At 41.7% G+C, this 60706-nt stretch overlaps 2 protein-coding genes across 14 annotated transcripts in view; both read left to right on the forward strand.

Annotated features, from left to right (window-relative positions):
- Positions 1 to 8011, forward strand: part of DENR (density regulated re-initiation and release factor) — a 14074-nt gene extending 6063 nt beyond the window's left edge. For all 3 annotated transcript variants that reach the window (XM_040443975.1, XM_040443974.1, XM_040443976.1), the window contains 6 exons: positions 233 to 252; positions 959 to 1043; positions 2782 to 2865; positions 5135 to 5251; positions 6153 to 6292; positions 6400 to 8011. In XM_040443975.1, the coding sequence (XP_040299909.1) occupies positions 233 to 252; positions 959 to 1043; positions 2782 to 2865; positions 5135 to 5251; positions 6153 to 6292; positions 6400 to 6444 (491 nt within the window). In that variant the 3' untranslated portion in view covers positions 6445 to 8011. The remainder of the gene's footprint in view (positions 1 to 232; positions 253 to 958; positions 1044 to 2781; positions 2866 to 5134; positions 5252 to 6152; positions 6293 to 6399) is intronic.
- Positions 8012 to 10268: 2257 nt separating this feature from the next.
- CCDC62 (coiled-coil domain containing 62) lies at positions 10269 to 57022 on the forward strand. 11 transcript variants are annotated; one of them, XR_005781127.1, is made up of 14 exons: positions 10269 to 10472; positions 12535 to 12793; positions 16624 to 16790; positions 18831 to 18932; positions 20638 to 20809; positions 23838 to 23939; positions 28126 to 28214; positions 28556 to 28671; positions 31015 to 31743; positions 35188 to 35344; positions 39542 to 39667; positions 54704 to 54797; positions 55794 to 55921; positions 56935 to 57022. XR_005781127.1 is itself a non-coding variant. In XM_040443977.1 (13 exons), the coding sequence occupies exons 1-12, from the start codon at positions 10437 to 10439 to the stop codon at positions 54755 to 54757; spliced, it is 2109 nt and encodes a 702-aa protein (XP_040299911.1). In that variant the 5' UTR covers positions 10269 to 10436; the 3' UTR covers positions 54758 to 54797; positions 55794 to 56630. The 11 variants fall into 11 exon arrangements, 10 of the variants coding, with proteins under 10 accessions (XP_040299911.1, XP_040299912.1, XP_040299913.1 ...); XM_040443977.1 differs by lacking the exon at positions 56935 to 57022 and having other exon boundaries at positions 55794 to 56630; XM_040443978.1 differs by lacking the exon at positions 56935 to 57022 and having other exon boundaries at positions 28616 to 28671; positions 55794 to 56630.
- Positions 57023 to 60706: the final 3684 nt, after the last annotated feature.

A 60706-nucleotide genomic window follows, 5' to 3' on the forward strand; every position in this document is an offset into this window, starting at 1 on the left:
AAATAAAAAAAAAAAAAAAAAAAAATAAAAAAAAAATTTTTTTTAATTATGGTCCTTTTTCCCTAAAAAAAAAAAAAAAAAAAGCATGGGTGGTATTCGAAAAGTGGTTCAGAATTATAGGAAAAAGTAGAAATGAAGCATTTTGTCAAATTTAAAATAAAAGTTACGATGCGCCCTGTGTGTTTATATATATTTAAATTTTCTAATCTTTCTTTTCTCTGCATTTCCCCAGTCTGCTCATTACCAACAGAGGTAAGTTCTTTTAAAATTCTTTTGTTTCTTTAACTTCTGCATTTGAGGTTATTGACTTTAGAGCTAGCCTGAGAGCTTTTTTTAATTTTTCATTTTCTATCATTTAATTGTAGAGTTTCAGCTTTTTGTAGAGAACTGAATGATTTTATGGTCTTACAAATTGTTTTCTTTAGACTTTGAATCATATGTGTACATCCCTTGCACTTGACTAGACAGTTTGGACTTTTCTATGGAACTCATGAATCATTAGCTAATAAAGCAAGGGTAGCCTTAAAGCCAGAATCTGATGTCTAAGCGGAGGAGAGCATAAATTAAATTATGTATAAGATTTTCTGTTAGTAAGTTTCTGAGTCAGGCTCTGTGGGCAAGTCACAGAAATAGTGAGACACCTGTGTGCCCAAAGCAAAAATAAGCATGCTTGTTTTTGTCTGTTTGCTCCTTTTTCTAATGGCCCTTCTGTTTGATGGAGAGAAAATAAAGTACCGCAGTGAGGAGGTGCCTAATCCTTTTTAAATTCTAATTTCTTATGGGGCATTTCCTGGTGGAACACCGAATTCCTGTGGATAAGATGTCAGGTGGGAGTAGTTAGTTTCATCCTTCTTAATATAGCAACTTTAGGAAATGACTTTTAATTAAAATGTACTGGTTGACTGAAAATGTTCTGTTGTGACTCAGTTTGTTCTCCTCCCCTCCCTGCCTCCCTCAGTACTGTGAATATATGCCTGATGTCGCTAAATGTCGACAGTGGTTAGAGAAGAATTTTCCAAATGAGTTTGCAAAACTTACTGTAGGTATGAGCATTTTTTTCTTTCATCAAAACTTCTGTACCTGAAACAAATGCACATAAGGCATTATTATAAAGATATGAACGAGCTCCTTTAGTAGGAGATTACAAAATTGTATTTATAGCTATTGGCTTTAAAACCACTTTACATTCTTGGGTTAAAATTTCTTATATAGAATCACACACTGTTTCATGTGTCTTATCTCTCACAGATAGTTTAGAACAACTTTCTTATAACAAGAGTAATAGTTTAGGGGCATATGTATTTTCACTCCTTCATTTAACAAATTATTTCTTGTGAGCATACTATATACTACACATTGTCTAGATGCTGAGGATAAAGCAGTAAACAAAAGCTCTACTCTTTGGAAATGATATTCTAGAAGGGTAAAACAAGACAAAATAAGTATGTTAAATAGTGATAAGTAGGGAATGGGGAGATAAGAATTGTTGGGAAGGGAATCTGAAATTTTAGGTGGGGGCAGAGAAGATTTTGCTGAAAAGACGGCATTTGAACAAAGACCTAAAGGAAGGGAGGGAGTGAGTCATTTGGATATCCGGGAGAACATTCCAGGTGCAGTGCAAGTGCAAAGTCCCTAAGGCAAGAGCTTACCTGTCATATTCAGGAAACATCAAGGAGCTTGTGTCTTGTCTGGAGCTTATGGAAGGAGGGGAAGGAGGGTCAGAGATGAAGTCAGAGAAGTAATGGAGGACCACACCTTCGACGCCAAGTCTTGGCTTTCATTCAGAATCAGATGAGCTATTGGAGAGATCTGAACGGAAGAGCAGTAAGGTCTAACTTTTGTTCAGCGTCATCTCTTAGGCTGCTGTGCTAAAGAATAGACTGAAGAGGGCACAGGCAGGTAAGAGGCCGTGGCAATGATCAGGTCGGGAGACCATGATGACCTGACCAGAATGGTAGTGGTGGAGGTGGTGAAAAGTGGTCAGATTCTCAATATGTTTTGGAGGTAGAGCTGACAGGGTTTTTTGATGTGTTACATGTGGGATGTGAGAAAAGGAGGCATCCAGGGTTTTGGCAACTAGAAAAATGGGAGTTGCTGTTGCCAGAGGAAAGGAAGCCTGCAGAGGAACAGATTTCTTCATTTTGTTCAAATGTTGGCTTCTGTTACAAGATTGCTGGAAATGAAGGCAGTGGCAGGAAGAAGGGAAAGCCTGGGCTGGGAATAGGCCTATCAGATGTACTGACGTTATTCCATTGTTTGCTGTTTTGATTTTCCGATTGTTTCCAAGACGCACAATCCCTAAGGCCCTTTTGGATAGTAGCTACATAGTCATTGTCCGTGGTTGGAGAAGAACCCTAAAGTTGGTTGTTACAGTCAGTCTGCATGGTCATGGTCAGCCCTGGACATGAGCTGTGTAGGTCATGATATGACTTGAGGAGGGAGTCGTCTTACTCAGGATCAGACTTCCTGTTACCTAGATAGTATGTTTAGATGCTAAACACTCCTGCAGGGTCTGAGTGTTTTATGCTGCTTTCATGTGGCTAAAAGGATCCTAATCCTCTCACGTCCAAGACTTTATTTTGTCTTCTATCACCATACACTTTACCATAATGACCAGAATTAGACTCGATAAGAAGTTAGCAGTATAATCATTTGCTTTATAAATGACATGCTCGGTTGTTGGCAAGATGCCTTAATTGTATAAGAAGTTGCTCAGAATTGATGTTTTAAGGTTATTTTAAAGTCATTGTTAATCCTTTTGGATTTAATTGTTAAATCTAGAAAATTCGCCCAAACAAGAATCTGGAATTAGTGAGGGTCAAGGCACAGCAGGGGAAGAAGAAGAGAAGAAAAAGCAGAAGAGAGGTAAGGCCTAAATCTGTGGCGTGATTTATATAAACATACCTTTCCTCTACTAGAGGAAATATGAAATGAAGACAGTCCCAAAGGCAGCAATACCTACCTGCTATTTTAGTTCCATATGTATACCCTACAGAATGAGACAGAATCATATTCTCAAGATTACTGGATGTCATATGATTTGGGCTTTATCAGTAAATTGGACCTACGAAAACATGCTTTATTTGCTGCGTACATATGTAAAAAGCAATCAACCACCTTGTTTATGACTTGAAAACTTTGTTACCTTTGTATTCTATTTAGTTGGAGTGAGGATGTTTATAAAAGATTTTATTCTCTCATGTCAGCTCAGTTGAATTAAAAAAAATTTTTTTTAATGTTTATTTATCTTGAGAAAGAGAGACAGTGTGTGAGTGGGGGAGGGGCAGAGAGGGAGACACAGAATCTGAAACAGGGTCCAGGCTCCTAACTGTCAGCACAGAGCCCTACACAGGGCTTGAACTCACAAACTGTGAGATCATGACCTGAGCCGAAGTCTGACGCTTAACTGACTGAACCACCTAGGCGCCCCTGAATTTTTTTTAAAACAACTGTTGCATATACTTATTTCTCCTCCTTGTAAAATGAATTCCTGTACTCTGGATCTTGTCCCTGCCTGTTTCTTCTTCCTTAATTATTCTCCCCTGTGACTAAAATTAGCTTATTAATAAGGACTTTGCATCTTTCAAGAAAAATTCCCTCAAAAGTCCATGTTGTTACCTTATTCCTTGCCCTGCCCTTCTTAGCCAGACTTCTTTAGTAAGACTGGACTCACATCCTTGCTCTTCTGTCCCTCATTGTTCATGCCTCATTCCATCCTAAGCTGACTGTCACGCTGCTGAAATTCCTCTAATAGGGGTCATCAGTGGCTCAGTAATTGCTAACCAAAAAGAGTGTTCGAGCACACACTTCTTGAAATGCTGTATGTACTGCCTTTGTTTTTGTGATAGACTTCTTTCTTCATTCTCCCTGTCACTCCTCTTTGGTCTTCTATACAGACTTCTTATCTGTCCCTAAAGAGCTGTATTTCCCAGGATCCTGTCCTCATACCTTCTCATTCTGCAGTTTTCTCCCTGAGTGATTCTTTCACATCCCTCACTGCTGACACCACTCCACACTTGAAATTCCTGTATCTCTAGTACGCTTGAAATTCCTGGCCTCTGTCTCTAGACTGGCAATGTGCATGGTCCCACAGGCATCTCAAAAGCAGTATGCCAAAAAACCTTACTAAGTCCCAAATCTATGTGTTTTGGTTAATGACAGCATACTTTATCCAGTCATCTGAGCCAGAAACCTGAGACTCCTCTTGGGTCCTCTTTACTCCTTTTAGTCATTTCTAAATTCTGTTGTGTTTCTTCTCCTTAGTCTCTTTATCCTGTGCCTAGTCACCATTGCTGTTATCACTACTTTGTTAGATTTTGATTAATTTTCATCTGAACTAATGTAGGAGCCTCTAGTGGCCTCCCTGTCAGCCTTACTCTTCAAACGCTCACGCTCCACACTGTAGATTGATCTCATAAAACCTAAATCTGGTAATTTGACTCCTCTATAGTTGTTCAGTGGCTTTTCTTCTGCTTCGATATAAAGTCTAGTAACAGCTTCTTGCACTAGTCCTTTAATGACCGGTAGGTTATCTTTTGCTTTTCTGGCTTTATCTGCAACACGTTCGTAAGCATCCTTCATCAGGACAATCGTAGTTCTCAAATATAATGCCTTCTCTTATCTTTGTACTTGCTCCTTTCTTCTGGGGTTCCTTTTTTACTGTGTCTCTCCAGCCCTTCTGCTTTCATCTGGACAGTTCTTATTCTATAAGAATTTAAATGCCATTTCTTCTCAGAAACCATTTCTGTCCTCTGGAAGCATAGTAAGCCATTCCTCTGCAAAGCTATGGTAGTGCAGTATTCATGGATCCTATTATAGTATATATCAGGTTGCAGTACTTATTAAGCTTTTTTTGTCTCCCTTCACTAGACTGAGAGTCCCTGGAGGGCAGGGACTGTGTTTTCTTCTGTTCATCTTTGTGTTCTCAGCCCTTAATACAGTGCTTGGCTGGCACATATTAATTAGTTAGTATTTATTGGATGAATACTCATGCATGTATTTATTAGTTTTGTATTAGAAGAAGAAACTTTAGAAATTAATATTTGGTATCTTGAAAATTAACAAACTTAGAGACAGTATTCTGTATGTTAAACACGAAACAATTAATGCTGAGCTCTTTTTTTAATAAATAAAGGTGGAAGGGGTCAAATAAAGCAAAAAAAGAAGACTGTACCACAAAAGGTTACGATAGCCAAAATTCCCAGAGCAAAGAAGAAATATGTAACAAGAGTATGTGGCCTTGCAACTTTTGGTGAGTTAAGTATGTTTAAGATGTGTGAACTATCTTCTCTCTTGCTCTCTGCCTCCTTCCCTCCCTCTCCCTGTCTTTATCTTGCTCTTTCTGTCTCTTTCTCTGTTACCATCCGACATCATGAAAATTTCACAGATCTATTTTTTGCTAAGAAGATACAAAATGAGATTTTGCATTTCTAACTATAGCTCCAAAATCAAATTTTGAAGAAATTTAAAAATCTTTTGCAGAGGGGACTAGTTTAACTTTTTCCTTCCCAGAATTCCTGCTTGGGCACATTTTATGTGGAGTGAGAAGGGCTAGGTAGGATATCTTTTGAAGCCTATCAGTATTGCGCCTCCGTCCCTGCAGGCTTGGATGGCAAAGAGTAGCAAAATGGCTCGTGCCCTCTGGGAATGACAGTAGAGGGTGAGGGAAGGTGGATATTGGCCCAGTGTCCTGCTTCAGAGCTTCTCGTGGAGGCCTTGAATGAACAGCAAAATTGTAAACCAGAGTCCCTTCTTGGGACAGCGCAGGTTAAAAAACAATCATGAGATAGTAGGTTTGTTTCCCTGCTGTAAATTTTTGTCTTGTAAAAAGGGATAAACAAAGGAACTTTGTTGTACTTGGAAATGTACGTATAATGCTTGGAATCAATGTGTTCCTGGATTTATTTGGGTCTTACTATATGAGTTACGAAAAATGCTGTTTTTATGTACTGAAGCTTTATTTGACCTTGAAAATAATGAGTTGAGTTGTTAGGACCACTGCCTATGGCAGTTTGTAATTCTGAAAGGAATACAAAACCCATCAAGGTGATCTGTTTTATGAATTTAAGATGAAGATTAAATTTGAAAATGGAAAAATGTCTTTGATACGATTCCAATTATAGTCTTGCTATTTCTTTTTTTATAAATAACAGAAATTGATCTAAAAGAAGCACAAAGATTTTTTGCTCAAAAATTCTCCTGTGGTGCCTCAGTGACAGGAGAGGATGAAATCATCATTCAGGGAGACTTTACAGATGACATAATTGATGTCATTCAGGAAAAATGGCCAGAGGTGAGTAGGTAGAATGTGTGCATCTGTGGAAATAAGTTTTTAAAGCAAGATTCTTCCGTGTTATTTGATACCACAATTCACGAGATGTAATTATTTGTGTTTTATAGGTGGATGATGATAGCATCGAAGATCTTGGAGAAGTAAAGAAGTGATTTTGAAAATTTGTCTCTATTTAATGATTTGAACTGAGAGTTGATATGGCCAAAGGGAGAGAGGCCTTTTAAAAATATATATATTTATCCTACAGTAAAACTGTAGACTACCCTCACCCTTGGCATTTTCACTGTTCTGTATAAGGCTGCTTGTTTTTTTTATTGCCAAAGTCTAATAAACAGGGGAGACTGTCATGCTTATGCATGAAATAGAATTTAGTCAAATAAAAATTTTTGGTCATTTGGTACTGACTTTTCTCTTTCTCTTTTTAACTTTTAGTTTTGGAAAAACTAGATTTTTTGTGCAAAGCTTTTCTGTTTCTTATCTTAAAATAATCATGATTTAATGAGTTAATTTTCTTAAAAATAGTCGTGATTTAATTAAATCATGATTTAAAGCCGCGTAATGTTTTAAAGAATTTGAATTTTGGCTTCATCACCATTAATGATTGTCTCCTTGCTTCTTTGGTGTGATAGTTTTGAGATGCTTGGGCATCAAATAGATTTGTGGTTGAATTTGCTTCATTGTTACCAACCAAGTCCACTCTGTGGTCACATTAACTTAATGTTGGTAGGAGTTGTTCAGTTCTGGAGATTATTTGGTAAAGTATACTAAAGCCTTAAAACCATCTGCAGTCTGATCCAGTAAGCCACTTAGTTGACATTATCCTAAAGATAGAATCATTCTTGCTTAGAACTGTGGGTGAGGGTGTTCATCGCAATGTTACTCATAGAAAAATTGCAACTGATATAAATGAACAATTGGGAAATGGTTAGAGAATGAAGGTGCACCATATGATAGAATTTTCATATATTTTTAAATATTTTCCAAGAATACTTCGGAAACATGTTTGGTGATGTTAAGTAGGGGGTCAGATCCCAAATCCATTTTATACATGATCACCATTGTTTGGAGTGAAAGACCATTCAGAGATGCTGCAAGTTCTTGTTCTAGCTATAAATTCTGAGAATAAAATTCTACCCAATTAAAAAGAATATACACCCATGCTCTCTCTCTCTATATAGGTAGTCTGGGAAATAACAATTGAAATGAGTCTTTCTCAAGAGAAACAGTGACAACGAATTTTAATGAATGCACTAAATGAATTTAAACTTTGTTTTTATAAAGGTCTTAAGTCAGGTGCTACAAATTGAAAAGAAGACTCCTGGTATTTTAAATTGCTATGGACACCTTTAAGAAATTTAGAACCCATTGTTTATTGTCCTGCAAATTACAACTTTGAATGAATGAGTGGGTTTTTTTAAATAATTAAAATCTCAGAAAAATGTGTAATAAAGATGCAAATTAAGAAAATGAAATTCTGCATTAACTGTGAATTTTACTAAATATGAGTATCTGATGAAGCAAATTTATCCATCAAGACCATTTGGTATGTGTTGTGTATGCTGTTGGTGCTGGAAGACGTCTATGTGCCTGTATCAACCATGTGACTTCATGTAAAGATTCTCAATGTTCACAGTTCTTGGCAAATGCAGTTTTAATCCATATAAAGCCAGCAGTGGATGTTACTGCAGGATAATGGAGGATTAAAATTGTCCTTGTGTATAACATGTGTGAATCTTTTCCTTCAACCAGAAATTTAAAATGCAGCATTAGTTTACTCTCTGGTTAAAATATACTGAATTCAAGGATTGACTTTGATTCATTCTCTTTATGTATTATGTAAATGTTTTCACTGTCTAGTATTTTTAGAAAAAAGAATACTAACCTTTAAACAGCCTTATGTTATAATTGTAAAAGACTTACCACAATTAAGCTGGCAGTGTAAATGCAAACCCAGCTTTGATATATAGTATTTTATTCATTAAAAAAAGCATAGATGCTGGCAATAAGTGATGTTTACATTGTTTTAGTTATCTCATAGAAGCCTCAGTAAATCAGCTGTTGCTTAAGATAAAATACATGGTAGCTTTCTCACTGATAGTTAAAAAGTTGATAAATTACTGTTTTAAAGATGAATTCTAGTTTTTAGATCCTGTTTCTTCTAAATTACTTAGGATATCTGGTAGGGAGACTGGAATGAGTCTGTTTAGTTCATCAGTTAGAATTAGACTGAGTATAAAATCAGATGCAGTATAATTCTTGGAGCTTTCATAAAACGTCATTTTTTGAAATTCTATCCTCAAAGGTCTTTTCTGTTTTAAAGAAAACCTATGGGAGTAAATATTGAGATTTTTGATGTGCAACTAGTCACCATACTCCTCTCACCACAATGAATTTATTTACTAATCTCAAGGTGAGCTTCATTTTTTTCTCCTTTATGTACATAACCTTTTTTTTTTTAAAGATTTTATTTCTTTAGAGCACGTGAATGGGGAAGAGGGAGAGAATCTTGAGCAGGCTCTATGCTCAGTGGAACCCAATGCGGGGCTCAATCCCACAACCCTGGGATCATGACCTGAGCCAAAATCAAGAGTTAGACACTTAACTAATTGAGCCAACCAGGTGTCCCTTAAGATTTTATTTTTAAGTAATCTCTGCACCCAATGTGGGGCCCAAACTCACAACCCCAAGATCAAGAGTTGCATGCTCTTGTCAACTTAGTCAGCCAGGTGCCCCTGTACACATACTTTTACAGTGACGGTTAGGCATGTGGTTGCCTGGTAGAAAAACACATTTTAATAATAGTAAAATTTGGGAACCATGAATTGAAATCCTCAACTGAAAGTTGACATTCAACCTCATTCCTTTTTATCTTTCCTCATTCCACCAAGATTTAACTGTACAGTCATCTATTGATAGTATGTTTTTAACTAGTCAGAATTTGTTTTCCTGACTTTATTTTTAGTGTTTTGTTTATATTTGAGAGACAGAGTGAACAGGGGAGGGACAGAGAGAGAGGGAGACACAATCTGAAGCAGGCTCCAGGCTCAGAGCTGTCAGCACAGAACCCAATGCAGGGCTTGAACCCACAAACAGATCATGACCTGAGCCAAAGTCAGTCACTCAACCGACTGAGCCATCCGGGTGCCCCTGGTTTTCCCGACTTTAAATCTTAGACCTTGTCTTGCTGGTTCTCTTAAATGATCCTATGTATCCTAGGGAGGCAGGTGCCACCTAAATCAGTAGAGCTTCAAAGCAAGAATTTTAAATTTTTCCCATTTTCAGGTTGTCTTTTATGACAAGAACATGCTTTGCTCATTCATAGTCAATCAAAAAGTAAAGTTGAAATAGCGTAATACTGTATTTGGTAATTTTGCCACTCATGCCATGTTATGGGTTAAACAATAGGGGATGAGCGGCCAGGGGTTTAATATAATCCAGTTCCTGTGTAAAAAGAGTAAAAGGGAGAAGGATGGCTGAGATAACACGTGAAAAAACTTAAAAGTCGCCCCAGGATGGCAGATTTTGTCATGACCGACTGCCAAAGTTCTCATTGTTACTCAAGAGCTTCATCAAGAGTCAAAAAAACGTGTTTTGCTTTATTGTGTTTTCCTCTCAATCTGTCATTCTTAGTTTCCAACAGTCTACTAGGCTGGCCAAGCAGCTGCTAACCACCAAGGCTGGCGTCCGCCTCCATCCAGGCATTGGCCCCAACGGGCAGGGACCCTCCGCAGTGCCCCGTGTACACAACAGCTTTCAAAAACGGGTGACGGGGGCACAAGCAGCCTTTAATTTGCTTCCCCGTTCGCTGGGTAATCGTAAAGAACCGGTTGTCTGCGAATCGTGGGGAATGGACCTGACGTTCGCGGATAAACCTCCCGGGTTCGCGGATAAGCCCCCGGGAGGCTCGAGAGCGGGAGCACAGCCGCCGAGGTCTCGCGAGAGCCGGGGTGGCCCTTAGGCGACGCCGTAGGCGGGGTCGGTGGGCGCGTTCCCCTGGGCGGGCGGTTTGGGTGCTCGCTTGGGCCGGCCGTGGGCGCGGGGCTCCGGGGTTCGGGGCTCGCCCCCGCTCCGGGCAGGAGTGCCTATGGCCTTTCTCAGGTGACGCTGCGCTCCCCGACTTTCTCCGGGGGCGGAGGAAACACCCATGAACCCTTCGGCGACCTTATTCGCCGGGCGTCAGGTGAGCGGCCGCCGCGGGCTCACCGTTTCCGCCGCTGCGTCCTGCTGCGAGTGGACAGCGAACCTCAGGGGACGGGGAGCACTCCGACCCAGCTTGGGTGGTTTTTAAGGAACGGTTTCTGCTTAAAATGTGAAACGACACACAGTACGAAGAGAAACGGAGTGTCGCATCTGTTTCCTTTCCTTCGTAAAAGCGATCTTGAGCCCAGGCGCGGAGCAGTAGGTGCTCACTTTTTAACGACAGCTGGGCGTTTGGAGAGCTGCCCTAGGCCACCTCGCTTCCTGTCCTTAATTTCCTTAGAAGTGTTGAAAGCGAGCTTTGCATTTATGAGTGTACGATGAAAAGTGAGCTTTGCATTCATAGGTACGATGAAATGAGCTTTTTTGCATGCTTGGCGTATTGCCTATTTTCCTACACCAGAATTTGTGCGCCTTGCCGGCGCGCTCAGCCACGTGACGTTCAGTAAATATTTGTTGAACGGATTAATGAATTAATGAATGGTTACCGACGACCCGAATTCGGATCTTGTGATTTGGAATCGCTTGATCCAAATTCCGTTTTCTGTGTTTAGTTACTAGTAAGTAACTAGAACTCGTTCGTCTTTATTTATTTATGAATCTTATTTTTCAGAAAGGAGTGGTGGTACACGTGGGCCTCTGGTGATTTTTTTTTTAATTTTTTTTTCAACGTTTATTTATTTTTGGGACAGAGAGAGACAGAGCATGAACGGGGGAGGGGCAGAGAGAGAGGGAGACACAGAATCGGAAACAGGCTCCAGGCTCCGAGCCATCAGCCCAGAGCCTGACGCGGGGCTCGAACTCACGGACCGCGAGATCGTGACCTGGCTGAAGTCGGACGCTTAACCGACTGCGCCACCCAGGCGCCCCCCTGGTGATCTTTTAAAGTAACACTTTTAGTTCATAGGTAGGGGGCAGTACCATATTTCAAAAATGTGGTTTACCATCTTAATAATAGCTAATGTTTGGAAAAGCTACACTTCCCTTTCACATGTTGAAGTTGGTATCTAAAATTTTTCCTTGGGAAAAAAATAAGAAAGCTAATGTTTGCTGAATGCCTACCCTGTGCCAAGTAATGTGGAGTGCTTTGCAGTTTATCTTCCTTAATACACACAACTCTAAGAAGTTTAACTGTTATTACCATTTTACAGGTTCCTCAGGAAACCAAGGCTTAGGGAGGTTAAGTAACTTGTGCAAGGTTATAGAGCCACTAAAACGGTTAATTCTGGTTTCACACTTAACATCAGACCAACTTCATGCATCAGCCTTAAAAATGACGTATGCTTAAAGGGTAGTGTAGATAATTTTGTTAGGTATGAAGTGGCATCATGGTTATATAAAAAAAAAGTTTCATTTTTAGAGATGCATACCAAAATACGTAAGAATGAAATATATACATATATTTTATCAACAACAGAAAGAGAAAGGAAAATTGAAACTTGATGATGGTAGGACGTAGGCACTGAGCATGAGAGAGTTTTTCGTACAGTTCCCTTGTTACCATATGCGTTTGAAATTTTTCCCTTACAAAATGTGTTTATAAACAGGCGTGTTGATTTTGGACCAATCACAACATTAAATTGTTCTTGGTAGATGGAGTATATGTGCTAGATGTTACGAGAATTATTTTCATTTAAACACTAATATTTCATGGTTTCCTTTACTTGATTGGCCCCAAATTGTTGGGCCAAAGTGTGGGATAATACTGTTAATTGATACAAGGAATAGGTTGACAGCAAAGACACAAAAATACCGAAATGAGTTTATTTGAGATTAGCTAATGCAGGTGGGACAAATGGTCCCACTTTTTAAGAGCAGTGTGTGTGGTGGTATGACAAAATTATAGAGTTCATGCACAGTAGCATGAACTTATTTAAATATATGTAACGTTGATGCCATATGATAACCAGTGCATAAAAAATAATTTAACTGCCTTAAATTGGCAGCAAAAGAAGATACAGTTATTTGGAAAATATGCTTTGGCTGATTTATTTATTGATTAGTTTTTTGTTTTTTTTTTTTATAAAACTACTTTCTGTGTTTAGAACATCGGGTCGGAAGTTGAGATTTCCACTATCGAGAAACAGCGGAAGGAGCTGCAGCTGCTCATTGGAGAATTAAAAGATCGAGATAAAGAGCTCAATGATATGGTTGCAGTACATCAGAGACAACTTCTTTCATGGGAAGAGGATCGGCAGAAAGTGTTGACTTTGGAAGAACGTTGCAGCAAATTAGAGGGTCAGAAATACATTAGCAGTATCTCTTCCACACTTCTGTATGCCAGCATATTAAAAGGACTCACGGGTTAGACACAACCGCTATTTAAATGTTAAATACATTTCAGGGGCGCCTGGGTGGTGCAGTCGGTTAAGCGTCCGACTTCAGCCAGGTCACGATCACGGTCCGTGAGTTCGAGCCCCGCGTCGGGCTCTGGGCTGATGGCTCGGAGCCTGGAGCCTGTTTCCGATTCTGTGTCTCCCTCTCTCTCTGCCCCTCCCCCGTTCATGCTCTGTCTCTCTCTGTCCCAAAAATAAATAAACGTTGAAAAAAAAATTAAAAAAAAAATGTTAAATACATTTCAAAAAAGGAGTGGAGGGGGGCGCCTGGGTGGCTCAGTTGGTTGGGCAACGGACTTCGGCTCAGGTCATGCTCTCACAGTTGGTGAGTTTGAGCCCCGCGTGGGGCTCTGTGCTGACAGCTCGGAGCCTGGAGCCTGCTTCGGATTCTGTGTCTCCCTCTCTCTGCCCCTCCCCTGCTCACGCTCTGTGTCTGTCTCTCAATGATAAATAAACATTAAAAAAAAATGAAAAAAAAAAAAAACCAACAAAAAAGGAGTGGAGGGTGGGTTCATGGGAAAGATAAGAGAAGGAATATCTCAACACAATACTTGCTGTCCTGGAGTTCAGTTTACTTGAAGATAGGAGGCCTTTATGAACACTCACAATCGAACAAACACAATGTGAATTAAAGTAGGACAGACAACTTAAATGTAGAAAGGATGATGGATAGAGCTCCAATTTTTTTTTTAAGGTTTATTTATTTTGAGAGAGAGAGCATGAGCAGGGAGGGGCACAGGGAGGGAGGGAGAGAGGGTGAGAGAATCCCAAGCAGGCCCTGTACTCTCAGTGCCTGATACGGGGCTCGAACTCACAAACGGTGAGATCATGACCTGAGCCGAAATCAGGAGTCAGATGCTTAACCAACTCAGCCACTCAGGTGCCCCTGGATAGAGCTCCAATTAAAAAAAAAAAAAATTTTTTTTAATGTTTATTTTTGAGGGAGAGAGAGAGACAGACAGAAGGTGAGCAGGGGAGGGGCAGAGAGAGAGGGAAACACAGAATCTGAAGCAGGTTAGAGTTCCAATTTTTAAAAAAAAATTTTAATGTTTGTTTATATTTGAGAGATACACAGAGAGCACGAGCAGGGGACAGGCAGAGAGACAGAGACAGAATCCAAAGCAGACTCCAGGGTTCTGAGCTGTGAGCTGTCAGCACAGAGCCTGATGTGGGGCTCCAACTCACAAGGAATGAGATCATGAACTGAGCCAAGGTCAGATGCTCAACTGACTGAGCCACCCAGGTACCCCAGAATTCCAATTTTTAGGCTGCAGTGTTGAGAGTGAATCTGAGGGAAATTAGTTTTGAGCTAGAATATGAATAAAGATTCTGTCAGACTAGCCATTTCTGTTGAACTGAAAGATTTTATAAACTTTTGGTATTGAACTTAATTTGAAGTACCTAAGACAATCATCTTTTTAAATTTATTTTTATTTTTTTAGACTTTATTTTATTTTTTTAATGTTTATTTTTAAGAGAGAGAGACAGAGCATGAGCGGAGGAGGGGCAGAGAGAGAGGGAGATGCAGAATCTGAAGCAGGCTCCAGGCCCCGGGCTGTCAGCACAGAGCCTGATGCGGGGCTGAACCCACGAACTCAGATCATGACCTGAGCCAAAGTCAGACGCTGAACTGAACGAGCCACCCAGGCGCCCCCAGTCATCTTTTTAAAAATATAGCAGTCTCAAAAATGGCTTGGAAAAAACGTTCTTTTGTACCATATTTTAATTCTGTCATCCTTTCGTGCTGCCCTAAAGTCTGAATGTTCTAGTGACACTACGTTAATGTTAGACGGTATTAGAAAGGAAAACACTAGATCTCCTTAATAGATAACCATATAGCACCTCCTTTTTTACTTCCCTTACACAAAGGATTCTGTAGACATGACCATCTAAATATGAGTAATTTTCCATTTCTTTGATGACCATTTGATTTTACTGACTATATCCGTCCACACATGTATACACATAAACAGTGTTTCATTAGATGTAATATATTTTAAACAAATATGTTAAAGAATGAAGATAACAAGTAGCCATCAGTATCTGATTTTAAAATAAGAAATGTTAATTGGCATTTCATGGAAAACTGGCCAGTAAATATGTAAAAAAGACAATCATTCTCATTACTAATTAGGGAAATGCAAATTAAAACTGTAGTGAGATAGACACCCTTTACATTTCTCAGACTGGTAGTAGTTATCAGGTGTTGGTAAAGGTGTGGAGCCAAGGGAAGACTCCTTCACTGCAGGTGGGAGCGTCGGTGCAGCTACTTTGGAAAATCATTTAACGGTATCTGGTAAAGTTGAAGATAAACATGGCTCATGGCCCCCGCATTTCCACTTCTAGGAATATACCCACAGTTCGGAGGACACATGAATTACCTAAAGATCTTGTTAAAATGTAGATTCTGATACAATAGGTCTGGCACCTAAGAGTCTGCATTTCTAACAAATTCCCAGGTGATGTCAGTGCTGGTGGCTCAGGGACCCCATTTGAGTACTAGGACGGCTCCAGAGAAATTCGTGCAAAAATGCACCAAGATACATGTATAAGAATATTCAGAACAACCTTGTTCATAGCTGCAAAGTGGAAGCAACCCAAGTGACCACCAATAGAATGGGTAAATAAATTTTGGCATAATCATATAATGGGATATTATGTAGCAACAGCAGTGCCCAAACACCAGTTAACCACAACAATGTGGATAGATCTTAGGATCATAATCTTAAGTGAAAAAAAATAAACAAGAACTCAGAGTATAATTCTAATTATATATGGTTCAAATCAAACCATATTTTTAGGGATGTGGTCATAGATGGTAAAACTATAATTAAAAAGCAAAGAAATGATTAAGTTAAGGATAATGTTTGGGAAAGTGGAAACTGGAGAGATTGTGCTTAGGAAGTGCTATCCAGGGGGCTTCTGGGTTGCTGACAGTGTTCTATTTCTTGAATGTGGTATCGTGTGTTTCATAATAAACTTTTTATTTTTAAAAAAATTTTTTAATGTTTATTTTTTAGGAGAGAGAGAGAGACAGTGCAAGCAGGGGAGGTGCAGAGAGAGAGGGAGACACGAAATCCAAAGCAGGCTCCAGGCTCTGAGCTGTTAGCACAGGGCCCGACATGGGGCTCAAACCCACAGACCATGATGTCACGACCTGAGCCGAAGTTGGACACTTAACCGACTGAGCCACCCAGGCGCCCCCATAATAAACTCTTTAAAAAGAGTTATCCTTTAAAAAATTCTTTAGCATGCTTACCTTTTATTTTTATTTAAAAATTTTTAAAGTTTATTTATTTTTGAGAGAGAGAGAGAGAGAGAGAGACAGAGTACGAACAGGGGAGGGGCAGAGAGAGAGAGGGAGACACAGAATCTGAAACAGGCTCCAGGCTCTGAGCTGTCAGCACAGAGCCCGACGGGCTTGAACCCACAAACCGTAAGATGATGACCTGGGCCGAAGTTGGACACAACTGACTGAGCCATCCAGGCACGCCTATTTTTTTTTTTTTTAAGTTTATTTATTTTGAGAGAGAGAGTGTGCAAGCAGGGGGCGGGGAGGCAGATAGAGAGAGAGAATCCCAAGTAGGCTCTGCACTGTCAGCACAGAGCCCAGTGTGGGGCTCAATCTCACCCACCAAAAGATTATGACCTGCGCCAAGACCAAGAGTCCGATGCTTAACCAACTGAGCCACTTACGCACCCCATAGCACACTTACCTTTTTAATTTTGTGTTTGAATATGATGCATTTTAAGCTTCAGTTCTGGTCACAAGTTAGTTATTGATGAAATTTCCCTCAGGTGAACTACACAAAAGAACTGAAATAATCCGGTCACTCACGAAGAAGGTAAAAACCCTTGAATCTAATCAAACTGAATACCAGGCGGCTCTTCAGAAGACTCAACTACAGCTTCAGGAAATGGCTCAAAAGGCAACCCATTCCTCTCTCCTTTCTGAAGACCTTGAGGTTGGTTTTATTTTGTGATGAGTTTCACTTGCCCAAATTCTGTTTGTGTTTCAGTTACTGAGAAATTGGATTTAAATGCTTCCATGAAAATGCATGCCTGTGTATGAAATCTGTCCTTCCCTCCACTGCCATGGTTTTGTGTCCACTGTGTGGCTTTGGTTGGCTGCACAGAGCTGTGCCGTCTTGGAGATGAACTTCATTACCACTTTTGCTCTCAGGCCACTGGGTCTAGGAGCATCTGTCATTTCATCAGTAACGGGTTATTTTAGAAGCCTTTCTCAGAGTCTGAGATGAGTAAGTTTGGGTTGGAAGTTTTGGTAGCTTCCAACTAGGCTTTCTCATGCCTTATATGATAATGATAAACAATGATAAACATGATAAACATGTTTTATCATGATAAACATGATAAAAATGATATGATAAACAATGATAAACATAAACAATATCTATGTCATGTTAGTGGCCCATTGGGAATAAAATCGGTAAGACTGATTTTCCAGTTTTGAGCTATGGTCATCAAGATATTTTTTGAACTCCTGTTTTATGAGAGGCATGGAGAGAGCACCATATTTTTGTTTCATAATAATCATGCCTTTTTTATTTTTTCAGATTATTCTGTAGTTTCTAGGTAGAAGATAAGTAAAAACTATTCTAGAATCCAGTGATATGTTGCATGAAAAAATGGAAATGTAGGGGTGCCTGACTGGCTCAGTTAGTGAAGCATGCAAATCTTGATCTCAGGGTCATGAGTTCAAGCCCCACATTGGGCATAGAGCTTACTTTAAAAAAAAAAAAAAAAAAAAGGAAATACATGAGAGAGGGAACGAGCAAGATCTCTGGTGTCTTTTCTTATAAGGATACTAATCCCATTGTGAGGGCCCCACTCTCGTGACCTCTTTTATACCTGATTATCTCTCAAAGGAGCATCTCCAGATAACATCATATTGGAGGTTAGGACTTCAACATGCATGTTTTGGGAGGGATGCAATGTAGTTTGTGGCATCAAGACTTTTTTTTTAATTAATAAGCTTTATTTTTTAGAGAAATTTCATGTTAAAATCAAAATCAAGTGGAAGGTACAAAAATTTCTCCCATGCCCCCTGTTTCCACCACCAAACACAGTCTCCCCAGCTGTGGACATTCTGCACCCACAGTAGTACCTTGGTTATACTCAGTGAATCTACACTGACACATCATTATCCCCCAAAGTCCACGGTTTACATTAGGGTTCACTCGTGGTGGTGTGTATGCTGTGGGTTTTGACAAATGTGTAATGACATGTACCCGCCACCGTAGTATTGTACAGAATAGTTTCACTGCCCTAAAAAGCCTGTGCTCCATTCCTGTCTCCGCTAACCCCTGGCAACTGCTGACCTTTTTTACTCTCTCCGTAGTTGTGTCTTTTCCAGAATGTCGTATAGTTGGAATATAATAAGTAGCTTTTTCAGATTGGCTTCTTTCACTTAGTAACATGCATTTAAGTTTCCTTCACGAAGATACTGTTTAAAAAGCCTCATTATTCTTTTTTTTCCCAACCAAATACATCATGTAGTTTGTATTTCCAAATATATCATGTAGTTCTGTGGTTCAGTTCTATGGTTAAGGGGGAAAAAAAAAACCCTGATAAGTGGGAATACCCCAATATGAAGGAAGTTCTTTCAACATAGAGTAAGAAATACAAATGCACAGAAGTTCACTAATGCTACTTGACTTCAGCGAAGGGAATCTCTTTACCAATCCGGTGTTCATTTGTTTATTTTCTTTTCTGCCAACCTAGAATTATACATGGAAGAGGTTGGGAAATAGACATTTATAAGCATAACCAGTATGATTCAGTAGGGCAAGCATAAGTATTGGGAGGACGCTAGAGGTAATGGACAGAGATATCTGTATTCCTTTTTGATTGACTTGGCCTACTTTGTTACTAAATAAAAGGTACAGAAAAAACAAAACGGAACACTGAGCACAGATTGCGGCTAATGATAGTAATGAAAGCTTTTAAATGATTCAATTAGTATTTTATGTGTTGTTTTCTTGTAGGCTAGAAATGAAAATCTCAGCAACACATTAGTGGAACTTTCTGCTCAGGTAGGACAATTACAAGCTCGAGAACAGGCTCTCACTACAATGATAAAGCTAAAGGTAATTCAAATAATAATACCTCCATCTGCCAGAGCACTTTGAACTTGATAAAGTGTCGTCACGTACATTATCTTACTTAAGTCCCATTGCAAATCGGATGGTAGAGCTACCTACCAATGTTGCTCTGTCTTTTAAAATTCTCATTTTAGGGGCATCTGGCTGGCTTAGTCAGTGGAGCATACAACTCTTGATCTCCAGGTTGTAGGTTCAAGCCTCAGGTTGTGTGTAGAGATTACTTCTACATAAAAAAAATTTAAAAAAATAAAATTCTCAGAAAAGAGGGAAACAAGTTTAAAATGGTGTCTCTAAGGAGGCACCTGGGTGGCTCAGTCGGTTGAGTGTCCGATTTTGGCTCAGGTCTGACGGTTTGTGAGTTCGAGCCCCACGTTGGCTCGCTGCAGTCAGCCTCAAGCACAGAGCCTGCTTCTGATCCTCTGTCCCCCTCTCTCTGCCCCTCCCCCGTTTGCACTCTCTCAAAAATAAATAAAAACAACAACAACAACAATGATGCCCCTAAGGCCTTGAGAGAGGAGGCAGGACTCCACTTTTGGTCTCTGTCTCCAAGGCTTGTTCCATGGTTTAGCATGTCTGGATTAACTTGTTTTCTTCTGAGGTATCCAATGTTATGTCTCATAAAGTCATTGCCAGTTAGATTGCTTGTTAAGTTTTTTTTAATGGAGAGAAAAACTATTAGCAATCAAGTAGTTGATAGAGCCACTAACATGCCATGATCAGTGATTGGCAGTCTCTTCTGCTGTCACATATGTTTGGCAGCTGGAGAATAAGAGAGTGATTTAGGTATAATGGGACGCTCCTGGTAATTCATGTGTGATTTCCCCCAGCAGTTTACTGTTTTAAAGTGGTCGTGGGCAAGCTTTCTTAACAGGGCCGCCTGGGTGGCTCAGTTGGTTAAGTGTCCGACTTCGGCTTAGGTGACAGTCTCAGAGTTCACGAGTTCAAGCCCCACATTGGGCTCTGTGCTGGCAGTGCTGAGCCTGCTTGGGATTCTCTCTGCCCCTCCCCTGATCATGCTCTGTCTCTCTCAAATTTTTTCTAAAATTTTCTAAATTTTTCTAAATTTTTAAAAAATGTTTATTCATTTTTGAGAGAGAGAGAAAGAAAGAGAGTGCAAGCAGGGGAGGGGCAGAGAGAGAGAGGGAGACACAGAATCTGAAGCAGGCGCCAGGCTCCAAGCTGTCAGCACAGAGCCTGACATGGGGCTCGAACTCACAATCATGACCTGAGCTGAAGTCGGACGCGTAACCAACTGAGCCGCCCAGGCGCCCCTGGAGTCTGCCATTTTAACAAGCTGAAAAGAAGGGAAGAGAGAGGCCCATGGGATTTATCTGTAGTGCAGAGAGTAAGGCCCGTTCCAGCGGCCAACAGCTCTCCTATCGCACGATCACACTGTGGTTATAAACTTTCTGAGACCACAGGCTGTGGGGTTCATGCATGGTTGCCGGGGCAGCTAACTAGGTGCAAATTGGAGCTCCATCTCTGACTACTTGCGTAACCTTGGACTTTTTACCGTTGACTCGTCTGTCACCAGCCGATAAAGGTAGTACCTACTTCAGAGAGCCCCTGTGGAGATTACGTGAGTTAGCAGCGAAGTGCCTAGAATGGAACCTGGCTCATAGCGAGATCTTATCCTGATTAGTTGGAACTTAAAAAATCTTACAGAACAGTCTTCACATTTGGTTTTTAGGACAAAGATATTATCGAGGCCGTCAATCACATTGCAGACTGCTCAGGAAAATTTAAATTGTTAGAGCATGCCTTGCGTGACGCTAAGATGGTGGAGACTTGTATTGTGAAGGAGAAACAAGATTACAAGCAGAAATTGAAGGCACTGAAAATTGAAGTCAGTAAACTAAAAGGTAAGGAAGAGATATCAACTCAAGCATTTTACCTCGGGCACATATTTCTTCATGTGGGTTCACTTCATCTTGTGATTGAGGGTAGGTCTGGCCTTAGGTCCTACCATGAAATGTTCATTGCACTTGTATACAATTATGCTACAGGGTTTTTTTTGGGTTTTTTTTTTTTTTTGGTTTTTTTTTTTAAACATTTCTTTATTATTAAGAGACAGAGAGAGACAGAGCATGAGCAGGGGAGGGGCAGAGAGAGGAGGAGACACAGAATCTGAAACAGGCTCCAGGCTCTGAGCTGTCAGCACAGAGCCCAACGCGGGGCTTGAACTCACAAACCGAGAGATCATGACCTGAGCCGAAGTCGGACGCTTAACCGACTGAGCCACCCAGGCGCCCCTATGCTACGGTTTTTGTGTTACAAAATAAATAACAGACTTGGGGGAAAGTGCATAATGCATTATATTTTCAAAATACTCTTGCCTTTGCTGGACCAGTTAGCTCTTGTTAATTTATGCTTTGTAACAACCAGTGACTATATCTCAGTGGCGTGCAACCGTAAGCATGTGATAAGTTCATGTATCAGCCTGATGGGAATTGGCTTATGTTGCTTGGGCACAGCCGAGCTGCTCCTCTGGGGGCTTTATGAGTCTCACTTCTCCCTGCTGGTAGGCTGGCCTGGGCACTTTTCCCCACCCAGGGACGACTGGCTGGCTCAGTCAGGAGAGCATGTGGCTCTTGATCTCAGGGTCATGAGTTCAAGCCCCATGTTGGGCATAGAGCTTACTTTATAAGTAAGGAAAGAGAGAAAGAAAGAAAGAAAGAGAGAGAGAGAGGGAGGGAGGGAGGGAGGAAGGAAGGAAGGAAGGAAGGAAGGAAGGAAGGAAGGAAGGAAGGAAGGAAGGAAGGAGCGAGCAGCAGAGACACATGAGGACCCGACATACCCTCACTCTGTTGGCCGAAGCATCATGTGGCTAAACCCAAGGTCCAGCAGTGGAGAAAGATCTGTCCCTCCCCGGGAGGAGCGCAGGGCGGGGCTGAGGAGTTGCCACAACACACCTGCGAGAGCGGCTTTTTGGCGCATGTTTTATTTTTTGAAAGTTCCTGTTGCGTTCTCATTTTCTATTTTTGTTCTCGGAGTAACTCATTCATTTCCTTCTGAGTAATATTACTTGAAGCTTTATAGCGAAATGGAGGCTAGGTGTACCAAATAGGTTAGTCCTATTTACGTGAGTGTGGATGTAGGTGATGGAGTAAAAGCTTACCTTTTCCTACAGAGAGCATGGAGGTAGGCCCACTTTTCTTTCCCTTTCTCTTTCTTCCTTTCTTTCTTTCTTTCTTTCTTTCTTTCTTTCTTTCTTTCTTTCTTTCTTTCCTTTTTAATGTTTCATTTATTTTTGAGAGAGTGCAAGTGGGGGAGGGGTGGAGAGGGGGACAGAGGATCTGAAGCAGGTTTTGTGCTGACAGGAGCCAGCCCCATATGGGGCTTGAACTCACCAACTGTGAGATCATGACCTGAGCTGAAGTCGGATGCTCAATCGACTGAGCCACCCAGGCGCCCCGGTAGGCCCACTTTTCTCTGGCCATTCCCCACCCTGGGGCAGAGTAAATGGTCATCGAGCTCCACATGAGCATAGGCTCTCACCGTGGAACAAGCAACCTTAGAATAACAAAGCTGTATTTTGGTGGAAGTTACTCTGACCTCTGTCCTTAGTGGAGTGCCTCGTTGTTAGAAGGTAGAGGAAAGTAAAGTATCTTCCAGACTGAGAAGGCACTTTGAGACTGAAAAATGAAGCAAGCCATTCCATACCATTCACATGGAGTTTTAGTCAGGGTCACTTAGTGACAGGGGGATCGGGTGGCCCATGATCCTGGTGCTACATAAGCTACTCTCCACGAAATCCAGACTTTAATCCATAGCTTTTATGGAGTGAGGGGCATTGTGATGAGGTCAAGGGTAGTTATCTAAAGTGGTGCCATCTGTGCACCAGCGGGAAGATCAGAATAAGCCTTTCTGAATTCCATCTAGGGCATGCAGTAACCTCCAAGCGGCCTGGAGCACACAGGCCCGAAGGAGGTCATTGTGCAGACATGAACCAGACGGAGTCAGTATTTTCAGTTCTCCTGCACCCCTGAGCCAGTGAGTCGCTGTTGAAATTGTGAAAGTTTACTGTGGTCGATTTAATTTAAAAGACTCAGCCTTCTAAAATCTTGTTCTTATGATGCCTTGACTTGTGCCAAATCGTAGGCTTTGTCTCCATTTGTAGCTTCAGCTAAAACCATAATCACACTGTAAGCCCCTTGACAGCAGGGACAGACTCTGTCATCTCTTTAAAGGATGACAGGGTAATGGACAGTGGACTAGAGAGTGAGGGCAACGAACTCAGTCCGGGTGGACTGGGAAGGCGGCTTTGAGGAGAACATTTGAGCAGAAGCTTGGATGGCGAGAAAAGTAGCCATGTGAGGATCTGGGCCCAGAGCCTTCCAGGCAGAAGGAACAGCAAATACAAAAGCCCTAGGCTGGGTTTTGAGGTTGGGACACGTTCAAGGAACAGAACAAAGAATGGGGAGAGTGACAGTCAGGGCCATGCAAGGCTTAGGGTAGTGAGTTTAGATTTCATCCTAAGTGTGGTAGAGCTTTTAGCGGAGAAGTGACATGAAGAGTTTTACTTTTAAAAGATTACCCTGCGGGTCCTGGTTGGCTCAGTCAGGAGAGCGTGTGATTCTTGATCTTGGGGTCGTGAGTTTGAGCCCCACACTGGGGGTAGAGTTTACTTAAAAAAAAAAAAGAATAAGATTTCTGATTGTTCTTTGGATTCTAGGCTGTAAAAGAGAAGCCAGTCAGGGATATGGAAGCCTGACAAGGGTCACTGCCAGGGATGCAGTGAGATTCAAATATGAGGCATATTTTGGTTGTAGCTCCAACAGGATTTCACATTGATTGGAAAGGGTGCCGAGGGCATGAGGTATTCAGTGTATATAGTCTTCTAGGAACTAGTATTTATTTGAGGACTTTTGTTTTCTTCTATTTGTGAAGAGGATCTAAATGAAAAGACAACAGAAAATAACGAACAACGAGAAGAGATCATTCGCCTCAAGCAAGAGAAAAGTTGCCTGCATGATGAATTGGTTTTTACTGGTAAAAATAGAAATTAATTTAAGCGATTGAATAGTTACATATTTGTAACCTAAACTTTCTATGGTACGACCACAACAGACTGAAGGAATTACACCTCTCTCAAAATAGTAGTTTTTTGGTTTTTGGTTTTTTTAACAGCCTTTAAGGGACAGGGAGGGACCAGTCAGGGAATATTAAAGTCGTTAAAAAAAAAAAAAAAAAAAAGGGCGGGTGCCTGCGTGACTCAGTTGAGCGTCAGAGTTGGTTTTGGCTCAAGTCATGATCTCACGGTTCATGAGTTCGAGTCTCAGGTCGGGCTCTGGGCTGGCAGTGTGGAGCCTGCTTGGGATTCTTTCTCTCTCCTTCTCTGCCCCTCCCCTGCTCTCTTTCGCTCTCTCTCTCTCTCTCCCAAAAATAAATAAATAAATTTTATTTTATTTTTTTGAAATGTTTATTTTTGAATGGGGGGAAGGGCACAGAGAGAGAGAGAATCTCAAACGAGCTCCTTGCTGCCAGCACAGAGCCCAGTATACAGGCTCAAACCCATGAACCATGAGATCATGACCTGAGCTGAAATCAAGAGTCAGACACCCAGCCGACTGAACCACCCAGACGCCCCCTAAATAAGGAAACTTAAAAAAAAAAAAAAAAGCAAATTTATCACTAGTTTAACTTAGGTCCCCTCAAGATAGATATAAATATTGCATTCCACCCACCCTCCACCACATTCTCCCACACTGCCCACTGTATATACCCCACTAGTTTCCACTAGTTCAGACCTCTGCCTCTCCACTTCCAGTCGAGAACCACTGATGTACAGATCTTCTCTCTGTCCTTGCCAGCCAAATTTTATTAGGCTTTCATTCTGGTAGTTTGTATGAGGAAAATCATAGAATTGGAGGTGAAGTTTCAAATAGAATTAATTAAATTGACATATTTGGGGTTTATTTATACACACCCTTAATGCCCTTCCTTCTAGGAGAATAAATTTCTTAAAGGGCAAAATGCATTATTAACATTTTTTCACATAAAATGAAATTCTTAATTTTAAGGTCATGTGATTAAAGATTGGGGAAAATGCAGTTTTCTACCAGTAGAGGTCACTGTTTTCATTATTTCTAGGATTGCTGTCTCAAAGTAATCTATTAAAAATGTATGTGTAAATGAGATATACATGTATCCTAAAGTCATATATGTATGTATATAGCTTTACAGTTGAATTCAAACAATCTTTGGGTCAGCTTTTGTGTGCCAGCACTCTGCTAGTTGCTATGAAGCTCATAGGCCCACAGAAAATCTAGTACTCTACAGATGTGAACACAATGCTGTGGGAGGTCAGAGGAAGATATTTACAGTATATTTTAACCGTCTCCCTTTGTTTTGATTTGGCAATTTTTACTCCTACATCCTATTGTGTATTACTAGGATGTATTACAGATTATGGAATTTGTTAGATAATACTATAATAAATCCATTTTGTGAATAATTTTATTATTTTTATGTTGATTTATTTTTAAATGTTTATTTTGTGCGGGGCGGGGAGGGAGGACATGAGTGGGGGAGGGGCAGAGAGAGGAGGAGAGAGAGAATCCCAAGCAGGCTCCATGCTGTCAGTGCAAAGCCTGATATGGGGCTTGATCTCATGAACTGTGAGATCATGATCTGAGCCCAAATCAAGAGTCAGACACTTAACCAACAGAGCCACCCAGGCACCCCTCCTAAGCTTATCTCTTAAATACCTTTTCTTTCTTTTCTTTTTTTTTTTTTTGTTTATTTATTTATTTTTGAGAGAGAGAGAGAGAATGAGAGAGAACACAAGCAGGGGAGGGGCAGAGAGAGAGGGAGACAGAGAATCCCAAGTGGGCTCCATGTCACTGGCGCAGAGCCTGATGCGGGGCTGGAACTCACGAACTGTGAGATCATGACCTGAGCCAAAATCAAGAGTCAGACACTCAACTGACTGAGCCACCCAGTTTCCCCTCTTAAACACCTTTTCTAGTCATACCACTGTCTCAAACAATTTTTGTGTGTTTAAATTATAAAAGTGAAGGAAGCCTAAAATAATTTTAAAAGGCTTAATATGGTAATATCCTGTCAGATGCTATAACTGAAAATGAACACATTTTATTTGAAGCTGGAAGATGTCTTAAGACATCTTAAGATGTCTGTTAAGTTCAAAACTTTTTTTTCTCTCATTGAAGATGAAGTGCTTCACATAGATGATGTGTTTCTTTGTTTTGTACATAACTGCTTATAAGAAGTTTGCAAATAAAGTGATGATACTAGTTCATATTTCTGGGGTCCTGATTGTCCTGTAAACGAAGCCCCGGGGCATTGAGTGATTGATTGCCTAAGGTCTCCTGGTCAGTAGAAGGCAGAGCCTTGACCGGATGTGGTGGGTGCAGACTACCAGGGCCCTTTCCCCTCTGGTGTCTTTCTTAGGCTGCTCGCTCAGGCAGCTACCAGCAGAGTCCGACATCTCTTTGTTTTCTGTGACCACAGAAAGAGTGGTCCCACCGCTTTGATCTCTCAGCTAAACCCAGCCATGTAGAAAAGTATCTGACCGAGCGAAACACCGATATTTACAGTAGAGTTGCCTCTTATGCACTAGTAGATTATTCTAAAGTCCGAGATTAAGGCAAAGTTCACATATATTTAAAATTACCCGTGAACTCCAAATATGGCTTTTGGTCAGGGGCCGTACTGTATCCAGAGTATCTCGAGTATCTCAAAATACTAGGAATTACACCCGGCGTGTCACAGTGCTGCTAATAATGAGAGGCAAGCGGAACTGAGCCCAGCAGAGAGAGTCACAGATCCACTGTGGGCATTACTTCCAGTTAAACTAGCTGCCATTCCTTTTTTAGTTTTTTCTTTGTGCTTATAATTGAATTCACATAAACTGAATGCAACTCTGCATAAGTAGTGCAGGCGCACTGCATTTATATGCTCTCATGATGGTGTTGACGCCTATAATGCAAAGAAATAAATTCAGAACGGAGTAGAAAAGACGTGATAGTTTCAAGCTGACAACGTGGCTTTCACTGAACTTCTCTTCACATTTTCCATCTTGTGCACGCGGATTACCTTTCAAAGGTGAGATGATGCTGCAGACCCATGTTGGAAGGGCTGAGCATGAGCCACGCTGGGGAGACTGGGCGGCTGTGCACAGACCTGTCTGGCTCCTTCCTGCAGCTGGTGCCCTGACCCCCAGAGCGGCTGTCCAGTGGAGTTACAGTCCGCAGCAAAGCACGGGCCTGTGTCCTCACGTGGTCTTTGCGATGTCCAGATGGAAAGTGACGATAAAAACTTTTGTCCTTTTTCATGTAAAATGAAAATGTAGAAAAATGACATGTAGAAGGTGTTTTATGAAAGAACCATAGATAGAAGTTACACATTTTTATTGAGATTGTCTCCGATTTACTTCGAATTCAATTCATGTAGTTACAGGGTCATTTTATACATTTAGTTTGAACTTCTTATAAAGTTACTGATTTTTTCTGAAGTGAAGCATTTATTGTTGATTTCTGATTTCTGTGTGAGTCACTTTATTTCTCCTTTAGTGTAATATTAACGTGTTTTTTTTTTTTCTGGTACTAGTCTTTGTATAGCACTTCAGATTCTTTTCTTCCTATGGGTTCTCAATTTACCAAGTTCTGAAACCGTTTTATCTATTTATTCATTCATTCATCCATCCATTCACTCATTCATTCTGTTGATAAAGGTAATATGTTGTTTGGGTTTTTGCAATGAAAATGAATTCATAAGTTAGTCATGTAATGTGAACAAATTTTTAAAAATTAAAGTAATACATATTTTATCATGCCCCTCCCCCAAAAAAGAGAGAAAAATAATTGTTATTAATCCTCCCATCCAAAAAAGCTTATTTTAATATTTAATGTACTTGTTCTCAGATTTTTTATCTTTGTGTCCGTGTATATAAACGCACAGTGTGATTTGATCATACAGTTGATACAATTCTGGATCTTTTCTTTGACTCAGCATTAATTACACTGTGAAAATTTTCAAGTTTGGTGAAAGATCTAGTCAGAATCACAGAAAAAGCTCTTCCCAGCCATGCATTTTGCAAATTTTAAGTTCAGGAACAGGAGGAAAATGTCACTGGAACATTAAATTTTTGGAAATGAAGAGGTTTGTGTTGATATGGCTGATGAAAAATATTTGAATAACATTTGTTGTTAAATAGCACAGAGAGAAAAAAGGAAAGATGAGTTACTTGATATTGCCAAGTCAAAGCAAGAACGTACAGACGCAGAACTACGTAATCTGAGACAGGTACGTCCCCGGTTCCCCTGCCCTTACTGTTAGGTGGGACACGTTTATAAACAAACATCGAATTAGGAAAAGCGTGTGTCTGCCGATTTTTGCTTATGGTGCTTTTAGTGTCCTAAGTACATTAAAGGTATGTCACCTTTAGCATAATCAGTAGGGTTTGGCTTTTGGTAACGAAAGGTTAGGAAACCAGTTATACTAACAAATCTCAGTGCTAACATAGGAAAAATTAAAGCAAACATATTTAGCATATGTCTCTAGTCACCATCTGATGTGTTGTAACATTTGAATGTTGACTCAATACAGTTTTATTGTCACAACTTACTTATCAATATTTATGGCAGATTTATGTAAAACAACAGAGTGATCTGCAGTTTCTTAATTTTAATGTGGAAAATTCTCAGGAATTATTACAGATATATGACTCAAAGATGGAGGAATCAAAGGTTCTGGAATCCAGGTAACCTTAGTAAGATGCTGTTAGTATGATCTTGTATATTATTTTATCGTTCAGTCTGCTTATTAAGTACTTACTGGAGGCCGGTATTGACCGTCATTCCCTAAGGGATAGGGAATAAATATATATGAGCTAGTAATTACCATTATAATCCTGTGTTGTAATGAGACCTGATCTGAGAATTTTAGGTACGATCCTGATTTAGCCACTTGATGAAAGAAATTCATTAGCATTATCTGTGTGTCTGTTGTGTACAGGGCTTTGAGCTCAAGTGGAAACCGCAGAGGTGAATCATGTCCTCTTTCAGGCGCACTTAGTGTGTAGTGTTTAGCACTCACGGGGCTGGGTGTGGGCAAAATAAAGACACCTAGGACATAGCACTTGCCTAAAAGAAATAACGCCAGCGAATGGTATACATAACTGGAGTAGGAGTTCAGCTAGCTGAGGGTGATCTCTGATTTTAGCTGGATTTTCCTGTTTTCCTTGTTAATAGAAGGAGACACCTTTTCATACCTCTAACAAGCAGTGTAGTGTATGAGTTAAATCGGTCTCTGTAAAGTTAAAATACAAATATATGAGGTGTGGTTTAATTTAACAGGCATACAGCTGCCCCCACAGTTACATTTAGTCTACTTTTCCAAGCACCGGTGTTACGTGGGAGTCATGACCGGGCACAGGAATGAGGGCAGGTCCCCACCGCTGGGGGGGAGTGAGGGGGGGTTGTAACTGCGCAGGTGTGGAGGCCGCCCTGTGCTCCCAGCAGCCCCTTTGCTGGTGGTTAGCAGTTGCAGCGGTGGACGTGGGGAGCGACTGTCCCTCCGGACAGTGTGACTGCTGTGCTTTACTTTTCTTTTGAGGCCTTCTGCTGGGGGGGCAGGGGGGTAGTTACATTTGGCTTTGTGTCCCAGCTGTTGCTGCTGCTGCTGCTGATACTTACCACACCAGCCCAGAGTTCTCTTGCAGGCAAGAGCCCCCATCACACTGGCTTTTTCGTTGTTTGGACCTCATTGCCCCTGGGAGGCACTTGGGCAAGATGCATGAAGTTACTCTCTAAGAGGGTGAAATGGCCTGTGCCATTCTAGAAACGTGGGGGTTGAGTTGTCTGAGGGGTCAGAACTCTACAGATCAGAATACCTGAATACATGTGACATGAAGACAGTTTAGTTAACGGTGTATCCTGTTGTATAGTGTTCTTTTTTTTTTTTAATTTTTTTTTTCAACGTTTATTTATTTTTGGGACAGAGAGAGACAGAGCATGAACGGGGGAGGGGCAGAGAGAGAGGGAGACACAGAATCGGAAACAGGCTCCAGGCTCCGAGCCATCAGCCCAGAGCCTGACGCGGGGCTCGAACTCACGGACCGCGAGATCGTGACCTGGCTGAAGTCGGACGCTTAACCGACTGCGCCACCCAGGCGCCCCAAGTGTTCTTGATCTTCATTTTATGCACACATGCCTTTCTTACTTTAGACCAGCTTTCAGTATATCGCTGTGTAAATATCCAGCAGATAAATGGGTCGGTCATGAATGCAGTATGGTAAACACATTTGGCACTTTCCACTGTATCTCTGTCCCTTGAATCTCTGTCCCCTTTCAGTCCTGGCTTTACTTCTGTTTACTGTGACACTAATAGGAAGGGGAATAACAGACCAATGAACAGGTATTTACGGAATACCTAATGTATGTTAAAGGCTGTCCTGAAGTGCCAGGAGGACTAAAAAGGCCTATACATTAAGAAATTTACAAGTCGGGGCTCCTGGGTGGCTTAGTCCGTTAAGCGTCCGACTCCGGCTGGGGTCATGATCTCACAGTTCGTGGATTTAAGCCCTACATCCGGCTCTGTGCTGACAGCTCAGAGCCTGGAGCCTGCTTTGGATTCTGTGTCTCCCTCTCTCTCTGCCCCTCCCCACCCCTGCTCTGCTCGTGCTCTGTCTCTCAAAAATACATAAACATTAAAAAAAAAAAAAAAAAGAAAAAAACTTATGAGTCTACTGAAAAGACAAGATATATACATGAAAGTTGGTGAACAATATAGTTATAATAGGAAGTTTGCTGCATGATTAGAGAATACATACAATAAAGCAGTAACCGCAGTATAGGCAGTAAGCACGGGGGAGTGGAAGGCAGGAAGGGAAAGTAAGCGTGTGGGCTTGCCGGTCAGAAAGACTTCCTTGAAGTCAGGTGGAAATCGGGCTCTGAAGAAAGAATACATATTCTACCTTACCTTTTCATTTCATACAAATGGGTCTTAATAGGATTTAGCTCAACTAATGGGGTTTGAGTGAAATATTTAGAATGATGGTATTAAGTGTATCTTATAACTTACGTTTTTTGTAATGCCACCATAGCAGAGACATGTGTTTGTCAGACCTTGAGAATACCCGCCCAAAAGTCGATATTAAGAGAGAGAAAAATCAGAAGTCACTGGTTAAAGACCCAAAATTTGAGACCACGTTGGTTCAGCAAAATAGGTCAGACAAGAGCCCTTGTGATGTATGCAAAGAGAAGAGACTACAGGTTAATACTTCATTTGGGGGGAAAAGTATAATTGCTGTCTCATCTCTATTTACAAAAGACTTGCTGGAGAAGCAAAAGTCTTGGTCTCTGGGAGGAAAAATGCCGATGGAAGCCGAAAACAAAAGTACATTTTGCAAGATCCATGCAAAGTCACCAAAAGGGAACGGGATAGAGATTCAGAATGAAGAGAAACAACTCTTGGAAACATCAATGTCCTTATCTGATGAGAAACAGTGGCATGATGTTAACGTGTACCTGGGCCTGGCCAGCTGTTCTGGGGCAAAACAACCGGAAAAGCTGAATGTTGAATGTCAAGATGACATGGAAAGGTCTGGAGTCTCCTGTTGCCATAAAAATGAAGCCTGTTTGGGGGAAAGTGACATATGGGAATCCAAGTGCTGCCACCCGAGTAACTTCATAATCGAGGCACCAGGCCACATGTCTGACGTGGAATGGATGAGTATTTTCAAGCCTTCCAAAGTGCAAAGAATCGTTCGCCACAAATCCGTGTGTACTTGTGCAGAAAGTGCCAGCGGACGGAAATACAACTCCTCCACGAGGTTAGTGATGTTGGCATTGTTAACCCCCGGGGACCCCACATGCTGTGCTTGGAAATGGAAAGGGCATTAGCCACTCGACGCTCACTGGGAAGCAGAGAGCGGTGTTTGCGAACAGAAATCACGTCTGGGGCCAAACGGTTACTCTCTTCATCACCACATAGTCAGTCGAGTTTCTGATTGTGCAAAGAGACCCTATTAGATTCCAGTGAAAAGTTTGTACCTAGGACTGCTTCTGAGGCAAAGGTTCTGTTTGAAAACAAAGCCAGTTGTCATGAGTTGGGCAAATTTTTTTTTTTTTTTTTTAAAGCTAACAGTAGGTCACTTTACAGAGCAGAATGCCGCTCTGGAGCATTCCTCACCCCTGGATCCCGTGTGAATCGATAAGCTGTTTTTCTGCAGAGATTACATTCCCTAGACCACAGATAAGAATTTCGCCTCCACCTGCCCCCCCAACCCCCCAGTGACATATTTCCGTATCCAACTGCTTCTGCCCTTGTGTTCATTTTACATTTCCCAAACCTTCTCACTTTTTGAAATCATGCAAGAAAAATAATATTTGTACATAACAAGCTGAGAAAGGTTAATGTTTTTTTTAAGAGAAGAAAATGGATTAGTCATTAGCATATGCTGCATTATTCAGGCTCATCTTATCATTAGACTTGCTGAATCTTGGGGTGCCTGGGTGGCTCAGTTGGTTAAGCATCCAACTTCGGCTCAGGTCATGATCTTGCGGTTCCTGGGTACAAGCCCTGCATCAGGCTCTGTGCTGGCAGCTAAGAGCCTGCTTTGGATTCTCTGTGCCACCCTCTATCTCTCTCTGTGCCCCTCCCCACCTTGTGCTCTCTCCCTCAAAAACAGAGAAACATAAAAAAAAACTTGCAGAATCTTGTGGTTGAGGGGCGCTATAATAATGTCTGAAATTTAAAAAAACTTTTTTGGGGGGAGGGGTAGGAGGGAGAGAGGGGGGAGAGAGAGAGAGAGAGAGAGAGAGAGAGAGGAGAGAGAGAGAATCCCAAGTAGACTCCATGCTCAGTATGGAGCCTGATGCAGGACTTGATCCCATGACCCTGAGATACGACCTGTGCTGAAGTTGAGAGGTGGACCCTCCATCGACTGAGCCACTCAGGTGCCCCAATGTGTGCAATTAAAAAAAATTTTCAGTGTTTATTTATTTTTGGGAGAGAGAGAGACAGAGCATGAGCAGGTGAAGGGCAGAGAGAGAGGGAGACACACAATCTGAAGCAGGCTCCAGGCTCCGAACTGTCAGCACAGAGCCCAAAGTGGGGCTTGAACCCATGAACCATGAGATCATGACCTGAGCTGAAGTCAGACACTCAACCAACTGAGCCACCCAGGCACCCCTGCAATTTTTAAATAAAACCTAGCTCTTTGTTCTTAAATTACAGAAAGAATGAAGTTTCTATATTGAGAGCCTTATTTCAGTCGTCACGCTGACTTTCATAGGACTTTATGATTAAAATTTCTTTCTGGTAATTTCATTATTTGGATTTTTCTTTGGCCCTTTTAGAAGCCTAAGTCATTTAAAAATCACACATGAGGTTCTGGGTGGCTCAGTTGGTTAAGCATATGGCTCTTGACTTCAGCTCAGGTCGTGATCTTATGGTTCATGGGTTCAAGCCCCATGTCGGGCTCTGCCCTGGCAGTGTGGAGCCTGCTTGGGATTCTCTCTCTCCCTCCCTCTCTCTAGCCCTCTGTCTGTCCCTCTCCCTCTTGCATGCTCTGTCTCTCTCTCTCTCTCTCAAAATAAATAAACTTAAAAAAAATCATACAGATAGTTATTGCCTGTTGTGAAATTTTAAAGTAAAACGGTGGTGCCACTCAAAGTTATCTATTTGTATTTGTTTTTTACAGATTTTCTTTAAATAATTGCAAGTTATCAGTAGAGCACAACTGCGCATTTTCACTGCTGAGCGAAGAATACACATAGATTACGGGGAAAGTTTATGGTAGTTTTTTTTTAACGTTCGTTGAGTGTATGGTTTAACAACATTATTTAAAAAAACTTTTTTTAAGTTTATTTATTTATTTTGGGTGGAGGGAGAGAGAGCATGTGCGTGCACACAAAAGGGGAGGGGCAGAGAGAGGGAGAGCCAGAATCCCAAGCAGGCTCCGCACTGTCAGCATAGAGCCGAGTGCAAGGCTCGAACCCACAAACTGTGGGATCATGACCTGAGCCAAATCAAGAGTCAGACACTTACCCAATCAAGCCACCCAGGTGCTCCTTCTTTTTTTTTTTTTTTTTTTTTTTTTTTTTTTTTTTTTTTTTTTTTGAGAGAGAGAGCGTGAGCAGGGGAGAGTGGCAGAGGGAGAGAGAATCCTATTTAGGCTCTGTGCTCAGCCCCTATGTTAGGTTTAAGAGCGCAGTGGACATATATAAAATTTAACATAGGAAAGAAATTCAAATTTACATTCGGAGTTTTCTTTCAAGACCCTTTTGACCTCCCTGGTTTGAAATACTTGACAGGACTCGTGCTGCCAGCAGAGGGGCGGTGCCCACACGTCACCTGACAAATGCGTGGCTAAACACAGAAGATAATTATGTTCTCCCTTAGAGTATAAGCACTTACTGTGTACCTACTTTATTATCGGGCTGAATGCTCCCGTTTGTTCCACCATCCCATGCCAGCCAGACCACGGGGGGGTTACCTGTGGAGGGAGAAGCCACGGGCAGCCTGCTCCCCTTCAGTTACAGGGCACGTGGGAGGAAGGGGTGCCAGCTTTTGCCATTCATTCTGCTTTGAGCCCAAATATCCTACCCCGAAGCTTGGCTACACAGCTCTGTTCTCCGATACCGACGGCCTGCAGAAGAATGAAGAGCCACACGGTGCTGTCCGACTCTCACAAAAGGGTTGGACTTTTAAAAACCATTAACAAAAATCAACTTCACAAACCAAAAACCCAAAATTTTCACAAGTTTAACCTGTGTTAATTTTTCCCCTCCCTTTTGGATGATTTTCCTTCATTTTCTTTTCTTTTCTTTTCTTTTCTTTTCTTTTCTTTTTTCTTTTCTCTTCTTTTCTTTTTTCTTTTCTTTTTTCTCGTTTCTTTTTTCTCTTTCTTTTCTTTTCTTTTCTTTTCTTTTCTTTTCTTTTCTTTTCTTTTCTCCCTTCCCTTCCCTTCCCTTCCTTTCCCTTCCCTTCCCTTCCCTTCTTTCTTTTTGGAAGGGGGATGGAAATTCCCTATTCTGTTGTTACCCTCTAAGAATTCTGTTTTAATTCTGACTGCAAAGGGTATGCATTAATTGATAATATTCTACTCAGTTATTCTCTTCAAATCTCTAATGTTCTACTCAAACTTGAGCTTCTTCATTAAAAAGAAAAACAACTTTTTTCCTGTTGAGATGGTTTGAAGTGTAAGAGTATTGGTGACGCATGTTTGCCAGCACTTTAAGATGTCTGTCCCGTTTGGTTTTATCGTTTGTAGTGAGCTGTTTGCCATCCAGCATTCCCACTGTTTGGGTGCTTCAAAATCTGCGGCACGAGAGGATGAGAGATTGATAGAGACAGGGCCCTCTCCTGATACAAAGAACTCACCTAAGATTTTGTTATTCAACAAAGAGGCACCATTGTCCAATGAGAAGGTTTGTATTTTGCTTAGAGATACCCAGCTCATTCAAGCGAGACTCCTCCCCAGCATGCTTTTAATTCTCCTGTAGTACTGTGGTTCGTGTGCTTAGTTTTGGTCATTCTTCAGGGTTTGTTTTTTTTTTTTCCCTAAACTATGGGACTTTAATTATATCATTTAACTGAAGTCACAGTTACTCACCTTCTATTTCCTTTAAATATTATTCTATAGGGGTGCCTCAGTGGCTCAGTTGGTTAAGTGTATGACTCTTGGTTTTGGCTCAGGTCATGATCTCACCGTTCATGAGTTCAAGCCCCACAACAGACTCATGCTGACAGTGTGGAGCCTGCTTGGGATTTTCTCTGTCTCTCTGTCTCGTCTCTCTCTGCTCCTCCCACGCTCACACATGTGCTCTCTCTCTCTCTCTCAAAATAAATTTTAAAAAACATAAAAAATAAATGTTATTCTATAGAGTTAACTCCAGGCCAGATGTCCCTCAGGCCCTCCTGGTGACTGATAGATACATACATATTACATATATATGTGCATACACATATTTTAAATATAACAAAAAAGACTGTAACAAGCAATTGTGCACCTACATTCAGATTTAACATGTTTACCTTTGTCACATTTGTTTTATTTTTCTTGTTCAAGAAATGAAATACTACAGATAAAGTGTGGGTCCCATGTGCCTTCTCCCCTCGCCCACTCCCCCCCACCAGTTATCACTATCCTGAAGTTGCAGTCATGCTTTTTCTTATGCTTTTACTACTTAAAAACATAATGTCGTGTGTGCATTTAAAATGTGCGTAAGTGGTAAAAGATTGTCTCTATCCTTTTGCGATGATTTTTCCAACTGTGTGAATATTTTCTGACATTTATCCATGCTGATACTTGAAGACTTAGTCCCTTCATTTTGACTGCTGATCAATATGTAGTCTATTGATTGAATAAATCAGTTTGTTCATGCCCCTCCTGATGGTCAGTGAGGTTGTTACTGCACTGTCACTGTCACACATGAGCCGGTGCCTTCACCGTAAATGGGATCCACATTACAGCTCTGTCAGAGTGAAAATAAAGTTGAAGTGAACTTAATTTTTTTTTTCAACTTTTTATTTTTTTTATTTTTTTTTTATTTTTGGGACAGAGAGAGACAGAGCATGAACGGGGGAGGGGCAGAGAGAGAGGGAGACACAGAATCGGAAACAGGCTCCAGGCTCTGAGCCATCAGCCCAGAGCCCGACGCGGGGCTCGAACTCACGGACCGCGAGATCGTGACCTGGCTGAAGTCGGACGCTTATCCGACTGCGCCACCCAGGCGCCCCATGAAGTGAACTTAATTACTTCTGGCTTTACTTGGGGAAGATAACAGGCTATGAAACTGATCTGGGTTCACATCCTTGTTTTGCTTTGTCTTAGCTCAATGACCTCAGTAAAGTTATTTACTTTCTTTGAGCCTCAGTTTCTTCATTTGCAAATATGCAATAATAACATTACACTTGCTTGGTCTAAATGAGATATTTTAGGGCCTGGCCCCTAATGGGTATTTGATGGGTGTTCTCTTTGTTAAAACTTGACCATACTAAGTGTTGACTAGAATCTGGAGCAACTGGGACTTTCATTCACTGGTGGTGGGAAAAGAAAATTCACTTTGAAGAGCACTTGGGTAGTTTCTTAAAAAATTAAATATACATGTACCATATGACCCAGCTATTCCACTAGAGCAATGGAAACACGTCCATACAAAGACTTGCACGTGAATACTCAAGCAGCTTTATTTGTATTAACTGAAAAACTGGAAACAACCCAAATATACATCAGTAGGTGAATAGACAAAATGATGCCCGCATGCAGTGAGGTACTTCTCAGGAGTACAAAGGCATAAACTACTTACGATACACAGCACAGGTGAATCTCAAGATGATTATGCTGAATGAAAGATGCCACATAGACAAAAATATGAATGTGTTTATATAAAATTCCAGAAAAGGCAAACTAGTCTCTGGTGACAGAAGACAGATCAGTGTTGGCTGGGAATGGGTGGACCGACTCCAGCAGGAATTCCCAGGGGGCATAGGTTTGCTTCCCTGTCCGTTGTGGGTGTGGTGTCAGGGCTGTGTACATAGGTAAAACTCAGCATATTATGTAGCTTAATTGTATAGTTTTTAAAATTTTTTTTTTTCAACGTTTATTTATTTTTGGGACAGAGAGAGACAGAGCATGAACGGGGGAGGGGCAGAGAGAGAGGGAGACACAGAATCGGAAACAGGCTCCAGGCTCTGAGCCATCAGCCCAGAGCCCGATGCGGGGCTCGAACTCACGGACCGCGAGATCGTGACCTGGCTGAAGTCGGACGCTTAACCGACTGCGCCACCCAGGCGCCCCAATATAGTTTTTTAAAACATTTATTTTTGAGACAGAGACAGAACGCGAGTGGGGGAGGGGCAGGGAGAAAGGGAGACCAAATCCGAAGCAGGCTTCAGGCTCTGAGCTGTCAGCACAGAGCCCAATGCAGGGCTTGAACTCACAAGCCACAAGATTATGACCTGTGCTGAAGTCGGACACCCAACCGACTGAACCACCTAGATACCCCAACTTAATTGTGTAGTTAATTATATGTTGATTATACCTCAAAGTTGTTAATTTTTAAACATTTGTTTAAATGTTTATTTTTGAGATAGAAACAGCACAAGTAGGGGAGAGGCAGAGAGAGACAGAGACACAGAATCCGAAGCAGGCTCCAGGCTCTGAGCTGTCAGCACAGAGCCCAACGCAGGGCTTCAACTCATGAGATCATGACCTGAGCTGAAGTCAGACACTTAACCGACTGAGGCCCCCAGGTGCCCCTCAGAGATGTTAATTTTTTTAAAGCTGTTAGTATGAGAGGAAATGTTAGTTACTACCTTTTCAGTTCTTGTGAGACCTTTTTTCAGGGTTGGTACCTATTTTTTGAGGCAGTATATATATTACATGCTTATGTTGTCCATATATATGTATATATTTGTGTGTGTGTGTGTATGTGTGTGCACGCGCACGTGCTCACACACACAGATATATTCACTCAGCAGGTATTTATTAAATGTCTTCTAAATCCAGGTCAGTAGTGATCATCTTTGTTCCTGGAACATTAGACTTCACTTTTCTTAGCAAAAAATAATCTAGGTACTTTCAAGAGTGGTTGTCATGCTAAAACTTTAGATCCCAAAGTTGAAAATTAAACAAGAACAAATTAAGGCACATATCCACATATTTTTATATTATTTGTTTAAAAATTTTTAATGTTTATTTATTTTTGAGAGAGAGAGAGAGAGACTGAGCACCAGCAGGGGAGGGGCAGACAGAGAGGGAGACACAGAATCTGAAGCAGCCTCCAGGCTCTGAGCTGTAAGCACAGATCCCGACTCGGGGCTCAAACTCACAAACAGTGAGATCATGACCTGAGCTCGTAAGCTTAACTGACTGAGCCACCCAGGTGCCCCTTAAAAGCTTACAAGCGTTTAATGTTAAAATTACATTTTGCAAGTATTTTGAAATACTAATTAGCATGATAATTATGACTTTGGAAAGTTAATCTAGGAGAGTTAATGCCTAGGATTTTTGTTTTTTTAAAGATTTTATCTTTAAGTAATCTCTACACCCAGTGTGGGGCTCGAACTTACAACCCCAAGATCAAGAGTTGCACGCTCTACCTACTGAGACAGCCAGGGGCCCCAGCCTAGGATTCTTTTTATCGCATGGATGTTACTTAATTAGTTGTAAGGTCTGTTGAAGTCAAATTATTTAGCAAAGTAGGTTCTTTTTTTTTTTTTTCAACGTTTATTTATTTTTTGGGACAGAGAGAGACAGAGCATGAACGGGGGAGGGACAGAGAGAGAGGGAGACACAGAATCGGAAACAGGCTCCAGGCTCTGAGCCATCAGCCCAGAGCTTGAAGCGGGGCTCGAACTCACGGACCGCGAGATCGTGACCTGGCTGAAGTCGGACGCTTAACCGACTGTGCCACCCAGGCGCCCCAGCAAAGTAGGTTCTAAGAAATAAATGGAATTTGGTTCTTCTAGTATTTCATGTCCAGCTTTGATATGTAATGCCTAAAGTCAAATAAACATTAGTGGGTGGTTAACATTTGTGTTTATCACACTGTGCTTGTAAACATAAACATTTCAAAATGCTTCTTGATTTCTTGAATGCTTACGTTGTGTTGTCTTCCCAGGACGACTTTTCGCCCACAAGCAAGCTCCAGCGTTTGCTGGCAGAGTCTCGGCAGATGGTTACGGACCTGGAGTTGAGTACCCTGCTCCCCATCAGCTCTGAGAGTTTCAGCAGCAGTGCCAATAATGTATGTGGTTACTTTTCCTTTGACCCCCTCTGTGTACCCGAATACTCCACTGAGTACTCTCGCGCAGATGTCACTGGTTGGGCATCCCTTTCTGCTAGAAGGAAAGTTCCTGTATGTCTCTGAGACAGAGAGGTAGCACACTGGCTTCGAGGACGAGGGAAAAATCACACAAAAAAGTCACTGTGCCCCAACTTCCTCTTTCTAATTACCTGGGCGTATGAATATAAATTCTTGGGATATAAGGTTACATATTTTACTATAGAAAACTTCAAATACAGAAGTAGGAAGAATATTAAAATCACAGACCTTCAACGTTCTGCCATTTTTGTTTTATCTTCCCCTATCCGTACATGTTTTCTTAGCATTTTGAAGCAAATCCTAGACATCATATCACTTCACTCATAAAAACTTCATTATGTGGGGTACCTGGGTGGCTCAGTCAGTTAAGCGTCTGACTTCGGCTCAGGTCATGATCACGGTTCATGAGTCCGAGCCCCGCATTGGGCTCTCTGCCGTCAGCGCAGAGCCTGCTTCGGATCCTTTGTCTACCTCTCTCTCTGCCCCTACCCCACTCACACTCTCCCTCTATCTCAAAAGTAAATGAACATTAAAAACAACAACAACAAGAGAAAACAAACAAAAATAATAACTCAGGGACACCTGGGTGGCTCAGTAGGTTAGGCATCCAACTTCAGCTCAGGTCATGATCTCACAGTTTGTGGGTTCAAGTCCTGCATCAGGCTCTGTCCTGACAGCTCAGAGCCTGGAGCCTTCTTTGGATTCTGTGTCTCCCTCTTTCTCTGGCCCTCTCCCGCTGTATCTTTCTCTCTCTTTCAAAAATAAACATTAAAAAATTTTTTAAAAACTGTATTATGTATCCTTCACAGATAAGCATTTAAAAAAATAGTTTTAAAAAAAAAATTTTTTTTTTCAACGTTTTATTTATTTTTGGGACAGAGAGAGACAGAGCATGAACGGGGGAGGGGCAAAGAGAGAGGGAGACACAGAATTGGAAACAGGCTCCAGGCTCTGAGCCATCAGCCCAGAGCCTGACGCAGGGCTCGAACTCACGGACCGCGAGATCGTGACCTGGCTGAAGTCGGACGCTTAACCGACTGCGCCACCCAGGCGCCCCTAAAAAAACTGGTTTTAACACTGTCATACCCAGCCAAGTTAACAATAACTTGTTAATATCAACCTAATGACTAGACCATGTTAAGTTTTCCCCATTAATCTAAAAAATGCCTTTTTACTCTTTATTTAAATCAACCAAGGTCCATACTTGGCATTTGGATATGTCCTTTAAAGTCTGTCTTGGGGGCGCCTGGGTGGCTCAGTCAGTTGAGCGTCCGACTTCGCTCAGGTCACGATCTCACGGTCCGTGAGTTCGAGCCCCGCATCGGGCTCTGTGCCGACAGCTCAGAGCCTGGAGCCTGCTTCAGATTCTGTGTCTCCCTCTCTCTCTGGCCCTCCCCCCATTCATGCTCTGTCTCTCTCTGTCTCAAAAATAAATAAATGTTAAAAAAAAAAAATTTTTAAGTCTGTCTTGGGGCGCCTGGGTGGCTCAGTCAGTTAGGAGTCCGACTTCAGCCCAGGTCACGATCTCGCGGTCCATGAGTTCAAGCCCCGCGTCGGGCTCTGGGCTGATGGCTCAGAACCTGGAGCCTGCTTCCGATTCTGTATCTCCCTCTCTCTCTGCCCCTCCCCCGTTCATGCTCTGTCTCAAAAATAAATAAACATTAAAAAAAAAAAAGATTTAAAAAAAAAAAGTCTGTCTTAAGGGGCATCTGTCTGGTTCAGTCAAAAGAGCACACTACTCCTGATCTCAGGCTCATGAGTTCGAGCCCCACATTGGGTGTAGAGTTTACTAAATAAATAAATAAATAAATAGAAATAAAGTCTCAATCACTGGCAGGTCCTTCACCATCTTCCTTCCTCCTTTTTCTTCTTCCTCTTTCTTCTTCTTCTCCCTTTTTTTTTTTTTTTCTTTCTTGCCATTTAGTTGTGGAAGAAACACTGGGTGATTTGTCCTGTAGAATTTCCCACGTTCTGGATCTTGCTAATTGTCCTCATTGTTATTTAACACATTCCTGTGTCCTCCATGATTCCTAAGAACTGGTATTTAGATCTAGTGACTTGGTTAGACTTGGGATCAATTTGGTGTTTTCCTTTTGGCATCACTGCCTCACTGGCGATGCTGTCTCTGCCTATCCATCACATCAGGAGGACCCGGATCTCTGGTTGTGCCACCTGTGGATGTAAAGGTTCATTGGAAGTTCAAGAGTTGGTCAGCCCGGGCTTTTATATTTATAAAGTTCACTTAATGATTTTAGCATTCTTTGATTACTGTTACTTAGAGCTATTATTTCACTAGCAATTACAACATACTCATTCTAAATCTGTCATTCTTTTGGGGGAGTGTTTTACATGTTAATTTTAACTGCTTTTTCTGAGCCCAGTAACATTTCAGTAGCAATGATGTAAGTTGCTTTGTGGATTTTATAGCCTTAATATAAATAGTGAAAAGAGCATTGAACTTGAAATCGGGATACTGGGGTTCCAGTTTCCTAATCTCTAAAATAAGAGCTTAGAACTGAGGCTTTAAATTTAAGATTCCAGGTACATTACTTGGGTGTGCTGTGTGCATAAAGATATATGAAAGCCACAGAGTTAAACTTCTTTGTGTCCCTGACCAAAAAACTAAAATAAAAAAAGGTCTGTACGAACACTGAAATACTTCTTTTAAAATCGGCTTTGTACGAGGTAAAAGATCTATACGCTGAAAACCATAGAAAGATTATGAAAGAAACTGAAGAAGACACAAAGAAATGGAAAAACATTCCATGCTTATGGATTGGAAGAACAAAGATTGTTAAAATGTTGATACTACCCTAAGCATCTACACATCCAACGTAATCCCTATCAAAATGATACCAGCATTCTTCACAGAGTTAGAACAAACAATCCTAAAATTTGTATGGCACCACAAATGACCCTGAATAGCTAAAGTAATGTTGGAAAAGAAAACCAAAGCTGGAGGCATCACAATTCTGGACTTCAAGATGTATTACAAAGCTGTACTCATCAAGACACTATGGTACTGGCACAAAAACAGACAAGTAGATCAATGGAAAAGAATAGAGAACCCAGAAATGGACCCATAAATATATGGCCAACTAGGCTTCGACAAAGCAGGAAAGAGTATCTAATGGAAGAAAGACAGTCTCTTTAGCAAATGGTGCTGGGAGAACTGGACAGCAACATGCAGAAGAATGAAACTGGCACCAAGAACCATAAAATATCTAGGAATAAACCTAACCAAAGAGGCGAAAAATCTACACACTGAAAACCATAGAAAGCTTATGAAAGAAATTAAAGAAGACACACAAAAAATGGAAAAATATTCCATGCTCATGGATTGGAAGAACTTATATTGTTAAAATGTCAATACTGCCCAAAGCAATCTACATATTCAACACAATCCCTATCAAAATAACATCGGCATTCTTCACAGAGCTAGAACAAACAATCCTAAAACTTGTATGGAACCAGAAAAGACTCCGAATAACCAAAGAAATCTTGAAAAAGATAACTGAAGCTGGAGGCATCACAATCCTGGACTTCAAGCTATACTACAAAGCTGTCATCATCAAGACAGTATGGTACTGGTGCAAAAACACTCAGATCAATGGAACAGAATAGAGAACCCAGAAATGGACCTACAAATGTATGGCCAACTAATCTTTGACAAAGCAGGAAAGACTATCCAACAGAATAAAGACAGTCTCTTTAGCAAGTGGTGCTGGGAAAACTGGGCAGCGACATGCAGAAGAATGAACCTGAACCACTTTCTTACACCATACACAAAAATAAACTCAAAATGGATGAAATACTTAAATGTAGACAGGAAACCATCAAAATCTTATAGGAGAAAATAGGCAGCAACCTCTTTGATTTAGGCCACAGCAACTTCTTACTTGACATGTCTCCAGAGGCAAGAGAAATAAAAACAAAAATGGCCTCACTTCTGCACAGCAAAGGAAACCATCAACAAAACTAAAAGGCAACTGACAGAGGGGCAGCTGGGTGGCTCGGTTGGTTAAGTTTCTGACTTCCGCTGAGGTCATGATCTTGTGGTTTGTGAGTTTGACCCCTGCATCCGGCTCTTTGCTGTAAGCACAGAGCCTGCTTTGGATCCCTCCCCTGCCCTGTCCTTCTTTTCTCTTTCAAAAATAAATAAACATTAAAAAAAAAAATAGGCAACCGATGGAATGGGAGAAGATATTTGCAAATGACATAATGGATAAGGGTTAGTATCCAAAATCTATAAAGAACCCACCAAACTCAATACCCCAAAAACAAATAATCCAGTGAAGAAATGGGCAGAAGACATGAATAGACACTTTTCCAAAGAAGACATCCGGATGGCTAACAGACACATGAAAAGATGCTCAACGTCACTCATCATCATGGAAATACAAATCAAAACTACAATGACATACATCCTCACACCTGTCAGAGTGGCTAAAATTAACAATTCAGGAAACAACAGATGTTGGTGAGGAACCTTTTGCACTGTTGGTGGGAATGCAAACTGGTGCAGCCACTCTGGAAAACAGTATGAAGGTTCCTCAGAAAATTAAAAATAGAACTACCATACAACTCAGCAACTGCACTACTAGGATTTTATCCAAAGTATACAAAAGTATATAAAAATGCTGATTTGAAGGGGCACATGCACCCCAATGTTTATAGCAGCGCTATCAACAATAGCCAAATTATTTATGGAAAGAGCCCAAATATCCATTGACTGATGAATGGGTAAAGAAGATGTGGTATGTATACACACACGCGCGCGCGCGCGTGTACACAAGCGCATGATGGAACATTACTTGGCAATGAAAAAGAATGAAATCCTGCCATTTACAACAATGTGGATGGAAATGGAGGGTATTATGCCAAGTGAAATAAGTCAGAAAAAGACATATCATATGATTTTGCTCATATGTAGAATTTGAGAAACTCAACAGATGAACATAGCAGAAGGGAACATAGCAGAAGGAAAGGAAAAATAAGATAAAACAGAGAGGGAGGCAAACCATAAGAGACTCCTAAATACAGAGGACAAACTGAGGGTTGCTGGAAGTTGTGGGGGGATGGGTTAAATGGGTGAGGGGCATGAAGGAGGGCACTTTTCGGGATGAGCACTGGGTATTACATGTAAGAGATGAATCACTGGATTCTACTCCTTAGCCAACTGAGCCACCCAGGCGCCCCTCACTGGATTCTACTCCTGAAGCCAAGACTACCCTGTATGTTAACTAACTTGAATTAAAAAAATGAAATAAAATAAGATCAACTTTGTAGACTTTAATGCCTAACTAAGTACTTATTCCTTAATGAAAACCAACACAGATCGTTAGTTCAGTAAGTTTAGATAAATGTATATACACTCATTTAACCAATATCCCAGTCAAGATATAGAACATTTCCACCACCCCAGAAAGTTCCCTCATGTTCTTTGGCGTGGACTCCCCCTTTCCCCTACTCCAGGGAGCTACTGCTCTGATTTTGATCATGGAAGAATAGTTGGCCTATTCTAGAACTTCGTATAAATGCAGTCATATGATATGTACTCTTTGTCTAGCTTCTTTCAATAGAACTATTTTGAGATTTGTCCATGTTGTTGTGTATACTGGTACTTCCCTCCTTTTTATTGCCGATCAGTATTCCATTGTATGACGAGACCACAGTTTGTTTATTCACCTGTTGATGGGACACGTGGGTTGTTTGCAGTTTGGGGCTATAATGAATAAAGCTGCTATGAACATTTTTTATATAAACCTTTTGTAAAATGGAAATATGTTTTTATTTCTCAAAGGAAAATACCTAGAAATAGAATCACTAGTTATAGGACAGGTGCATGCTTAACTTTTTAATAAACTGCCAAAGTGTTTTTCAGGGTGGTTTGTACCATTTGCATCCCTGCCAGCAGTGTATGAACATTCCAGGTGCTCCACATCCTCACCAGTGCTTGGTTTTGTCAGTTTGATTTGATTTGATTTGATTTTTTTTTTAATTTTTTTTTCAATGTTTATTTATTTTTGGGACAGAGAGAGACAGAGCATGAACGGGGGAGGGACAGAGAGAGAGGGAGACACAGAATCGGAAACAGGTTCCAGGCTCTGAGCCATCAGCCCAGAGCCTGACGCGGGGCTCGAACTCACGGACCGCGAGATCGTGACCTGGCTGAAGTCGGACGCTTAACCGACTGCGCCACCCAGGTGCCCCTGATTTTTTTTTTTTAACGTTTATCTATTTTTTGAGACAGAGAGAGACAGAGCGTGAATGGGGAGGGGCAGAGAGGGAGACACAGAATCGGAAGCAGGCTCCAGGCTCTGAGCCATCAGCCCAGAGCCCGACGCGGGGCTCGAACTCATGGACCGCGAGATCGTGACCTGAGCCGAAGTCGGACGCCCAACCGACTGAGCCACCCAGGCAACCCTTGTCAGTTTGATTTTAGCCATCCTGATAAATGTGAAGTGGCATCTGGTTGCCATTTATTATTTTGTTGTTTTTTGATAGTGTGAGTGGGGGAGGGGCAGACAGAGGATCTGAAGCGGGCTCCCCGATGACAGCAGAGAGCCCAGTGTGGGGCAGGGGCCCCGGAACTCACAATGGACTGAGCCACCCAGGTGCCCTCATGTGGTTGCCATTTAATTTCCATTTTCCTGATAACCTAATGATGTGCATCTTTTTGTGTGCTTATTGGCTCTTTATATACTTTTGTGAAGTGTCTGTTCAAGTCTTTTGCCCATTTTAAGTTTGAGTTGTTTCCTTTATTATATTCGGTTGTAAGGGTTCTTAATATACTCTGCACACAAGGCCTCTGTCTTTTGTCAGATATGTTGCAAATATTTTCTCCCACTTTGTGGTTTGCCTTTTTATTTTAAGTGTCTTTTGAAGAGCAGAATATAAAATGTTGATGAAGTCCAGTTTATCAAATTTTTTTTAAGTGGCAGTTTTTGTGTCCTGAGAAATCTGCCCCAAGGTTGTAAATATGGTCTCCTCCTGAAAGTTCTAAGGTTCTGTTTCGGTCTATGGTTTATCTCAATTTAATTTTTGCAGATGGTATGAAGTGAGGATCTGGTTCATTTTTCTTCACATAGGTATCCAGTTCCAGCACCATTTGGTGACAAGACTGCCCTTCCCAGTTGAATTACTTTTGGCAACTCTGTTGAAACTCAGTTGACCGTATATGCAAGGATCTGTTTTTGGAGTCTCCAATCAGTTCTGTTGATCTGGTAGCTCCCCTTATGCCACGCTGTATTGATTATATAACTGTGGAGGGTCTTGAAATCAGGTAGTATACATGCTCTGCTTCTTTTTTTGCAAAATTGCTTTGTCTACTCTAGATCTCTTGCAGGTCCATGGGAGTTGTAGAGTCAACTTGTCAATTTTTACAAAGATACAGTTGGATATTGTGATTTCATTGAATTTATAGATCACTTGGGGAAGAATTGACATTTGTGAACAGAGTATATCTCCATATAGTTTGTTTGTTTGTTTGTTTGTTTTTAGACCTAAATAGAAGGCCTTCCTTCATTTCTCTTATTTTGTAGTTTTCGTAGGCGTCTTGCTTTTGTTAAATGTATTGCTAATATTTTGTTTATTGCTGCTATTATACATGGCACTTTAAATTTCACTAATTGCTGATGGTATAAAGAACTGCAGTTGACTTTTTTTGTAAATTGCCCCTATCTAAATTCACCTATGCTGGTAGGTTTTCTATAGATGGTTAGGGATTTCTACATGGACAATCATGTCATTTGTGAACAAAGAATATCTTTTTCTGATCTGTATGCCCTATGTCTTTTTCTTACCTTATCGCTCTGGCTAAGACCTCCAGATCAGTGTTGGACAGAAAAGTGAGGGCAGACGTCCTTGCCTTGTTCCATGAAATACTCTCTGGGGGCAATGCTTGCTTGGTTCCTCATCACATTGGTGTTTTGGTAGATTCAGAGTTCCATGGAGTGGTTTCCATGTGACACAGATGATCTGAAACTAAAACATTATCCCTTTTATTTTATTGCTTTTTTTTAAGGATTTTATTTTTAAGTAATCTCTACACCCAATATGGGGCTCGAACTCACAACCCCGAAACCAAGTCTCACTCTTCACTGACTGAGACTACCAGGCACCCCAAGACCATTAACCATTTTAGAATCAACATGCTCATTGCCATGAGCTTCAACAGGTAGTCACAAAGATTGCCTGAAAGAATAATGGGCTCCAGGGCGCCTGGGGGGCTCAGTCGGTTAAACGTCCAACTCTTGATTTCAGCTCAGGTTATGATCTCATAACCTTGAGTTCAAGCCCTGCCTCGGCTCTGTGCTCACAGCGCAGAGCCTGCTTGGGATATTCTCTCTCTCTCCTCTCTCTCTGTCCCTCTCCCGCTCATGCACGCTCTCTCTCTCAAAATAAACAAACATTAAAAAAAAGAAGAATGGGCTCCAAAAAAAGTGATTTTTAAAAGAATATCTACCATGTATCCCACATAAGCTTTTCAAAGTAGAAATCTTAATGGACTTTGTGGTGTTTTCTGGGAAGAAAGATTTTTTTTTCTTGACAGATTCTTTGAAGCATTAGTGAAGCAATTTATTTTACATTGGGGCAGAAAGTATTTTTAAGTATTCGTAAGGGTTTTTTTAAACAGCTTTACTGAGATATAATGTATATACCATCACGTTCTTCTATGTGAAGTGTACAATCCAGTGGTTTTAGTGTATTTTACAAAGTATGCGACTGTCACCATAATCTAACTTTGAACATTTTCATCATCCCCAAAGAAAGCCCGTACCCATTAGCAGTCCCTCCCCCTTCCCTCTCCCCTAGCCCCTGGCGGCTAATTATCAATCTCCCTTTTTTCTCTATGGATTTGTTAGGCAGAGATTTTTAACTAGAGTTTGTTGAATAGAATTCAGGGGATCCATAAACTTTGATGTGAATAAAAAACACACATAAGCTTATTTTAATTAACCTCTGATTGAAATTTAGCACTTCCTTCAATTCTGGATATAGGAAACAAGTCATAGGAGTACATAATACCTATGACTTTGTTCCTAGTAGAGATCACAGATGGTTTCAGATCACATTACAGTCATTACATGTATCTTGAGATACCCTTTATACTTAGCACTGGCTCAGAATTACAGAATATTAGGCCTGCTACTAGATCGTATCATTTAATCCTTTACTATAGAAAAGGGGCGCCTGGATTCCTGATCTTGGGGTTGTAAGTTCAAGCCCCATATTGGGCCTAGAGCTTACTTCAAAAAAAAAAAAAAAAAAAAGAGTCTTGGGGCACCTGGCTGGCTCATTTGGAAGAACCTGAGACTCTTGATCTTGGGTTGTGAGTTCGAGCCCTTCGTTGGGTATAGACATTATTTAAATGAAACTTAAAAAATAAAGAGTACATATATTTTAAAAAATTTTTAATGTTTAATTTTTGAGAGGGAGAGAGAGAGAGACAGAGCATGAGCAGGGGAGGAGCAGAAAGAGACAGAGACAGAAACTGAAGCAGGCTCCAGGCTCCGAGCTGTCAGCACAGAGCCCGATGTGGGGCTTGAACCCACAAACCACGAAATCATGACCTGAGCTGAAGTCAGACGCTTAACTGACTGAGCCACCCAGGCACCCCAGTAGGACAGTTTTTATACAGTTATATAACTGTATACAGTTATATACAGGACAATTTTTATACAGTGTATACAGTTTTATACACCCCAGTAGGACAGTTTTTATACAAGTCATTAAGAAATAGATAAGTCCTGTAAGCAATATGGCACTTTATCTTGAGAAAGACCTGAAGTTTGCTTGTGGAATTGGGTGTTGGGGAGGTGGCAGCTTATGATTCACTGGGATGAGGGAATTGGCTGGGAAGTTATAGCAGCAGATGTGGATGGGGTGGCTTTTAACACACACGGGGAAACTGGGGGAGGGCAGTGGATGTTTGAGGGGTGCAGGTGTGTGTCTGTATTCTGGCATGCCATGGCTCAGGCAACTGGGCACAATTTACCTAGCATTTCTCGTGGACAAAATTGCAGGTAAATAAATGCAAACTTCACATTAGGCCCAAATTGCTCCCTAATATATCAGCTGTGTTGGAACAAATTCATGTTTTCAAAACAAGTGTTCGAGCAGAACTGTCTTTCAGTAAAATCTACCTGGCCGACTCCTAGTCATTCTCATGGCCTCAGGCTCCTAACCTCTTCTGTAGGGTTGTTGTTGTTTTTTTTAAGTTTATTTATTTTGAGACAGAGAGAGAGAGAGTGAGTGAGCAGGCAAAGAGAGAAGGGGAGAGAGAGAGAGAAAGAGAGAGAAAGAGAGAGAGAGAGAATCCCAAGTAGGCTCCACACTGCCAGCATGGAGCCTGACGTGGGACTTGAACCCATGAACTGTGAGATCATGACCTGAGCCAAAACCAAGAGTTAGACGCTTAAGCAACTGAGCCACGCAGGTGCCCCTCTTCTGGAGGGTTTTATGTCAAATTCCTATCTAAGATATAATCGATAGCTCCCTCCCTTTTGTCCTCATAGCAGGGCTTTGTATGTATGTGTCCATATATGTATCTCCATGAGAGCACAGGTCACAGTGCAGGATAGCAGATTACATATGTGTCCTCCCCTCCTCTGTGAGCACCTTCGGGAGCCCCTCATACTCATTTGGGCATTCCTAGTTGTAGCACACACAGTACCTGCTAGAGGACGCTCAGTAAATAAATACCTGGAATGGACATGATCAGAAAAAAGACAAAACGGGTGCGTGGGTGGCTCAGTCGGTCAAGCGTCTGACTTCGGCTCTGGTCATGATCTCACAGCTCATGAGTTCGAGCCCTGTGTCGACAGCTCAGAGCCTGGAGCCTGCTTCAGATTCTGTGTCCCCCTCTCTCTCTGCTCCTTCCCCACTTGTGCTGTCTCTCTCTCTCTCAAAAATAATAAATGTTAAAAAATTCAAAAAAAAGAAAAAGACAAAACAGTAACCTCAGCTAGAGAATGAAAAAAATGCTAAAGCCGCTTGAGGTTGGTGAAAACTTGGTTTAAGAGAATTTTGGAGCTAGAAAGACCTAGAAGAGGGTGTAATCTCAACCTTTCATCTTACAGGTGAGGAAAAGTGATTAATTCTCTCACTTAACATTCCATAGCTAGAATCAGATAATCATTTGGAATTAGTTGGAAAAAGTATTGCCTTCAGATGTAAAAAATTTTCTGGAAGATTATTAGCTAATTCTGGAAACATTGAAAAAACAATGTAATTCACAGAAATATACTTGGCAACATGCTTTACAAATTCCGTCCCTCTGGTCCTTGGAACTGGATAGTTATAGAAAAAAGCAAATGATTTGTAAAAATTCTTTTTTTTTTAAATTAATTTTAGAGAATGTGTGAGCGGGGGAGAGGGCAGAGGGACAGAGAAAGAGAGAATCTTTTAAGTTTATTGATTTTGAGAGAGAGAGAGAGGCAGAGAGAGAATCCAAGTGGGCTCTGAGCTGGCAGCTTGGAGCCCGACTCAGAGCTCAACCCCATGACCTGAGTGGAAATCAAGAGTTGGATGCCCAACTGACTGAGCCACCCAGGCTCCCCAATTTGTAAAAAGTCTTAATTTTTGCAATAAGGAAGCAGGGTAAAATTCTGAGCAGCCTGTCTGCGTCACCATTTTTGGGCATCTGTTGCAGAGAACAAGGGTCTTATTTCAAAGCCTTTTTCTCAAACACATTCTTAGACATTTCTGGGGGAGCACAAAGTGATTCAAACCTTGTGTCAGGGAACTTGGCACCATTTACTCAAACTTGCAGAACTGAGCCTTTGACACAGTAGTGTTGCTTTGGGAATCTCTCCTACCAGTACATCCACATGTGTATAAAGTGGCCTATGTACAAGTTTTACATTGCAGCACTGCTTTTTTTTTTTTTTTTTTTTTTAAAGTTCATTTATCTTGGGGCGCCTGGGTGGCTCAGTCGGTTGAGCGTCCAACCTCGGTTCAGGTCATGATCTCACGGTCTGTGAGTTCGAGCCCCGCGTCGGGCTCTGTGCCGACAGCTCGGAGCCTGGAGTCTGCTTCAGATTCTGTGTCTCCCTCTCTCTGACCCTCCCCCGCTCATGCTCTGTCTCTCTCTGTCTCAAGAATAAATAAACATTAAAATAAAAAAAAATTTTAAAGTTCATTTATCTTGAGAGAGAGAGAGTGCACACAAGCAGGAGAGGGGCAAGGAAAGAGGGAGAGAGAGAGAATTCCAAGCAGGCTCTGCACTGTTGGCACAGAGACTGGCACGGAGCCCCCCTCGGGGCTCGAACCCGTGCAGCGTGAGATCACGACCTGAGCCGAAATCGAGAGTTGGACACTTAACCGACTGAGCCACCCAGACACCCCTGCAGCATTGCTTTGTAATAGCAAAAGTTTGGAAACAATTCCGAGTGTCCAGCAAAAAGGAACTCAGGGAGTAGCGATGGTGTGTCCACACTGGAATATTGCTTAGCCATAAAACAGAGTGAGGAAGAGCTCAGATGTGGACATACTTATGGGATATATTATTAAGTGAAAAGAAGCAAGATACTGAAAGGCTCATATGTTATTCTTCACATGTACCCAAAGGGATGGGGATAAGAATATATACTATTTTGGGGGCGCCTGGGTGGCTCAGTTGAGCATTCGACTCTTGGTTCAGCATAGGTCATGATCTCATGGTTCATGAGTTCGAGCCCTGGGGCAGGCTCTGGGCTGGCAGTATGGAACCTGCTTGGGATTCTCTCTCTGCCCCTCCCTTGCCCACGTGTGCGCTCTGTCTCTCCCTCTCTCAAAAATAAATAAACATTAAAAAAAGAATATATATTCTTTTTATCGTATTTGAATGTGTATTAACTAATTTATTTATTTATTTATTTATTTATTTATTTATTTACTTACTTATTTATTTTTGAGACAGAGAGAGACAGAGCATGAACAGGGGAGGAGCAGAGAGAGAGAGGGAAACACAGAATCCAAAGCAGGCTCCAGGCTCTGAGCTGTCAGCACAGAGCTCGACGCGGGGCTCGAACTCACGGACCGTGAGATCGTGGCCTGAGCCGAAGTCAGATGCTCAACCGACTGAGCCACCCAGGGGCCCCTATTAACTATTTTTTAAAGCCCCAATGATTTAAAGAGAGAGAAAAGAAAGAGTAAAACACAGCATAGCTGACCACATCACCTTGCCCCACAGCCGGCTTCCTACTTAGTTGAGGGGTGGAAACAGGGAGGGACTCAGCCTGAAACTGAATTTGGACTTGTGACGAGCACAGGGGACCCGACATCCTCATTGCTAGCTCGAGACTGTCGGTCCTGTCGGGGTTCTTGACCTGTTTTCGTGGCAGGCTGGGAAAGCCTACAGCTCCCTTGCAGAAGAATGTTTTTAAAGGAATGAAATAAAATACATCAGATGGTAGAATACATAGGAAGGCTGTTTGAGCAGAGAGGATGTGGGATGATTAAAGCCCGGAGGTCTGGGAGCGCTGAGAAGAGCCTCAGCCTGGCTCAAATGCGGGCCCCCTGGGGAGGAGGAAGAGGCTGAGGAGGCAGGCTTTCCCTGCACCCTGAAGTCCACCAGCTGTGTCTACCGCTGTCTTTCCAGGTATCATCCTTCTCTTTCCTTCTTTTTCGCCTTTTTAAAAATTGATCTCCCAGGGGCGCCTGGGTGGCTCAGTCGATCAAGCATCCAACTCGATTTCGGTTCTGGTTCAGGAGATAGAGCCCCGCATCGGGCTCTGCACTGACGTGAAGCCTGCTTGGGATTCTCTTTCTCTTCTGTCTCTGCCCCTCTCCCACTCGTGTGCACATGCTCTCTTTCTCTCTCTCAAAATAAACAAGGGGCACCTGGATGGCTCAGTCAGTTAAGCATCTGACTTCGGCTCAGGTCAGGATCTCACAGTCCATGAGTTCGAGCCCCGTGTCGGGCTCTGTGCTGACAGCTCAGAGCCTGGAGCCTGCTTCGGATCCTGTGTCTCCCTCTCTCTCTGCCCCTCCCCTGCTCATGCTCTCTCTCTCTCTGTCTCTCAGAAATGAATAAACATTAAAAATAAATACATAAAGGGGCGCCTGGGTGGCGCAGTCGGTTGAGCGTCCGACTTCAGCCAGGTCACGATCTCGCGGTCCGTGAGTTCGAGCCCCGCGTCAGGCTCTGGGCTGATGGCTCAGAGCCTGGAGCCTGTTTCCGATTCTGTGTCTCCCTTTCTCTCCGCCCCTCCCCCGTTCATGCTCTGTCTCTCTCTGTCCCAAAAATAAATAAAAACGTTGAAAAAATAAATACATAAATAATAAACATTAAAAAAAAAAATCTCCAGAACACCTAACAATGCTAACTAACCAAGCCCTCAGTAAGTACTTGTAATTAACAGTGGCACTTACAATTGTCGATTCTTATTGATGACCCTTGTCATCATTAGGGGCTCATGACATAGTCCATATTAAGGCTGACAAAGAGACAGTTATATCTGGGTGTTAGTTGATTGCCAGAGTTTAAGGCATAACATACATGGTAAAGCAAACAGAGCCTTCCAACTAGGCAATTAGAGACGAAAGGGCCCCACACATGAATAGGAAATCAGTACCTCTTTGCTGGATGGATGCTTGTTGTTTGAAATTACTTCATTGTGGGGGCGCCTGGGTGGCGCAGTCGGTTAAGCGTCCGACTTCAGCCAGGTCACGATCTCGCGGTCCGTGAGTTCGAGCCCCGCGTCAGGCTCTGGGCTGATGGCTCGGAGCCTGGAGCCTGTTTCCGATTCTGTGTGTCCCTCTCCCTCTGCCCCTCCCCCCTTCATGCTCTGTCTCTCTCTGTCCCAAAAATAAATAAACGTTAAAAAAAAAAATTATAAAAAAAAGAAATTACTTCATTGTATTTCATTAATTCCTTAGGTCTTTTAAAGGCATTTCTGCTATATTTGTGTATTGTCTTAAGTACTGTCCAGTTTTTCTCTCCTGGGTACTAATTTAGAAGTTGTTTTATAGAACTTAGAAGTCTCAGAAGAGTCAGCTCAAAAAAATACCCTCCTTACTAACTGAAGAAAACAAAAGTCAACTTCAGTATTCACTGTGGTCAGAGGTAAGTCACTTTTGTTTATCTCCCTTTATATCTCAATTGATATTTAATAAGTAACTTGGGAACGTTGATAATGTAGAGTCAAGGCCATGCATTTGTTTGACCTGTAATCCTTTCTCTTGTTTGACCTATTTGTACATACCTTCTAAATTTAATCAGTAAAATGTCAGTTATTTGTATGAGAAATGCAGATCAAAAAGTTCTTGTTCTCAATACCTAGAATTTTAAATATAAGGATATGAATACAGATAGCTTTCAAAATCAGAATCTAAATTAACATTTCAGCCTTTCATCTGGATATCTGTCCGGAAAGAAATCTTTTCATAGGGTTTCAATTTTATAAAAACGTTCATTGACTGGAGCACCTAGCTGGCTCAGGCCATGGAGTGTACATTCATGATCTCGGGGTTGTGAGTTCGAGCCGCATGTTGGGTGTAGAGACGACTTAAAAATAAAATCTTCAGGGGTGCCTGGGTGGCTCAGTCAGTTAAGTGTCCAACTCTTGGTTTCACGCAGGTCATGATCTCATGGTTCATGAGTCCCAGCGCCTCATCAGGGTGCAGAGTCTGCTTGGGATTGTCTGTCTCTCAAAATAAATAAATAAACAAAAAAATAAATAAAAAGAAAAAATCTTGGGAAAAAAGGCTAATTGGTGTAGTTTGCACTTTCTTGATTTGTTTCCTTCTGTTAAACCTACATTTCATATGCAAAGTTTCTTCAGAATCCAGTCTGAGAAGTTAAAAGACATAATCATTTCAGATGCTTTCAGGGTAAGCAAGAACTCTGTGAAAGCAGTCAACGCAGGTAGCTATTCCCTGTCTCCTGTTCTCTTTCTCTCTCTTTGCTGAGAAGCTGTAAGACTTGTGGTACTTTGCACGACCTTAGGTAGACAAAAATCAGGATGTACATAGTTAATTTTTTAGAGACTGTGAATTAGAACACACTGCCCACCGCTCTCCTTGACTTGATTTTATTCACTCTGTCGTTTCCTTCCTGCAGAAGCCGATTTTCCAACTTTGGAAGGCAGGAAGCAGACATCAATACCTAATGCTTAACCTTGAAAACAAAAAGAGGATTGTAATCCTTTGTAAGCAACACTTAATACCAAAGGGAAGCAGAAACTGAAAGTTAGTTTTTCAACATCTGTATTTTCTTGCTTTTCAAGTTGACCGTTTTCATGTCGAAGAAATATTGTTTTATGTGTAAGCAATTAGACCTTATTGTGTATTGTCTGTATACACAATTATGTATATTATGCTCACAGAGAAAAAGACTTCTCTGTAAAGATGCAGACTAGAATTAAGTACGAGAGAAGCTCTTTAAAAGTGTGAACATCAAATCGAGAACCCCTGCATATAAAGTGCTATTTTCACTCTCTGAGTTTTAAAAAACCTGTGCATGCATTTAAACTACAACCAACAGCTTATCAGAGACAGCTGTAAATATATGAGAAATAGTCTCCTCCTCTTTCGTGGCTTTTGCTCTGGACTTCGCTGTGTAAAATAGACATAAAATGATATGACAGAACATATTTTTAACTGGAAAGTATCTCATCAGTTACTGACAATCGAGGCCCGTCTGTCCCCGAGCTGAACAGAGAGAACCCCATCGTGTCTGGGTCTGTAGTAAGTCCCATCTACTCATACAAACAAAGGCTCGCTGGAAGATCAAATTTTATATGCGTTTTTTTTTTTCTTTATCATTAAAGACTAAAAACACTTCCCTTTTAACTTGTAATTTAATTTTTTAAAGAATATACTAATGTGCATTTCTATCCCTTCTAAAGAAGAGAATTGATCAGCTTCAGCCAATAAAAAATATTTTTAATAAGAAAAATAACTCTCTTGGGTTTCTTTGTATTATACAGGAGTGAAATAAGGAAGGGTAGTCGCTTAAAACCCAGCCTGGCCAGTGAATTTCCTCGGGAGTGGGAATGTAGTTTTCTTAAGCATTGCAGTTATCAAGGTTCCGTTGTGCTGTATAAATGCCCCTTTGTTGAAAGGTTTCAGTGCTACTTCAGAGATGATTTTCGTGAGAGTGGAGGAGCCACCTCACGTAGCCTTTTTAATTAGGGTGCTGAAAAGAGAAATTGGGTGAGGTTCTGCCGAAGTTCTTTATAAATGCTTGCTTTCTCCTGCAGGCATGGCCGGCCGGTCTGTGCAGAGCGAGTCTGAGAAAGGTACAGTTGATTCTGAGCTGTTGGAAACCTAAAATGTCCCCGGGGAGGCTGATTTCCAGCCTGAGAAACAAAATATGAAAATTTCTCCTTCTCTTAGCGCTAGGTTCGTGGCTACACGTCACTTGCCCAGTGAAAAGAGAAAGAGAATACTGGCGAGATGCTAGTAAGTAGGAAGATTTCAGGGAACTATAGAATTTGAAAAAAAAAAAAGTCAAAACTTATTCTGTGGCTAAATGTACTTGAGCTCCTAGGGTTATAATATCTACAGTTCCTATCTTACCCCACCACATTATTGTGAATTACAGCACGTATAACCCCAAAATGGGAAATCTTAATATTATCATCTACTTCTCTGTCTCAACCTAAGTTACTTAGATATGTGAGCAGTTTCTGTTAGGGAGACTCAGCCTCAGTATGTTTGAAAGAGTTGTGAGATCAAACCAGATTTGAGCATCCTGATTTTGTCGTCAACATTCTATCATCTTTTTTTTTTTTTTAATTTTTTTTTCAACGTTTTTTATTTATTTTTGGGACAGAGAGAGACAGAGCATGAACGGGGGAGGGGCAGAGAGAGAGGGAGACATCCCAAGCCAGTCTTCACACGGCCTTCCTCTCTCCTTGTCTTCTCCCCTCATATGAACACTTGTCATTGGATTTAGGGACCACCCGAATCTAGGATGATCTCATGTCGAGATCCTTTTTTTTTTTTTTTAAAATTTTTTTTTTTAACGTTTATTTATTTTTGGGACAGAGAGAGAGCATGAGCGGGGGAGGGGCAGAGAGAGAGGGAGACACAGAATCGGAAGCAGGCTCCAGGCTCTGAGCCATCAGCCCAGAGCCCGACGCGGGGCCCGAACTCACGGACCGCGAGATCGTGACCTGGCTGAAGTCGGACGCTTAACCGACTGCGCCACCCAGGCGCCCCCTTTTTTTTTTTTTTAATTTTTTTCCCAACGTTTTTTATTTATTTTTGGGACAGAGAGAGAACATTCTATCATCTTAAGAGGAGGCAAATAAATGGTAATACAGTTTGCCTGCCAGAAGTTATCTCGGCCTTCTATCAGAAGAGACTGGTGTGGGGGCCCCTGGGTGGCTAGTGGGTTAAGCATCCAGCTCTTGAATTTAAGTCATGATCTCACAGCTTGTGAGTTCGAGCCACACATTGGGCGGGGGGGGGGGGGGGGCCCGTGCTGACGGCGTGGAGCCTGCTTGGGATTCTCTTCCTCCCTCCCTCTCTGCCCCTCTGCCACTCGCGCTTGCTCTGGCTCTCTCTCAAAAATAAATAAAAATCTGAAAAAAGAAAAAGAGACTGGTGTAAGGGTACTTTTAGAATTTGTGGGCAGATCTAAACAAAAATAGAAATACCCCAAAAGAAAGTCTGATTCAAGATAATATGTAAACACTAATAACAGTTTTACCTAAAAAGTTGTAGTAGAAAAGCACGGAATTGAGAGGCTCCGTGGGGTAAGGTTGGTCCAGACTAAGAAACCAGACACATTAATCACAGCAGGCAAGGTAGGTTAAAAACCAGAGTGGTCTTTGAGAGGAGTTTATCAAATGAGGAGGGCACATTAATCAGTCCTGTAAAGGATGATTTCTGGGTTCTCAGCCAAATGCACACTTAGGACATCTAACAAAACAAAATAATTTGAGCACACAGTAAACACTGCTTTGCTGGCCGCTGGGGAGACAACAGTGAGCAAAGCAGACTGAATCCTTGTTTACAATGGAGGAGACAGACCTTAATTAATCACAAATAGGTCATAAAAACTGGTAAGTGCTATAAAATAAAGCTTTGAGCTACTGTGACAGCATATATCAGGGACACATGTTAAGGGCGGAGGCTTCAGTTCTTACCTGAACTAAGAGCTGAAAGATAAGTAGATGCTAGCCAGCAAACAGGAAGAGGAAGAACATTCCTGACCATGGTAACAGCATGTGCAAAGGCCCTGAGGTGGAAAGGAGCGTGATGCATTTTCAGACCTGATGAACTAGGATGGTGCAAGACGAAGCTGGACCGAGAGGCTGGGGCCAGATCATACACACGTGTCATTGAGGCAGTGTGGGGATTACAGCCTTGTCATTTCAGTAAGCCCAATGATGTAATCTCTAGTGTTCATCTTCCTGGGGCTTCCTTGAAATGAGGTCTCATACATACCCCAAATCCTTTGCCTTTGTAATAGCCTCCAGAAAGCATTACACAGCCCTGGAGCCACAGCAAAATGGCACCCTCATGCCGATGACAAGGAGAATTTCAGCCAACCAGTGACAGGGGCCAGTACTAGAACCAGATCTGCTGCCTGAAGGTGTTACCCGAGATGCACTTCAACAAATTCAGAGGGGGGAAGCTTCTATCCTTGTGTCCCAGGCTGCTCGTTTTAGAAAATCAAGCCATAGGTTGAAGCGTACCAAATTATGGGGGGTTATTCAACTCACCTTTTCAGCCCTTGATTTCACACACATTTATTGGACATCGCTAATGTGCCGGGCACTCTGCTGAGGTTATCAAGTGGAGTCAGATGGGTGGTCCTTGCCCTCCAGGATCTCAAAAGCTTCCACACAGACAAATTATAATTCATTAGAGATATTTTAGGAAAGTGCTCTTGGATCCCAGTAACAAACCATTCTTAAAAAGAGAGGTAGCTGGTTGCTGATGTTACGCAACTGTGGCAGATGTTTCCAGACCCAGGGGGGTTGCTGTCTGTTTGAAAGAAGATGCTGTGTTAAGTAGGAACTTCACAGGATAACTTGATCTTGTTCAATGTGGAAAACGGAGTGTGAGAAACAGCTGGTCTGGAGCCAGCACGCCCCTTTGCTGTGGTCTTTATCAGACCACAGCTGTTGACTAGAGTGCTGGGGATTGAAAACGAAATAGTGCGTGTAAAGGATTTAGCTCAATGCCTGGCAAATAATAAGCATTCGATAAATATTAGCCGTTGTTATTTTGGTGAAGACGCTGTTCAGGGATTGGAATTGGGTAAAAGCACGGTTAATTCCTCTCTGGTGGAGTCAGAGGAGAGAGCCTTGTCACACACAGTTTTAAGTGCCCCGTATCAGCTGTGGGGCAGGCAGAGAGCCATCGGTGAAGTTACGGAAAGGGAGACCACCTTCGGGGTTCTGTAGGCATCACTCTCCGGCTTCAAGGGGAGTCCTGTATCGGGTGACTTCACACCTACATTCTGAGAGCAAAACTGAGGACAGCAGAAACAAAATGACCATCTGATAAGCATACACTTGGGAGAACTGTGGGGTTTATGTTTTGTTTTTGTTTTTGTTTTTTTTACTTCAGTCTTGTGACCGATCATTTAAAAAGCAAACAAATAACAACAGGGTTTTTTAAAGTCTCACACGACCTCCGGTGGCATGCCCCTTGATGGCCCCGCGCTGTGCTGTGTTCAGATCCGTCCGCAGGCTGTCCCAGCCCTGCCTGTCCTCTTCCCCTTGCAGTTCCTCGGCTCTGGCAAGGTGTCCGATGCGGAGCCTGCAATCTCCGAAGATTCATCCCACAGCCCCGCGTTGAGATGCACAGAGAGGGGAGAGCTTACTTGTGTGCATTCTGACACATAAATTAATATAAGACTAAAAAGGGGGAAAAATGCCTAGTTGTGCTTCCGTTGGTCAGATTCGTTGAGGCCAAGTTTTCTCCAGTGAGCCAGATCCTGCTCCGGTGTAGACGGGACTTACTAAGTGCGGAGCGGAGGTTGCGGGGAAGGGACTCGACCCAGGGGGGGTA

The sequence above is a fragment of the Herpailurus yagouaroundi genome, unplaced genomic scaffold (assembly GCF_014898765.1).
Source record: "Herpailurus yagouaroundi ecotype Mexico unplaced genomic scaffold, PumYag 191, whole genome shotgun sequence".
Classification (NCBI taxonomy): Eukaryota; Metazoa; Chordata; class Mammalia; order Carnivora; family Felidae; genus Herpailurus; species Herpailurus yagouaroundi.

Bases quoted from the DNA above. Each gene is read 5' to 3' on its own strand.
- CCDC62 (XM_040443977.1), top strand. From the start codon at position 10,437: ATGAACCCTTCGGCGACCTTATTCGCCGGGCGTCAG. The intron at 23,940-28,125 runs GTAAAAATAGAA...GTTGTTAAATAG, and splicing joins TGATGAATTGGTTTTTACTG to CACAGAGAGAAAAAAGGAAA. The intron at 31,744-35,187 runs GTTAGTGATGTT...TATCGTTTGTAG, and splicing joins AAATACAACTCCTCCACGAG to TGAGCTGTTTGCCATCCAGC.